Below are 70,371 nucleotides of genomic sequence, written 5' to 3'. Positions count from 1 at the left end.
CTGAAACTCCAGAGGCAGAGCTTGTGGATGTAGTTTCACCTGGGGGGCTCAGGCCAGAGAAGTTCCGGAGTGGGGACAGAGTAGTACCAAAGAATCCTGCAAAAGAAGCCCAGGCTGAAGCTGCCTCCTACCTGCCAGGGGTGCCCAGCAGGGGCTTTCCTTGGGATGGGGTGGTTACTCACCAAAGGGTCCCAGGCGCCCAGCAATCTCTGCCAGGCTGGCCCGCAGGCTGGGCAACAGGGGCAGCGTTCGATGCCCAAGTGTGGGGGCTGCACCTGCTCTCAGTGCCATGTCAAACTTCAGCTCCAGCTCGCTCTGGTGGGGCTTGGGAACACTGGATGGAAGTGCTGTGTCCCAGGTCACAGTGCTCCTCCTGGTCTGATAGGGGGCAGTGGGCCAGTCGCTGGGCCCAGAGCGCCGGGATGTGGACTCCGGGAGCAGGGAGGAGGCCCGGAGCTTTGAGCCGCCTTCAGCGGAGCCCCACTCAGTGAGAGAGTTCCCCGGGGAGCCCATCAGCAGTTCCCAAAGGGGGTCAGTCCTCAGCCCACTGGCCACCTCTTCCCCTGGCTCCTGGCCTGGCCCAAGAGAGAGTGGCTGGGTCTCTGTGACAGGGCTTCCCCAGACACCAGCAGGTCCCCGAAGATGGAATTTGAAGTTAAGTCCCAGGTTGAGAGACAGCATAGAGGCCTCACTTTGAGGTGGGGGGGTCAAAGTGGTGACAGGGGCACCTGGGACGGAGGAGGTGGGCTGGGGGCCCACAGTAGCAGCAAACAGGATGCAGCAGAACAGTCCCAGCCCTAGACAGCCATGCCTGGCCATGGCCCCACCTGGCTTTGGGTGGCCTTGGTGGGCAGGGACTCAGTTCTTCAGCACCTTTTGAGCACGAAGGTCCTGGAGAGAGGAGAGGCCCTGTGAGCCCTGGCTGTGGCCACCCTCTTCCCTTTCCCAGGATGGGATTCCCCAGAGAGAGGCTTCTGATCTCAGAGAAGCAGGTAGTGCAGGTAGGATGCAAAGTGTCCTGCCCATGGCTCTGGCTCTTCTTGCTGGGCCCTTCCTGTACCTTCAGGCCCCAGCACAAATCCCTGCCTGGGGGTTCCTCCTTCCCCATCTGCTCATGCAGAAACTGGGGTCTGACTGCAACCAGGGATCCTCATCCTTAACTAGTAGCAAAAGGGATGGACTTGGGCTTCCAGATGTGGATTCCTCCCTTCCTTCCCTCTGCTGAGCCTCAAGTATTTACGGAGGCCTACCATGTGCCAAGCACCCTTCTGGGCATGTAACTGTGAACAAGCAAGCCCTTCCTATGTCTTGACCTATTCCAAGCCCCACCTCCCGCCCCAGCCAGAAGTGCTGGCACTCTCACTCTCAGACCCCAAGGGGCACAGGGCCTCGGGAGGGGTGAAGCCAGCGCTGAGTGATCTGGCCCAGTCAGAAGGCCCCCCAGCCTCTGGCCAGAGAAGCAAGGTTCCCAATCTGGCAGAAGCACCTTCCCTCCAGCCCCTCCCCTTTGCTGGGTCTGGGCCTGTTCCCTTTCCCAGGACCCTAGAAGTATTCGGGGTAGGGGCAGCTTGGCGATCTCTGGCTTCCTGGAGGAGAACGCCAGGCAGGCAAGCTGGGCGAATGGCAGGCAGCTGCGGCGGACTCCTATCCCCTCCCCAGAACTCTCTCCTCCATGCGCACACATCTGGTGGGGGAAGGGAGGGTGAGCCAGGGACACACGTGCACCCGGCACCCTTACATCACACACATAGCCACACCTAGCGCCCGTGACACACTCACCCTTCACACACCCCTGCCCCTGCACACACACACACACACACACACTCTGTCCTGCCGAGCCCCTCTCCTTCCTGCATGGGTTCAGACCCAAGCTCTGTGACCTCCGGCTTCCCCTGTCACACACACACACACACACACACACACACACACACACGGCATGTACTGTACAGAGAGATGCACACCCCCTACACACATTCACACACACAGACACATGCCACACACCGCCATACCCCCACACTCGTACACGCCCACCACCCCTCGCAGGCACACATGCACACACGCGCGCGCACACGCACACACACCCCCAACCTGAACCGGCCGCCCTGCTCCCCGGGGTCCCTCCCGCAGGCAGGTCTCTTCGCCGAGTCCCGGAAAAGGGGTGGTCATGGTGGCCCTGGCGCCCAGCTGGGCAACGCTCCGTGGTGTCTCACCGCTTCTCTCTGCTGTGCCCAGCGCTCCGACTGAAGATACCGACCCCCAGCTCCCGGCGCCCCCTCGCCTAGTCCAGAGACCGCAGCCTCTCCGCCCCGCTGCCCCTGATCCGCCCCTGGCCCGGTCCGCGGCCCGCAGCGCTCTCACCAGGCGGGCGGCCCGGCCCCGCGCTCCACACTCTGCGCTCCCTCCCCGCGGCGCCGCCTCCTGGCTCCGAGCCTTGCTCCCCGGCGAAGCCGCCAGCGCCGGGGCTCCGCGGCGGCCGGCTCTGACGGCCCTCCCTCCTGCCCGCCCTTGCTCCCGCGCCCTCCCTCCTCCTCCTCCTCCTCCTCCTCCTCCTCCTCCTCCCACCCAACCCTCCGCCGGCGGTCCCCCCACACCCTGACGGACAGGCAGGCGCGCACAGCAGCGCGGAGCCGCGGCCACCTCGGTTTCGGGCGCCTCCACGCGCGCTCATTCACCCAGTGCTGTCAATCAACCACGGCGGGCTCCTCTCTGTGAGCCTAGCGAGGGCAATCACACATTCGCAGGGCGGCCCAGCACACACATCCACACGCGCGCCTTGGCCAGGAAACACACTCGCAGGTCGGAGGGTGAGCGCACACACACGCACACATGGCAGCCTGCCCAGGATGGCACCCTGGGCAATAAGAGCCCCACCGTTTGCTAAGTAGAAGTACAATGGGCACTTCTACTTCCTTTATCCTCATGAGTCCTCACGGCAACCCTGTGCATGTCCGCACTTTGCAGACAGTTAAATGAAGACACAGAAAATTACCGCATTTGCCCAAGATTGCACAGCTTGGTAGAAACTGGAATCGTCTCCCTGCCGGCCCTCTCTACCACCAGGTGGTTTTCAACAGTTGGACTGCTACACAGCAGTGCCTCCAACACTTCACAGGTGAACTGTCAAACGCCATTCCCTGTGCGACGTGTCTTTTCGCTAAAACGGATCTCTCAAAAATACTGTTTCAGAAATGGTTGCCAGAAAGAATGATGAGCTAAGCTGCTTGTGAGGAGTGGATTACAACTGGTTTCTAGTAAAAGATGTGGAGAGAACAGTACAATCAAAGCCTGGGCTCAGTAGTTCACGCCTGTAATTCCAGCACTTTGGGAGACTGAGGCAGGATGATCGCTTGAGTCCCGGAATTCAAGAATAGCCTGGGCAACATAGCAAAAGATAAAACAAAAACAAACAGCCGGCAAGCAAGAGGAAAGAAAGAAGAAAGAAAGAAAGAAAGAAAGAAAGAAAGAAAGAAAGAAAGAAAGAAAGAAAGAAAGAAAGCAAGAAAGAGAAAGAAAGGAGGGAGGGAGGGAGGGAGGGAGGGAGGGAGGGAGGGAAGGAAGGAAGGAAGGAAGGAAGGAAGGAAGGAAGGAAGGAAGGAAGGAAGGAAGGAAGGAAGGAAGGAAGGAAGGAAAATTAGCTGGGCGTGATGGGGTGTGGTGGCAGGCACCTGTAGTCCCAGCTATTTGGGAGGCTGAGACTGGAGGATTGCTTGAGCCTCGGAGGTGGAGGTTGCCGTGAGCTGTGATCATACCACTACACTCCAGCCTGGGCAACAGAGCAAGACCCTGTCTCAAAATGAAAAACAAAGAGAAAAGAACTTGCCCCTTCACAGAAAGTAGGAGAGCTCAGGCAAAAGCTGACACATGTTGAAGATGACCAAGAAAACTGAGCAGTCACTATGTATACTTCATGGACCCCGTTAAGCTGTAGTAGTGACTAATTTAAGTAGTACTGACTCATTTATGTGGTTCTGAGTCTCTAAATCCCTTCGTGTTTTCTTCTAACAATGCTAGTAATTTAAAAGTATCAGAACATGAAACACTTCTGGCTCCCTGCACCATTTAAAACTTTCCCTCAAAATCTAAACCTCCAACTGTGTGCCAGGAATGATGGTGGATGCTTTATAAGAGTCTCCTTACTTATTCATTATCACAAGCCACAGAGAGAGAAAAATTATTGTCACCATGTTATAGCCTTGTATATGACCCTGAATTTCCTTTCCATCTATATCCCCTCTCTTCTTCTCTGGAAGGTTGTGGGAATTGCAGGGTGGGGGACGGCGGGTGGTAGCGGGCGCTGGTGTTGCTTAAAGAGTTACTTAGGGCAGATTCTGTCTCAGTAATTGAGAGCTAGCTTAGCATTTTGTGGACATGATCCATGGCTATTTGATAAGTGAATAATGATGAATGGTTCTAGGGTCCATGTGGGCAATGGGTTGCATTTCAGAAAGGCATCTTGCTTATCACAGAGCCCTGCCAATTGATGTAAAATCAAATCAGGCCACCAACTGAGCTACTCTCAGAGTCATCAATGATAAAGTCTGAGATTTATTCCAGGTCCCTTAACAAAGCATTGCAAAGGACATCTCCAGTTGCAACCCCAGGGGTTATCATACCCTGCCCCCACCCCGAAGTCCATTAGGAGTTGCCCGGAGGCTGCAAACTAGGATTCAGCCTCTAATTTTCTCTCATATGCTTAATAAAAGTTATCCTACTGGAGACATTTTCTTTGAATCCTCCTCATAGAAAAGCCCATTTCCTGCTAATCATGTTCACTTAAAGATTTCTACGTGGAAAGACAGAAATAAACATATCCCAGTACATTAAGATAGCAATCCTCCATGTTATTCCCAGGAATAATTTTTAAAATATATTGGAAAAGGAAGTAAGGGTTCTGCGTTAAGATGGTAATTGAATGCATATATCTAATTTCACTCCCTCCCAAAACCCCACTAAAATTTCAGTAAAGACATTTTCAAATCAAGAGAGAAACCTACAAGGATGCAAAGACCAGGAAAGGAGACAATAGCAATAGTATTTTTGAGACAGGATGGTAGGCAGTCATGCAGTTACTGACTTACCAGCCCCAAGGAAAAAGACATCCCAAACTGGCAGTGGGGAAAACCGAGAGCCAACTTGATTTACATTGCAAGGCTCTCAGAAGGCACAGAAAATGGCATTCCAAGATATCTCTAGAACTGCGGGAAAGGTTGCTAAAGTAGGGACTGAGCTGAAACACAGTTAGGTCCCTAGACCTCTTCCCTAACTCCAAACCACTGGGCAACAGTCTTTCTCATATCACAAGAGTCTGGAGGATTTTCCTCTGAAGAAGGTAAGATAGAAGGTATCTGGACTGGGAAAACTTCCGGCAGAGTTGTGAACAGATATGCCAGACTGAAAATGCTGAAAATGAGGGGATTAAGTGACCAAGTCATATTGAATGTTAAATACAGAAACCCTGAGTCTTCTCCCAGAACTGGTTCCCAAAGTGCTAGGAGCAGGACCTTTGCTTCCAGGCTGGAGACTAGAAGATTCTATACAGGGGCATTTTACCAGCCTACCCGTCTAAACATTCTGACATAGGGGGTTCTCCAAAAACAACCTGGTTAGATCGCCCTACTGCAGCAAACCCAACCTGTGAGCTTGGAGTTTCCCAAAGAAGTGAGAGACAAAACAATCAGAAAAAGTAACTTAGAGAAACAAGTTACACAAAAAGAACAGGGCACCAAAAAGATCATTGTTAATATCCTCAGAGACGTGAGAAGGTACTGTATCCATGAAACAAGAATAAGATGCTATAGAAAGGAACATTCAGAGAACAGTAACAGTAACAATAACGCCTTGGAAAATAAAATAATGACAGCATAAGCCAGGCACAGTAGCCCCATGCCTGTAATCCCAGCTACTCAGAAGGCTGAGACAGCAGGATGTCTTGAGCCCAGGAGTTCAAGACCAGCCTGGACAACATAGCAAGATCACCTCTCAAAAAAAAAAAAAAAAAGAAAAGAAAAAGAAAAAAGAAAAAGATCACGACAGCAGAAATAAAAACCCTCAATAGAAAGATTAGAAGATAACGTTGATTAAATCTCCCTAGGAAGTAAAGCAAACATACTAAAAGATAGAAAATATAGGAGAGAAAAGATAAGAGCATTAGAAGATAATTCCAGGAATTCAGCGTCAACATAAATGTTCTAAAAAGTAAAAAAGGGCTGGGTGCAGTGGCACACATCTGTAATCCCAGAAATTTGGGAGACCCAAGGCGGGAGAATCACTTGAGCCTGGGAGTTTGAAACCAGCCTGGGCAACAGAGTGAGACCTGGTCTCTATAAGAAAAATTTTAAAATTTGCTGGGCATGGTGGCACATGCCTGTAATCCCAGCTATTTGGAAGACTGAGGTGAGGATTAATTGAGCCCGGGAGGTGACGGTTGCTGTGACCCATGATCACACCACTCCACTCCAGCCTAGATGACAAAGCGAGACCCTGCCAGAAAAAAGAAGGAAGGAAGGAAGGAAGGAAGGAAGGAAGGAAGGAAGGAAGGAAGGAAGGAAGGAAGGAAGGAAGGGAAGAATCCTGCATCAAGTTGATCATTGGCACTTCAAATGCATTTGTGGCTCTAGCTTCCTCCCAGGGCTATCAAAAAAATGAAAAATAATGAAAGAAAACAAAATTTTAAAAAGAACCAGAGGAAAATGGAAGAGAGAAAATAATCAATGATCGAATATGAAGAAATTTTCTAGAAGGACACGAGTTGCCAGATCATAAAATGGTCCACCAAGTCCCCAACACTGTAGATTAAAATAAACCCACACCAAGATAAATTAAAGAGAAGAGTCTAGAAATTTCCAGATAGAAAGAAAAAAACACACAAAGACTCAATTATCACAAATGTTTTGAATTTCTCAACAGCAACACTGGAAGTGAAAAGCAATACCTTCAAAATTTTGAAGAAAATTGCTTTCAACCGAGAATTTATACCCATTCAAACTATTAATCAAGTAAGGAGTTAGAATACAGGTATTTACATCCTCAGACGTATGAGATTTCAAAAGGTTTGCCTCGCATGCACAATATCTGAAAACGCTACTGGAGAAAGTGCTCCACCAAAACGAGAGAGTCAACCAGGAAAGTAGAAGGCACAGGGTGCCAGAGATAGAGATCTATCACAGGGTAGAAGCAAAGGGAGGCCCTGGGAAGATGGTGGAGGGGGATCCCAAGATAGCAACTGTGTACCACATGCAAAGGGAAGCCAGTTCAGATTGGAGCAGTGTGACTAACTCAGGAGACAGACACACTGGTAGCTATCACCACCAAGACCCCTGCTGTCAGTGTACCATTTTCAGAACCTGACTCAGATCAGAATGTCTGGTGAGCCTGGCCCTGATACCGCATTGTACTAGTCTTATCTTGACCAAGTGCTGTAGAGCTCATGTTCTCCTTGCCACATCCTGCTGCCTGATCAGGAAGTTTGCACTTGACCTGCCCATGAAAGAAGGAGATAGAAGTGAGCTCCCAGGCAGAAAGCACAGAGCAGCCAGCTGCCCCTGACCATATTCCATCCAGACTGTCCAAGGTCTGGCTGATGCTACAGCCCGGCCACATGCCCTCATTGCAGGGAGTCCTGTGCTTCCCAGGACTGTAGATTAAAATAATCCTGGGAGTCTTCATCTAGTAAAAAATTGTCCTTTCCTTTTGTATTAGGATTATGCTTGCTTCCCAATATTGTTTAGGAATATACACATATATGGTAAAGACCATAGACAAACGCAAGGGAAGGATTAGCCTAAAAGTCAAGAGAGTCATTCCCTGGGGTAAGGAAGACAAGGAGGGAGTGGTTATGACTCAGGAGGGAAACCCAAGGGGCTTCTAAGATACCAGTGATGTTTTATTTCTTAATCTATGAGACAGATACATGGATGTTCATTTTCCTTCCTTCCTTCCTTCCTTTCTTCCTTCCTTCCTTCCTTCCTTCCTTCCTTCCTTCCTTCTTCTTTCTCTCTTTCTTCTTTTCCCTTCTCTCTTCCTTCCTTCCTCTCTTTCTTTCTCTTATTGAGACAGAGTCTTGCTCTGTCACCTACGCTGGAATGCAGTGGCGCAATCACAGCTCACTGAAGCACCAACCTCCTGGGCTCAGCCTGACCCTCCCACCTCAGCCTTGCAAAGTTCTGGAATTAGTCATGAGCTACCTAGTCCAGCCCATTTTCTTATTTTTTTTTTAAGCATACCTATGACACCCAGATATATAAAGCAAATATCATTAGAGCTAAAGAGACAAATAGACCCCAATACAATAATAGCTAGAGACTTCAACACCTCAGTTTCAGCATTGGACAGATCATCTACACAGAAAATCAACAAAGAAACAGCAGACTTGTTCTGTACTACAGACCAAATGGACCTAATAGATATTTATAGAACATTTCATCCAATGGCTGCAGAAAACACATTCCTCTTAGCACATGGATCATAACATATAGCACAGACTATATGCTAGTCCACAAAACAAGACTTTAAAATTTAAATATATATATATATATATATATATATATCAAGTACCTTCTCTGACCACAATGGAATAAAACTAGAAATCAATAAGAGGTACTTTAGAAACTATACAAACACATGGAAATTAAATGTTTCTGAATAACCAGTGGGTCAAGCAAAGAGTCAAGAAGGAAATTGAAAGATTTTGAAACAAATGATAATGGAAACACAGCATACCCAAACCTAGGGGATATGGTAAAAGCAGTACTAAGAGGAGAGTTTACAGCTATAAGCACCTACATCAAAAAAGTAGTAAAACCTCAAATAAACAACCTAATAATGCATCTTAAAGAACTAGGGCAGCCAGAGCAAACCAAACTGAAACTTTTTTTGTTATTTCATTTTTTTCTTATTTTTTTTTTTACAAGCCAAGGCGACAATCCCAAACTTGGTAGAACAAAAATAATAATACAAATCAGAGCAGAGGCCAGGCACAGTGGCTCACGCCTGTAATCCTAGCTCTTTGGGAGGCTGAGGTGGGCGGATCACTTGAGGTTAGGAGTTCAAGACCAGCCTGACCAACATGGTGAAACCCCGTCTCTACTAAAAATACAAAAATTACCTGGGCATGGTGGTGCAGGCCTGTAATCCCAGCTACTCAGGAGGCTGAGGTAGGAGAATCGCTGAAACCTGGGAGGCGGAGGTTGCAGTGAGCCAAGATCAAGCCACTGCACTCCAACCTGGGCGACAGAGTGAGACTCTGTCTCAGAAAAAAAAAAAAAAAAGAAGAAGAAGACTAATCAGTATATCAAAGAGATATCTGCACTCCCAAGTTTATTGTGCCACTATTCACAACAGAGAACATTAGGAAGCAGCCTAAGTGTTCATCAACAGATGAATGGATAAAGAAACTGTGTGGCCTGTCAGGGAAGTGGGGGGAGGGAGAGCACCAGGTGGAACAGCCAATGGGTGCTGGGCTTAATACCTGGGTGATGGGTTGATTTGCAGCAAACCACCATGGCACACATTTACCTATGTAACAAACCTGCACATTCTGCACATATACCCCAGAACTTAAAAGTTGATTTAAAAAACTTTAAAGAAAAATTTAAAAAGAAAAGAAACTGTGGTACATATACACAATGGAGTACTATTCAGCCACATGAAAGAATGAGATCCTGCCATTTACAGCAACATAGATGGAACTGGAGGTCATTATGTTGAGTGAAATAAGCAAGGCATAGAAAGACAAACTTCCCATGGTCTTACTTACTTGTGGGAGCTAAAAATGAAAATAATTGAAGTCATGGGAATACAGAGTAGAAGGATACCAGAGGCTGGAAATGGTAGTGGCAGTGGGAAGAAGTGGGGATGGTTAAGGGTACAAAAATATAATTAGATAGAACGAATAAGATCTGGTATTGATAACACAACAGGGTGCCTACAGTCAGCAATAAGTTATTGTACATTTTAAAATAACTAAAAAGGGCCAGGCACAGCAGCTCACGCCTGTCATCCCAGCTTTGGGAGGCCAAGGTGGGCGGATCACTTGAGGTCAGGAGTTCAAGACCAGCCTGGCCAACAGGGCAAAACCCTTTCTCTACTAAAAATACAAAAGTTAGCCAGGCGTGGTGACGCATGCCTGTAGTCCCAGCTACTCGGGAGGCTGAGGCAGGAGAATCACTTGAACTCGAGAGGCAGAGGTTGCAGTGAGCTGAGATTGTGCCACTGTACTCCAGCCTGGGTGACAAAACAAGACTCTGTCTTAAAAAAAAAAAAGAGAGAGAGAGAGTAAGAAATGGAGATTCTGCTGTCAATATTGACATTTAACTTTGTTTTACAATTTGTAGCCAATGCAATAAGATCAGACGAACAAGCAGGAGGATAAAGAGAACAGAAAGAGGAGGGGAGAAGATTAAGGAGGAGAAAAAGAAGGAGGAGGAGAAAAAATATGGGAAAAGAACAAAGGAAAAGTTAAAATATTATTATTGGCTAAACAAGCCTCATAAGTAGCTGGGACTACAGGCACACGCCACCATACCTGGCAAAACCATGTTTCTACAAAAAATATAAAAATTAGTGGGGCATTGGGCAGGTGAGGTGACTCACGCCTATAATTCTAGTACTTTGGGGGCTGAGGCAGGCGGATTACCTGAGGTCAGGAGTTTGAGACCAGTCTGGCCAATATGGTGAAATCCCTTCACTATTGAAAATACAAAAATTAGCCAGGTGTGTGGCACGTGTCTAATCCCAGCTACCCAGGAGGTGAGACTCCCTCTCAAAATAAATAAATAAATAAATAAATAAATAAATAAATAAATAAGCTGGGCATGCCTGTAGTCCTAGCTACCGGATAGACTGAGGCAGGAGGATCACTTCAGCCTTGTGGGTAGAGGTTGCAGTAAGCCGAGATCGAAACACTACACTACAGCCTGGGCAACAGAACGAGACTGTCTCAAAAAAAAAAAAAAAAAGTATTTTGTGAAACAGAAAACTATTAGAAGAAACTGTGATTAGATTAAAGCTAAATATCCCATTCCACATAAACCAAGTGCATTAAGGACAGAAATAAGTTTATGTTTATCAAAAAATTAACTTTTGTGAAGAAAACCATACAACTTTATTGAGAGAGATAGAAGAGGCTTTGATAAATGGAGAAACAACTCTTTTATGGAGAGAGCCCCTCGACATTTTATAAGGTTATTCTCTCCAACTTGATTTCTATTTTTAGTACTATTTCGATTAAAATATCAATGTATGCCAGGCACAGTGGCTCATACCTGTAATCCCAACACTTTGGGAGGCCGAGGCAGGTGGATCACTTGAGGTCAGAAGTTCGAGACCAGCTTGGCCAACATGGTGAAACCCTGTCTCCACTAAAACCACAAAATTTAGCCAGACGTTGTGTCCTGTAATCTTTATAATCCCAGCTACTCGGGAGGCTGAGGCAGGAGAATCACTTGAACCTGGGGGGCAGAGGTTGTAGTGAGCCAAGATCATGCCACTGCACTCTGCACTCCAGCCTGGGTGACAGAGTGAGACTCCTTCTCAAATTAAATAAAATAAAATAAATAAAATAAAATAAAATAAAATAAAATAAGATAAAATAAATTATCAATATATTTTTAAAGTTTGAAATAATTATTTTAAAGCTCATTGGTGAGAATAATGGGGGAAAATAAACCCTTTTGAAAAAGAAGAGTAGCAAGTGCAATGCATGGCAGAAACTTGCTCCTTTGGATGGTTTGTATTTATTCATTTACATACATGTTAAACTATACTTACAAAGCTACAATGATTCTGTGATAAATGAACAAACAAACAAACAAAAACTGTGATGCTGGCCTAAGAATCACCAGGAAGTTCAAAGAAATGGGAAGCAGCACTAATCAGGTTCCCAGCCCATTTCCCTGCTCTTCCCAGCACAGTTGTCTGCATGTATTACCTCCACATTCTCACCCCATACTCCAGTCTGGCATCCATCTTACTGCTTTACCGAATGGCTCTTGCCAAGTCATTCTGACTTTTAGCCCGCTATGTCCAGTGGAGCTGGGTCTTCTTCCTTGACCTTGTTGAAACAGTAGATCTCACTGATCACTGCATTTGTCAAGGTTCTCCAGAGAAACAGAACCAAAAGGATATATGTAGGTATGTAGGAAGAGATTTATTATGACAGATTGGCTTATGCAATTAGGGAAGCTGAGAAGTCCCACAATCTGCTGTCTGTAGGCTGAAGGCCCAGGAAAGCTGGTGGTATAGTTCTAGTCCAAACCTGAAGGCTGAGAACTGGAGGAACCAATGGTGTAAGTCCCGGTTCAAGCCTGGAGAAACAGGAGCACCAATGTCCAAGGGCATGAGGAGATGGATGCCCAGCTCAAGCAGAGAGAAAATTCATCTTTCCTCTGACTTTTTGTTCTCTTCAACCTCTCAAACAATTGGATGATGGCTATTCTCGTTGGTGGGGGTAAACTCTACTCAGTCTTCTGATTCAACTGCTAATCTCTTCCTGAAATACCCTCACAGACACACACAGAAATAATATTTTACCAGCTATCTGGGCACACTTGAGCCCAGTCAAGTTGATACCTAAAATTAACTGTCACAATCATTTACTCTTTCTTCTTGAGGACTCACTCTCTTGCCTTCAGAGACACTGTATTTTCTTGGCTCTCCTTCTCTGCTGCTCTGCCTCCTCCATCTACAGTTTTTCGTAGGTAATCCCATCTATCTAGGAAATGCCAACTCTGACCTCTAACCTGCAGACGAATCGTACCTAACCATCTACCTGACATCTCTGCTTGGCTATCTAAGAGATACTTCAAACTTGTCATGTTCAAAATAGAGCTATTTTTTGTCAACCATTTCTAACCAAAACAACAACAATAGTCAATCTCTCTACCAAAAGACATTTTCCTTTCAGCCTGTAATCCCAGCACTTTGGGAGGCTGAGGTGGGTGGATTGCTTGAGCCCAGGAGTTTGAGACTAGCCTGGCCAACATGGTGAAACTCCATCTCTACAACAAATACAAAAATTAGCTGGGCGTGGTGGCACATGTCTGTGATCCCAGCTACTCAGGAGGCCGAGGCAGGAGGACTGCTTGAGGCCAGGAAGTCAAGTCTGCAGTGAGCCATGATCGCACCACTGCACTTCAGCCTGGAGACAGAACCAGATCCTGTCTCAAACAACAAACAAACAAACAACAACAACAAAAGCTTAAGGATATTCTTGACAGCATTATTTATAACAACAAAACACTGGATACTACCACATGGTCTAACAATAGGGAAATAGCAGCCAGGTGCGGTGGCTCACGCCTGTAATCCCAGCACTTTGGGAGGCGGAGGTGGGTGGATCACCTGAGGTCAGGAGTTCAAGACCAGCCTGGCCAACATGGCAAAACCCCGTGTATACTAAAAATACAAAACAATTAGCTAGGCATGGTGGTGCACACCTGTAGTCCCAGCTACTCAGGAGACTGAGGCAGGAGAATCACTTGAACCCAGGATGCAGAAGTTGCAGTGAGCCAAGATCACGTCATTGCACTCCAGCCTGGGCGACAGAGCCAGACTCCGTCTCAATTAAAAAAAAAAAAAAATAGGGAAATGGCTAAATAAATTATGAAGCAACAGTATGCAACTGTTAAAAATAAAATGTTAGGCCAGGCACAGTGACTCACGCCTGTAATCCCAGCTCTTCGGGAGGCCAAGGCAGGCAGATCACGAAGTCAAGAGATCGAGACCATCCTGGCTAACACGGTGAAACCCCGTTTCTACTAAAAAATACAACAAAAATTAGCCAGGCATGGTGGCAGGCACCTGTAGTCTCAGCTACTCGGGAGGCTGAGCCAGGGAAATGGCGTGAATCCGGGAGGCGGAGGTTGCAGTGAGCCGAGATTGCGCCGCTGCACTCCAGCCTGGTCGACAGAGCAAGACTCTGTCTCAAAAATAACAAAAATAATAATAATAAATAAAGTGTTAAAGATTGTAATAAAATGAAAAATAATTATGTTATAATGTTATATATACATTAGTTTTTCAACCCAGGTGAAACTGAAATACTAAGCCTGCAAAAAAGAAAAAAAGCAGGACATAAAAGCATATATACAATAGCATCACAATTATTACATTTATTTTTCTGTGTATTCCTAATTGTCTGGCCTGAACATAGATTTTTTTTTGACGTGGAATACTATTTTATTTGTATTTATGCTTTTAATTTACACGAATGGCATTGGGTAATTGACCTCATTCTGTTTCCTTTTTTACTCAATACTTTAAAAAATTATTAATAGGCAGGGTGCAGTGGCTCTCACCTGTAAGCCCAGCACTTTGGGAGGCAGAGGTGGGTGGATCACCTGAGGTCAGGAGTTTGAGACCGGCCTGGCCAACATGGTGAAACCCCACCTCTACTAAAAATACAAAAATTGGCCAGGAGTGGTGGCGGGAACCTATAATCCCAGCTACTCAGGAGGCTGAGGTAGGAGAATCGCTTGAATCCAGGGGACGGAGGTTGCAGTGAGTCAAGATTGCACCACTGCACTCCAGCCTGGGCAACAGAGCAAGACTCCATCTCAAAAAATATTTTTTTAATAGACTTTACTTTTTTACAGCAGTTTTAGGTTCACAACAAAATTGAGTGGAAAGTACAGACATTTCCCATAAGCTCTCTGCCCACACAGCACAGCTTCCCCCATTATCAACATCGCTCACCAGAATGGTACATTTGTTACAATAAGTGAAGTACATTGACACATTGTTATCACCCAAAATCCACAGTTTATATAAGGGATGTCTCCAGGACTGTACAGTCTGTGGGTCTGGATGAACGTATAATGACACGTTTCCACCATTATAGTACCATCCAGCACAGTTTCACTGCCCTAAATATTCTCCATATTCCACCGACTCATTCCTTCCTCCCCTCTAACCCTCGGCAACCAATGATCCTTTTATTGTCTCCATAGTTTTGCCCTTTCCAGAATGTCATATAGTTGGAATCACACAGCATGTTTTCAGATTGGCTTAGTCATATTCATTTACGTTTCCTCCATGATGTATTTTCATGGCTTGATAGCTTCTCTCTCTCTTTTTTTTTTTTTTTGAAGACAGGGTCTTACTCTGTCACGCAGGCCGAAGCTGGAGTGCATTGGTGTGATATTGGCTCACTGCAACCTCTGCCTCTCAGGCTCAAGTGATCCAGTGATCCTCCCACCTCAGCCTCTGAGTAGCTGGGACTACCAGTGCATGCTACCATGCTGGCTAATTTCTGTATTTCTTTTTGTAGAGACAAGGATTCACCGTGTTGCCCAAGCTGGTCTTAAACTTCTGAGCTCAAGTAATCTGCTTGCCTCGGCCTCCCAAAGGGGTAGGATTACAGGCATGCACCACCATGCCCACTCTACCTCTTTTTAGCACTGAATAATATTCCATCGCCTGGATGTACCACAGTTTATTTATCTGTTCACCTACTGAAGGACATCTTGGTTACTTCCCAAGTTTTCAATTATGGATACAGCTGCTATAAACATCCTTGTGCAAGTTTTTCTGTGGATAGTTTTCAATTCATTGGGGTATGCTGAGGAACACAATTGCTGTATCATGTGGCAACAGTATATTTAGTTTTATAAGGAGCTGCCAAACTCTCTTCCAAAGTGGCTGTACCATGTTGCATTCCCACCAGCAATGAATAAGTGTTCCTGTTGCTCTACATCCTTGCCAGCATTTGCTGTTTTCGATTTTTGCCATTCCAATGGGTATGTAGTAGTTTCTCACTGTTGTTTTAATTTGCCATTTCCTAACAACATATGATGTTTAGAATCTTTCATATGCTTATTTTCTGTCTGTATATCTTCTTTGCTGGGCTATCCTTCCAGCTCTTTTGCCCATGTTTAAATCATATTGTTCTTTTTCTTATTATTGAGTGTTAAGGGTTCTTGGCCAGGCACAGTGGCTCATGCCTATAATCCCAGCACTTTGGGAGGCCAAGGCGGGCAGATCACTTGAGGTCAGGAGTTCGAGACCAGCATGGCCAACATGGTGAAATCCCATCTCTACTAAAAATCCAAACATTAGCCGGGCATGGTCACAGGTGCCTGTAATCCCAGCTACTCAGGAGGGTGAGGCAGAAAAATAGCTTGAACCTGGGAGGCAGAGGTTGCAGTGAGCCCAAGTCGCACCGCTGCACTCTAGCCTGGGCAACAAAGCGAGACTCTGTCTCAAAAAAAAAAAGAAAGAAAGAAAGAAGAGAAGAGAAGACAAGAGAAGAGAAGGTAAGGAAGGAAAGAAAGAAAAAATATTTTCAATACAGTCTTTTATCAGCTATATCCTTTGCAAATATTTTCTCCTAGTCATAGACCACTTTTTAAATTTTTTTATTTTTTTTTTTAAGAGACAGGGTCTCACTCAATTGCCCAGGCTGGAGTATAGTTGCACGATCATAGCTCACTGTAACCTGGAACTCCTGGGCTCAAGGGATTCTCCTGCCTCAGCCTCATGAGTAGCTATAACTACAAGTGTGTGCCACCACGCCTGGCTACTTTTTTTTAAAGTTAGCCCTATGTAACCCAGGCTGGTTTTAAACTGGCCTCAAGCAATCCTCCCACCTTGGTCTCCCAAAGTACTGGGATTACAGGCATGAGCCACTGTATCTGGCCCATAGATTATATTACAATCACAATTTAAAGAGTGATATTTAGAATCAATACAAAACAAATCACCCAGGTGTATATCTCAACACCCGGAATGCCTCTGTCATCTAAGGGCCCTGTCATCTTTCTGGGTCCCAGACTCTGATCTCCCTCACCCCCTCCCAGTGGCCATGGCTAACGTCTTTCCAACAGCCACTTTCTCGTCTGGCCTCTCTGAGCTCAGCCATTTGCTCTCTCTCCCTCTTTCAACCACACTCTGAGGTTTTCTGTCCTTCTCTAGGGGCAGACAGTGAGGACACATTCTAGGGATACTCCTAGGGCTGAATCCCTTCTGGGAGAGGACAGTAGACCAGGAACAGCATGGTACTGAGGCACCAAGCACCTGAAAGTAGAGTTTGTTTTGGGTCTGGGAGTCAGAGCAAAGAGAAGGCAGAGGGGAAGGACCATGAGAGGGATGTCAAGAAAAGACAGGCCTGGAATGAGGGCACGACAGGTCTGTAATGAGGGCACCTCAGCCCAACTCTGAGGGGCTGTCCCCTCCCAGGCAGGCCAGAACACCTTTCCCAGCACCCACAGGGCCAGGCCCAGCTCTCTCCCAAGAGAAATGAAGAAAACTGGAGGTGAACAAGAAGCAGAGTGGTGAGGGGGGTGGCTTGAGGAATAGAGCTTGGAACCCAGGAGCCCTCCTGGCTCTGGTCCCTGGCCTTCTCCCCTCGTGCCCTGGATCCTAGGACTAGAGAGTAGGAACAGACCAGCAGAAGGGCCCTCCAGTGGGTGCCTGATTTTTTTCTTTTTTTTATTTTTTCTTTTTTTTTTTTTTTTGAGACAGGGTCTCCCTCTGTCACCCAGGCTAGAGTGCAGTGATAGGATCTCTGATTACTGCAACCTCTGCCTCCCGAGTTCAAACTGTTCTCGTGTCTCAGCCTTGCGAGTAGCTGGGACAACAGGCACATGCCACCAGGCCCAGATGACTTTTGTGTTTTTAGTAGAGACAGGGTTTCACCACGTTGGCCAGGTTGGTCTTGAACTCCTGACCTCAAGTGATCGGCCTGCCTCAGCCTCCCCAAGTGCTGGGATTATAGGTGTGAGCCACTGTGCCCAGCCCTGGGTGCCTGTTTTTCATCCCTTTGTACCTTTAGCTCTTGGGGATCAGTAGTAGGCAGGGCAAGGGCCAGGGAAGTCTGCTGCACACATTACTTTGTAATGACAAAAAACAAGTCCTTTCATCTTTGGACAAGGATGACTGCTCCCAAAGGCCTGCTTTGCTGGTCTCTGTCTCCTTCTTTCTTCAGCCCTTAGGCTTAACTCAATCTTACTGTTTCCCAACATAACAGATTTCTCATTTGCAAAATTGGGATAATGATTATCTCTCTGTCCTAGAGTTACTGCCACCATTAAATAAGTCAGTATATACAGAGGGCTTTAAACAGTGACCGGCACATAGATATACTTTGTGAGTGTTTGCTGCTATTCTTACTACAGCACTAGGGTTCCAAGGAGTGAAAGATGAAGCTGCTGGGTGCAGTGGAGGAGGTGGAGAAGTCTGGGTCAGTGAACAGGAGAGACTGGTAGTGGGGGACACCAGGACAGGGCCGGGGGGCAAGGAAGAGATGCAAGTGGCCAGAAGAGGAGTCTTGCCAGGGGCTGGACCACAGGTGCAGGTGCACTCTCACTAGCAGGTAAAGAGGTGAGGAGGCTGGCAGCTGGGAGGAGCTATGCACTATCTGCAGGACTGATCTGTTTTGTAGGGCAAAGTAGGCCCCGGGGCAGACTGTCCTGGTTCTCCTGTCACTGTGAAAAGGCACACAACTTGCCCACTTAGAGCAGAGTCCCCCACTCCTGCCCCTCCCACCCTGCCAAAGACCCCTGGACCACCCAGGCACAGGGTAAGGGGGATGGGGTGGTAGGTCGATGTCAGCACTGGGGGCTCGGATCCAAGCCCCTTCTCCTGCACCAACACCAAAGTAGGAACAAACCTCAGTGAGGCTTTGGTTTTTGACAACCTGAAGGCTTTCCACAGGTGCCAGGCGAACTCAGCTGTTTCTTGCATCGGGGGAGTGGAGACCTCCTGCCTGTAACCCCCTCCCCTCCCAGGTCATGATCCCTCAGGTCCTCAGAGAATAGAAGAGCAGCTGAGGGGCCTGTGGCGGGGGGAGGACCACAAAAAGCCACCAGGTCAGCACCCACATGAGGCCTAGTCAGGGTTTTCATGCATGAAGGAAGACACCTTATGCTCCCTCTGGAGCCCCAATGCAGGCCCCCAGCTCACCTCTGCAGGCCTCTCCACTCCCTGCAGCCAAGAGTTGGAGAGGCACCTCATGGCAGTCTCTGGCTTCTCACCTCAGCTCTCCTCCCTGTCTCCTCTGAGATCTGAGGTCTTCGTGATGTAAGTGGCAGTATTGCTAAATGGCAATGTTGGTGCTGGGGCCACTTCTCTCCCTGATCTGTGAGAGGGCCTGTCTAGGCAGGGAGGCTGGGGGCAGGGGCTGGTGGGGACATGCTCTGTGCCTGGGGCTGCTGGGGGAGAAGAGAGGAGCCCTTCCGATGTCCTCCATTCCTCTTCTCTCTCCCCTGGCCGCCTGGCCCTCTCCTGGGCAGTGGGTGGGCGGCTGGATCTCTGGAGTGCAGGCTGTGCATGCAAACATCTTGTGGTCTGCACGTTTCTGCGCTCCCCACCCCACCACAAGCAGAGCCCTGATTGTGTGGCCTGTAGAGGGCGCTGGAGGAACCCTTTGTAAGACCTGCCTAGGAATGAGGGCTTGGGTGAAGGGGACACATCTGAAATACTAGTGCCTCTGGCTATTGGAGCAGATTGCTCAAAACGCACTTCCTGTTTTACAAGGTGTAATAAGCCATTCATCGAACTCCATCCCAAATTCTGAAATCCGAATAAAGTGCCTGGATCAGCCTTCCCTGGGAATGGAGAGAGCTGTGTTCCAGTTCTGCTTTGGCAAAGCTGCGAAGGCCGCTCCACCCTCCTTCTTCCAGGCGGGGTCACTGCTGGTTGATAGGAGAGTGAAGTCATGTCTATGAGGGCCAAGAGCAGGAAAAGCTGGGAGGGTGGAGATCACAGAGACGCAGGGCTGGCAGAAGCATGGGAGGTGACGGGGAAGCCCAGTGGAGGAGTGCTTGCTTCATCCTGGCACCCTGAGCAAGGTCATGCCCGGCCCCCGAGGGACCAGACCCCGCCAGGGAAAGGAGAGTGGGCAGCAGCTCCCCCTGCCCCCAACCAGGCCCTCACAGTCAGTGCCAGGGGGTGAAGCTGGTGGGGGAGGGTGGAGAATAACATATTGTGGGAGCTCCAAAGATACGAATCATTGAGCAAATGCAGAGGAGAAAGGGACGGAAGTAGGCCCAGGTCCTCTGGGTCTTGGTATTCAAAGTGTGGCCATGGACCAGCAGCACCGGATGCTTGTTAGAAAAACAGATGCTTGTTAGTGGCCAGGCGCGGTGGCTCACGCCTGTAATCCCAGCACTATGGGAGGCCACGGTGGGTGAATCACTTGAGGTCAAGAGTTCAAGACCAGCCTGGCCCACATGGTGAAACCCCCATCTCTACCAAAAATACAAAAATTAGCCAGGTGTGGTGGCAAGTGCCTGTAATTCCAGCTACTTGAGAGGCCAAGGCAGGAGAATCACTTGCATCTGGGAGGCGAAGTTACAGTGAGCTGAGATCGTGCCACTGCACTCCAGCCTGGGTGACAGAGCAAGACTCCATCTCAAAAACAAAAAAAGAAAGAAAGAAAAGTAGACTCTTGCCCCCTACCCCTGAAATCTGCATTTCAGCACGGGGCCACCTGCCTCACAGACAATCTAGAGCAATATAGAGGAGACAGCAGGGTTGCACTGCCATCCCCATCCATGTCCCTGCACACAATTGGCTGCCTTGGCTTATGGTGACCCAGAAAGCTCCCCTGCCTTCTGGCCAGACAGGTCTGAGTGGCCTTCTGGAATTCACAGCAAGTGCGGAGTAGGGGCAGCGTGGAACAGTCTCTCATCCCACTCCCTCTCCATTGTCCCCAGCATCGTCCCCTGGTGCTGAGTGAGCCCTGGTGACAGGCAGGCTCAGAGAAGGCAGCCCAGGAAAGGGGGGATCAGGGGCAGCCCAGAACAGGGTTTCTTGATCCTTGGAGGTGGAGCTTCCACTGAAAATCTGGTGGAAGTTCTGCTCCCTCTGCCAGAAAAATGGACAGACACACCATGTTGCAAATATGGCAGGGGAACAATAGATCCTCCAGAGCCCACTCGTCCCGCAGCCCACAAAATCCTCTCTCCTTCCACTCTGACGGTGTCTGAGTGCCTCCTCCTCCACTCCCCATGCCAGGGCCCCTCTGCCTCAGGGAGCTTGTAGGCCAGACCAAGATGCAAACCCAACGGGACGCCAGCCAAAGTAAAGGGGCCATGGGGGAGCTCCAGGAGGGAGGGGTTTGTTTCCAATCTTGGAGGCAACCTTGAGATTGCAACAAGGCCACAGGCTTTGGAGTCAGCTAGGCTTGCCATCTGTACTGTGGGGATCCACGCTGCCCAACAAGGATAGCATGAGATCCTGGTAACATGTTGAGACCTACTCCCTCTGGTTAGGGAGGAGGTCACCATCCTAGCTAGGTGTGGCCCCCCACAAAGATGTCCATAATCCAGGACCTGTGAATGTGTTACCTTACATGCCAAAAGGAACTCTGCAGATGTGATTAAATGGAAAGTTTTGAGATGAGGAGATTATCAGAGTTTATCAGATGGGCCCAATATAACCACAAGGGTCTTTATAAGGGAGACAAGGGTGTCAGAGTCAGCGCAGGTGTGAAAATGGAAGCAGGGTAGAAAGACAGGGAAATTTAAAGATATTACATAGCTGATTCTGAAGATGGAGGAAGGGGCAGCCGCTAGAAGTCAGCAAAAGCAAGGGAATGGGTTCTCCCCTAGAGCCTCCAGGAGGAACGCAGCCCTGAGGACCCACTGCAGACTTCTGGCCTCCAAAACAGTAAGATTGTACATTTCTGTTGCTTTCAGCTGCTAAGTGTGTAGTGATTTGTTACAGCAGCCAAAGGAAACTAATACGCTAGGCCTTGCCAGGTAGAAGCCAGAGCCTGCTGCGGGGAAGCTGTGGGGCAGGAGGGAGGTCAGAGGGGAATTTTGCAGAAGGGCAGGGCAATGGCTGAGCCTGCAATGAGAGGGAGGAGGGGCCAGGCCCTGAGTGCTCAGCCTATGACCTCACCCTTGGCCAGCTGAAGCTGCCCTGGCACCCGGATGCCTGTCAGCCTGGGGTTATATGCCTGACTGGACCAGAAAGGGATCCCTGTGTAGCCAGTCCTGCGGCAAGGGTGGGGGTGTGACAAAGAAGTTCGATGCCAGAGAGGGAGCCCAATCAGCCCTGGGGCTGCAGAGCACACATGAGGGGAGGGAGGAGGCTGGTGGGGCTGGCACAGTGCCCTGTCGCCCAGGGCCCCCTGCCAGCTCAGTCCTTCTCTACCTCTCTCCTACTGATAGGAAGAACCTCCACCCCACTCTTCTCTTTCCTTTCTCCATCCCCAGCCTATTCTGCCCTCCCCCGGGAGAGTGGGAGGAGCAGGGACTTTGGGGCTAGAGATTGAGACTGTGGGCTGGGCGGTGGCTCATGCCTATAGTCCCAGCATTTTGGAAGGCTGAGCAGGAGGATCATTGAGACCAGGAGTTCGAGACCAGCCTGGGCAACATGGTGAAACCCCATCTCTACACAAAATACAAATAAAAAATTAGTAGATGTAGTGGCATGCACCTGTAGTCCCAGCTAATCAAGAGGCTGAGGTGAGAGGATCGCTTGAGCCTGGGAGGTCAAGGCTGCAGTGAGCCGTAATTATGCTACCACACTCCAGCCCGGGTGGTAGAGTGAGACCCTCTCTCAAAAAAATAAAAATAGAAATAGAAAGAGTGAGGCTGGGTCACAACTTCAGCTCAGTGGCTGAGAAGCTGAGTGACCTTAGGCAAATTACTGTGCCCCTCTGAGCCTGTTTTCTCCCCTGGAAACGAGGATGATTGTAGTCCCCACTTTCCAGGGCTGTATTAAATGGCACCACGCATGTTAACACAGTGTCCAGCATATAGTCATCCCTCCAAGTGCCATCTTTGTGTTATCCTGTATACACTGTATTACCCACAAATACAAAAGAAGGTTGGTCTCCCCTGCCAGCTGCCTGGTTCCTCAAGGGAGCACGTTTCCTCTCAATATCTTTGTATCCTCAACCTTGCTGTATACTTCCTGATGCAGACTGGATGATGAATATATGTTTTATGCATTCATTCAACATTTAACAAGTATTTATGGGTGACAGCGCTTTAGGGGATAAAAACGTATCAGGGAAAACAAACACTCTGCATATATTTATTTGTTTTAGAGTCAGGGTCTGGCTCTATTGCCCAGGCTGCAGAGGCATAATCACAGCTCACTGCAGTCTTGAACCCCTGAGCTCAAGGGATTCCCCTGCCTCAGCCTTCTGAGTGGCTGGCATCACCATATCTGCTTATTTTTTAAATTTATTTTTTGTAGAGACCGAGTCTCACTGTGTTGCCCAGGCTGGTCTCGAACTCCTGGGCTCAAGCCATCCTCCTGCTTTGGCTTCTTAAATTGCTGGGGTTACAGGCAGGAGCCACACACCACACAGCCCAGGCACTATGCATACAAAGAGAGAGTATGTTTGTGATGTGTTATGGAGAACAATGAAGCAGGATGGGCAGGGATGGGGTCAGAGAGTGACAGTGTGTCGGGGGTGGCAAGGGGGTTCAGGGAAGTTCTAACATGATGCTCTTGAGCACAGACCCAAAGAAAGTGAGGGAGTGAGCCACGGGGCCTGGGGTGAAGAGGAGGGCACTGGCACTGGAAGACAGCAAGGAGGCTAGAATGACCAGGACAGTATGGGTAGGGGACAAGCAAGAGAAAGCCTGAGACAGTGGAGGCCTGATCATGAAGGACCTGTGGGCCCCAGCAAAGACTGACTTCCTCTTTGACCCTAGGGAAACCAGTGGAGTGTTTTAAGCAGAGGAACTACCTGCTCTCACTTACATTTTAGAATAATCACCTTGGCTGCTGTGTATTGAGAAAATTCTGGAAGGAGGTAACAGTGGGGACTAGGAAAATTGGAGCCCTTTGCAGTAACCCAGATGGAAGATGGTGATGGTTTGAGCAGCATTATTGCAGAAGAGACTGGAGGAAGTGGTTAAACTGAAGGCAGTGCTAATGGGATTTGCCAATGGATTAAATATGAAGTATGTGCCAAGCATGATGGCTCATGCCTGTAATCCCAGCACTTTGGGAGGCCAAGGTGGGAGGATAACTTGAGGTCAGGAGTTCAAGACTAGCCTGGGCAACAAAGTGAGATTCCGTCTCTACAAAAATAAAAAATAAAAAATTAGCTAGAAGTGGCAGTGCGTGTCTGTAGTCCCAGCTACTCAGGAGGCGGAGGTAGGAGGATTGCTTAATCCTAGGAGGTTGAGGCTGCAGTGAGCTATGATTTTGCCACTACCCTCCAGCCTGGGAGACAGAGCAAGACCCTGTCTCATAAATAAATAAATACATAGTGAGAGAAAGTGTAGTCAAGAATGACTCCAAGGGTTTTTGTTTTGTTTTGTTTATCTGAGCAACCAGAGGAATGAATTTGTTAGTTTTTAAGATAGGGTAAATGTAAGGAGGACCAGGTCTGGGAGGGTGGCAGGGAGTGTGATGTTAATTATATGTGTCAACTTGACTGGACCACAGAGTGTGCAGGTATTTGTTTAAATACATTTTTGAGTGTGTCTGGGAGGGTGTTTCTGGATGAGATTTACATTTGAATCAGCTGATTGAATGAAGCAGGCAGCCCTCCCCAGTGTGGGTGGCCCTCATCCAATCCATTGAAGGCTTGAATAGAACAAAAAAGGCTGAGTAAGAGAAAATCTCCTCTCTCTGCCTGTCTTCGAGCCGGGACATCAGTCTTCTCCTGCCTTTGGACTCTGGACTTACACCATCAGCTCTCCTGGTTCTCAGGCCTTTGGACTCGAACTGGCACTACACCATTGGCTCTCCTGGGTCTCCAGCTTGGCAACTGCAGGTCTTGGGACTTGTCAGCCTCCACAATGATGTGAGCCAATTCTTTATAATAGTCTGTCTCTCTTTTTCTGTCTCTCCACAAACACACACATTTTTCTTTTTAGAAAAATATGTATGATTGGTTCTGTTTCTCTGGAGAACCCAGACTACTACAGGGAGTCAGAAATTCAGCACTGATTATGATCAGTGTGAGATGTGGAGTAGGCAGGGAGATGAGAGCTCGAGGGAGTGGAGAGCAGGTAATTGAACTGGATTTGAATCCTCCAAATACGTCCCTTGACCTACTTGAAGTCAGTTTTCTCCTCTGAACAGTCCCTGGAACGGAATCCTTTCCTGCATCTCCTCTCTCCAGGTAGTCCTGGGTTCCAGCTTTGTGTCCTCCTTGGCAAGCTCTCCTGTCCTGAAACCGCAGAGGGGCCATATGACCTCCACAGTCTGAACTGCTATTCCCTGTCCCTCTGTGGTCCTTTGCCAGGAGAAGGCCCCACCATGAGGTCAGGGGAGACCCTGAGCAGTGGGGTCTCCCCACACCAGGTCAAGCAAGGAAAGAGCTCAGCTGGAAGGGGCTGGAATTTATTCTTGCCTCTCTCCAGCCACTCCTGCAGCTCCTGGCTTCCTGGCAAGCCTCTCCACCAGCACCCTCACAGGGCTTGGACACTTCACAGCTGCTGGGAGAAAGAATGGAATGGACCCAAGGACATCCAGGCAGGCCCAGGCCCTACCCGCTGGCAACTTGGGCAAGTCACTCTCTCCTAGCCTCGTCATCCCATCCATCATAAAGGAACAGGCATTACTGCTATAGGTTGCTGAGGATAAGATGCACCTTTACAGCATGGTAATGAATGGCGGCAGAAAACAGGTCTTTTAGGTTCCTCTCTCCACCTAGCCAGCCTCTTTCCTTTCTGGGAGATGAAATTAGTTTACCCCCAAACCCTGCCTGTCCTTCGGAAGCCAAATTTTACTACGGATGCAGGTAACCAGGGAATGGTTGCCAAAGGCCAGGCTTTGAAAAGAAGGGCTGCTTGTTGCCTAGGAAACTGCCCCACTCCGGGTTCCCTGGGGTCCCACCGGTCCGATGGGTCTCGGCGCCATCTGCCGGATACAGTGCCACACTGCTTCTGAAGCTCCCAGACCCGGAGTCCCACAGCCTGGAACAGGGAACACTCCTCTTCCCCTGCCCATTCTCCCCCACAGCATCACATAAAAGCTCTTTGCTCCTTTTGCCCCCAGACTTTCCCAGAGATTAGAGGCATGGGAAGGAGTTGGAAGCACTGTGGAGTGTGGGAGCGATGTCCTTCTCTACACATAGAGAGGACAGGGAAGCCGGACTCCTGGTAGCCTGAGGTCCAAGAACGTCTCTGCCCTAGTTGCTTTCCTGAGGCTTGCAATCCTCTTGGAAACTGTTTCCCACTACCTGCCTTTCCACAGGGAGGGAGCCATGGAAATGAAGAGGTTAAAGTTGAGGTAGGAGAGTGACATGTGGGTCACCGCAAGGTCCTGGTGCAACATCCCCTCCTGGGGAACCGCTCAGCTCCCACTGCTCCTAGACCCGAGTCCCCTTTTCTTCTCTGGGAGAACCTTCCTACCCATCTGACAGTTGCCAGGTGAACCCCTTGGAGCCTCAGATTGTCCTGCCCACTGGCAGAAGAGGGAGAAGCAGAAAGGTGCCTGCTATGAGACCAGGACTCCTGAGTTCAATACCCGCCCAAGGCAGCCCCTGGGCTTGGCCACCCTGAGATCAGCCTGCCCTGAAAAGTGAAGGGGGAAGTGAAATATCTGAAGTTGGGATGCCTAGGGGTGGGGGTGTACCTCTTTCCCTTTTAGGATCACAAGTAGAGAAACTGAGGCACAGGGTGAGCGAAAGGCTGCTCTTTACCTGTTCCAGGCTAATACCACATCTTGCTATCCAGATGTCCCCTCTCCAACTCTAGCTGGGCTGGGGTGGGGGTGGGGGGCGAAGTTGACTTGGGAGCCGACACCCTGGCTCTCAGCCCAGAAGCTGATGTTGTCAATGGGCTTAAGAGCAGGTGGAGCAGGAGGCTGGGGACCAGGTCTCCTGGGTCCCTGATCCCACCTGTTTTCCCTCCTGAGCTAAGCCAGAAGGGTAAGCAAGGAGGAGGCTGGCAATGGTGATGCCTGAACCCTGCAGGTGAGAAGCCCTGCTCTGAGGACAATAGATGTGAGAGGTGGGGCTGGGTACTCTGGCCTAGAAGAGGCTGCATGTGGCTGGAGGCTGCCACCTGGCCGCTGCCTTCTGCCCAGGTTCCCTGCCTCCAAACTCTCCTCAGCAGGAGGCAGGAAGGCTTCAGGGGTAAGGTGAGGTGGGCAGGGTTGGCCCTGTAACCTCCTGGTTAGCTGAGTCTGAGTGTCAGGCTATAGTGGGGTCAGAGAGGCTGAGGGTGGAATTTGACCCTTACAAGCCAGAAGGGATCCTGAAAGAATAAAAAGCTCTAATGAAGGGGAGAGGGAGGAGCTACCTCTGCCAACCCGCCACGCCCCAATGGTTGGGTCCTCTCTTCCTCTCCAGCCCTGACTCTGGATGTGAGGAGAGGGGTGGAGGGAAAGACTGAGGGGAGCTGAGTGGTTCCCCTCCGGCTGACTGCCCACTTCCTGACTGGCACTGGAGCCACAGAAGCTAAAAGGAGCCTCAGAGAGCTAGTCCAGTCCCCCTTGAATGATTGGGCCATGCCATCTGAGGGCCCTGTTCTCAGTCCTTGGAGCCTGGGAGACGGCTAGGGCCACCCACTCCTCCTCCTCTTGGTCCCCCAGGGTACACCAGAGATGGCCCCACTGCTACCCGCCCCCCCCCCCCCCCATGAGGGTAACTTGACTCTCCTGCTCCACACACCTGCACTGAAGCCCGGGCCTCCCAGTCCCCTGGCTCTACCTGTTGCTCTTGTTCCTGCCCTGGCTAGGGGCGAGGCTGGCTGCCTAGGCTAAGTCCCTGCAGCTCCACCTGGCCTGCAGCTTTGATGCGCTGGCTGGGAGAATGCACTGAGCCATTTCTTTTGCGGTGGCCTGGTGCGGGCTGCCTGAATGCTGATGTTGCTGCAGGGATCCTGGGGCACTGGCTGGCTGCACGCTGGCAGTGCACCCTCTCCCTGGGTGGGTACACCTTTGTGCAGATGCCGCTGCCCAAGAGCTGGGACCTGGGGCACCACAGCAGCATGGTTCAGCGCCTGTGGGGCCACATCTTCGACAACCTGGTGGTGAGTAGCCTGGACCACATGGTGCTGGGTGTGTGTCAAGGAGGGATGAGGGGGCACGTGCGCTGCACAGACCTGGTTGGACTTCAGGGGGGCAGGTAGTACTGCTGACCAAGGCATCTCTGATCTGCATTTCTCCCAAATGTAGCTCTGAGCTGCCTCTGAATATCCACCTGCTGTGGCCTTCCTACCCAGAGTCTCTCTCCCTTTGTCCCACTTGAGCCTCCTGCACTGTGGCTGAATTTGCAACCCAGAGTAAGTGTGTTGCCTGGGTCCAGACTTACATGCATTTATCACCCAGGCAAAGGGAGAGCCCATAGGACACAATACGACTCATTAACTCACGCCTGTAATCCCAGCACTTTGGGAAGCCGAGGCAGGCGGATCACCGGAGATCAGTTCAAGACCAGCCTGGCCGACATGGTGAAACCCTATCTCCACTAAAAATACAAAAATTAGCTGGGCGTGGTGGTGGGCACCTAGATTATGCCACTGCACTCCAGCCTGGGTGACAGAGCGAGATTTTTGTCTCAAAAAAAAAAAAAAAAAAGACTCATTTACTGAGCACATGTAACCTTCCTCATTTGTTCTCACATAATCCTTGCAATGAAGCCTGGGGGTGGGTGCTGTGTCATCTGCTTTTCTTAGGACGCGTGCTGTAACAAGTCTCAGACCATATAACTAGATGCATGGAATTCCTCTAAAACAGTAATCCTCTAACTTTAGAATGTATCAGAATTGAGGAGCTGAGTAGCAACCCAGAGGCCCAGACCCCATCCTACTACGGCAAGCCTAGGACTTGTTTGTTATTAGCTCTCCAGGTGATTCTGACATGCACCAAACTTCCAGGGCCACCATGCTCAAACCTCCTCTCCAAGGGCCATACTAATGCTACCATACCTTAAGGGGGAGATCACTGACTTACAAGGTAGTTCATCCTATTCGTCAGCTCTATTAACCAACTAGGTTTAGTTCAAAATGGAACCTCTCCCTTTGAACCACTCACGCTCTTGATTCAGAGTGACTTGGCATTTATCTGAAAACGCTTAGATCTTTCCGATCTCAATGGCTGGTCAAGCTGCTTCCTGCATGATTTTTGTAAACCAATGCACAAGATGAACCACGAAACTTGGCCCTGTTTTGGTCCATCCCCTCTCATCTTCAACCATCCCCTGGGACCTGGGCATCGTCCTCCTTCCCTGCTGGGTCACCTCTGACTCAGGTGCTCATCAAAGCCAGACTCCAGGGCACAAGGCCTCCCAGGACTGTCAATGACCCATTCACTTTGCAAGAACTCCTAGAGCAGATGCTGAACCAGCTCTGAGCCCACCTGATAGTCCTGCTGTCTAGCTCTTTCTTGTCCCTAGAAGCACAAAGCTAAAAAATGATGCAGTGAAACGCTGGCCCCTGAGCAAATAGTTCTCTGGCAGAAGGGGTCTGGGAGAGGGCAGGTATTGGTACAGCATGGCAGCAGGGAGCTAAGGGCCCCTCCCTTAGCCATAGGAGTGTATCCAGATCTTCTCCTTGGTCTGCTCATTCCCGCCTACCCAAGGATCCCCTGGCCATCTTCCCTGCCTCTGCCCACTGGAGTGATGGCTGTATGGAGTGGTGTCTGTACCTTTGATAGACAGCTTTGTGCCTACTGCCCAAAAACAGAGGCACAGGAAGGCAATACGAATGTTCCAAAACCCCTCAACTCTAGCGGTATTCAGCAGCCCATGTGACAGTACTGTCTGCACCAGTGGGAAGTGAGGCTGGGAGGCAGGTCCTGAGGCACATATGAACAGTGGGAGCTAACCCACTCTGCTTTGTACCTATAGGTATGTTTCGGCAGATGAGACCACAGGCCCTGGCCATGCTGTACTGCCACCTGTGCCCTGGCTGCACCATGTGGCATGATGAGGCTGCGGTGGGCGTTTTTCAGCAGCCAGGTGTGAGGCCCCGATGCTAGAATTCTACAGCCGTGATGACCCCTCCACAATGCTGCCTGGCTGTAGGAGTTGCTGAGCAGCTTGCAGCAGGTAAACCTGCCAGTGTGGCACAAGCCTGGGAGACCTCCTGACATGGGGCCCACCTGCACCAACACACCCCCACCCCACCCCCAGTACCACAACGCCCTCATACCTTCCTGGGGAAGCAGGGCCTGGTGCCACACCCCCCAGCCCAACTCTGATGGGGCTCCAGTCACCCAACGGACAGGGGATACAGACAAGATGGTGGAGGCGTTGAGACCTGCTTGATTTATTCCGAGTATTTAACACACAATGACGCAACTGTGATCCCAAAGTGTGCAAAGTTAAAGCCTTCAACTGCAGCTGAGGAGAGGGGAGGAATGGTTCACCGGGGGACAGTGGTGAGTCAGGAATGACAGGCAGGCGGCCATGACCAGGGCAGCCTCTTCCCCAGGGCCAGGGACAGGGGAGTGGCCTGAGGAGCAGGACCCAAGGGTAGCCCAGGCCCGGGGAAGGGGGCAGAGACCTCCCCTTAGCCTAGGTCAGGAGCTCAGAAGTGCCACATGGCTGAGGGGGCAGCGGCCCGGGAAGGGCCAGAGGCAGGGCCAGGAGAGCACCATTTCCTGGGGGGCTGGGGGCAGGGAGGTGCCCTATAGGAGAGGCCAGGAGGGGCCACCTGCCCCTGGGGTGGGGGCCGGGCTGGAGCAGGCTGCAGCAAGAAAGACCTGAGGCAGGTGCAGGGCCTGAGAGCCCGGCTGGCTGGGCTCAGGGGGGCTCCCAGGGCAGCCTGGCCCAGGGAGCAATCGTGACTGCAGGGGATGCCGAGTGAGGGGCAGCAGCCCCCTCAGGACCTCCCCTCCTCTCTCCCTGGAAAGGAGCTGGGGAACCCGTAGTGCAAATCTGTGGATCACTCAGTTATGGAGGGAGGTTGTGCCCGAAAGTGGACATTGGGGTGCGCCCCCTCCACCACCTCGGCCTCCACCGCTGTCCTCAGTACAGCCGCTTCTCGTAACTGTGGGGACAAGGCAAGAGGGGGAACAAGAGTGGGTGTGTGGACCCTGCTCCCTCCCAAAACCATTTCCCCAGGGCCCCCAGATGCGGGAGAGAGCAGAGAGCGGAGGAGCCCTGGGATCTCAGCTGTAGCGGGCAGGAGGAGGGCCTGGAGCAGGCCTTGGGCTTCTGTCCTCCCCCAGGCCAGCGTTCCCTGAAGAACCATGCTGGGTCCAGAGATGGCCATGCTCCTTTGGGCCATCGCCACATCTGAGTGGACTGTCCTCAGTGCCCAGGGTGGAGGGACAGCTCAGGCAGGCACGGCCCATCCTCATGGAGCAAGCTCCAACCTGGGGCCGAACCTCTGCTGCCTGTATCTACACCTAGCCCCAGCCCGGCAGGCACAGTGGCCTAGGCTGCTTGTGGTCACTGGGTCCAGTCTAAGATGGGGCAGCCTTAGGCCTGAGGTCACAGGCGTCTCTCTGCAGCCAGAAAGGGATCTGTGTTTCAGTTGGATGAGGGGACATTGCTGGTTTCCTCCACGATGGTGTTGGAGTTAGGGGGCCGGGGGGCCCAAACCCAGGGTCCACATCTCATGGCTATACCCCAGCACCCTTCCACCCCCACCCAATACCCACCCCCACCTCCAGCCCAGGTCCCACCCAGACTGCCCCTGCTCTACTCTACGCTTGGCCCGGGCAGCGCGTTTACTTACACGGCAGAAAGGTATAGCTACGGAAGGGTGGGGCGGAAAGAGACACAGGTTAGACGCCCGCTGATGCCTGGGGACAGGGCTCCTGACCAGGGTGGGGCGCATGCCTGCAACTACTGCTGCCAACGGAACTGCTGCCAACGAGCACTGCCCCCACCCACAGTTGCCCCAGCGCTGACCCTGGCATCTGTCTCTCTGCCCTTGTCCCCGCCAGAGGGGTCACACCCGCATCTTCTGCCTGGCTGCCTGGTGCCACCACCAGCCCCTGCCACCAGCCACCAAGCTTCCTGAGCAAGCAAGGGCTGGGAGTCCAGGTATAGTGAGTGGCCACACCTCTTGTGCCCTGCTTGGAAGAGGCCCGAGGGAAGGGGAGGGCCTGCTTGCATGGGAGCTAAAGGATGAGGAACAGGGTGTCTGGGCCCTGGAGGAGAGGGTGAGGGGCCATCCTGCAGCAGCATCTGTCCCTGCTGCAGGTGGTCCATGGGGTCCCTCGACCTCAGCTTGGCCTCAGAACCCTGGCCCCACCTGCCCAACCCACTGCCTGCAGGTGTCAACGAGGAGGCCATCACACTTACGAGTGCAGGCCATGGACGCCACCCTCGATCTGCGCCGACATGGTCCGCTTCTCAAACTTGAGCTCTCCTGAGTACATCATGGACCTAGGAAGCAGGTAGGTGGAGCGGGTCAGGGCCACCACGGGTGGAGAAGAGCGAGAGAAAGGAAGCAGGAGCCACCCCCAGTCTCAGCACTCACCGAAGGACAGACAGGCTGCGGGCCCCGATATCCTGGCAGCCGTGTTGGATGCCCGCTATGAGGTAGGGCACAAATTTCTGAATGGACCCTTTGTCCTGGATGGAGCCCGAGACACCCTGTGCGATCTTCACCTTATCCCCCTCGCTGTGTGGAGGGTGGAAGACTGAGCCCAGCAGCTTGAAGCTCAAAGGACCCCACCCCACCTCTTAAGGGCACAAAGGGGATACCGCCCAGGAAGGTCCCCCAAGCCACCCCTCGCTGGGCTCTGAGTCAGGTGGCCCAGGGACAGATCCTATGTCTGCTACTTATGCCCTGTGCCTCAGTTTCCAGAACCACCATATGAGGACTGGCTGCCATCTGGGGAAGTCGGTGGCATGAGCAGGCCCTGAAGGGTTGTGGGCTGATCTGCCCAGGTGGGGCCCAGGGTCAGGGAACCTGAAGTATCGTTTCTGGCTGCTGCTGCTCTTCTCCATGGCATCCAGTGAGCCCATGCCCCGGTACTTCTTGAGCCGCACCCCGTCTGAGAAGAAGTATTCGCCAGGGGCCTCCGTGGTGGCAGCCAGCAGGGAGCCCATCATCACTACAGTGGGCAAGGGATTAGTGCCTCCAGCCCACGAGTGCCCCACCTGGCTTTCAGCCCTCGCCTGCCCAATCCCCAACACATTTTCCCCTCACCTGTGGAGGCGCCAAGGGCCAGGGCCTTGACCACGTGCCCCACGGTCTGGATGCCGCCATCAGCTATGATGGGCACACCAAAGCGTCGGGCATACTCAGCCACCTTGTACACAGCAGTGCCCTGGGGCCGACCACAGGCCATCACTGGGGGAGGGTGGGGTGCACAAGGCAGAGAAGAGTCAACAGCAACTCTGGGGCCACGCACGGGGCCAGGATAGCTCTTCCTCCTGTGCACTACCTCTAGTCGGGAAAAGGGACATGGCTGGATGGTGTTTCTGAGGCATAACACAGGTGCTGGCAAATACCACCAGGATGAGTGTCACTCCAGGGATCTTGGCCATCCCACCCCTAAGAGCATGACAGGGGATTCCGATGGGGCATCAGAAGTGGCCTTCAGAGCCCAATGCCCCCAGACGGGTGGCCACAGCCTCACCTGCTCTCAAGGCACAAGTTCCCCCTCAAGGCTTTCATTTGCAAAAACTGTTACCAGGGTTAGGTACTACGGTCCCCTTTGGGATCCTGGTTTGCATTTCTTCAAGTCTAAGTGTCCAAGGTCCTTCAGTGTTAGGTTTTAGATGGGGACTGTAAGGACCAGCACCTATCTCAGGGACAGACGCAAAGCTGGATAAACCAGAGATGGTGCCTCTCATTTGTTTAGTCCCTACTCTACCTCAAGGCTTTGAACAGTACCTGAGACAAGTAGGTGCCTAATGAATATTTGTTAAGTGGGTGAGAGAGGGCCCTCATTTCACCAGCTAAGGTAGCCAGCTAAGGCGAAGGGCACAAACCTAAATAGCAGAGGCTCTGAACACCAAAAGGGAGAGCTGTATGGGCCAGGAAAGGCCAAATGCATCACTCCCCGTGTTTTGGAGAAATGGCCCTCACAGGAGGGGCTGGGTACATCTCCTCAGGCCAAGCTAGGACCCCAGTCTTCCAGGCAGCCACCCCACAAGTCAGACACCAGCCTCCAGGGAATACCTCCTCAATAACCACATGGGGGACACATGTCAGGGTCCCCCTTTCCCACTTCATGTTCAGAAACCCACCCTGCAGAAGGGCTTTGTAATTGGGTGGAACTCCCCACTCCCCAACCACATACATGGTGAAGTGGGTGCATAATATATCCTTATATATTCAAGGACACGTCGTCACTGTGTCTTAAATATCTGCCTTGTCACAAATCAAATCCAAACCCTGAGGTTCCAACAAGCCCCTTGGACAGTCACACCAGCCCCAGGCCCCAAGCCCCAGGCGGAGCCCCCTTGACCGCACTCTGAGAAGCAGGCTGGAGCTCTTGCGTCCTGCTTACATCTGCCTTCCCCTAAGTCAGTGGGCCCGACGGGGTGCGGCCCATGCCTGGGTCACCGCGGAGCCCACCATGGCAGAACGGGGCCTGGCAGAGAGAGTACTTGATATGCATCTGGGGAGCAAAGGCGAGGACCCCGGGCCAGCGGGCACTCGCTCACCTCCTGACACCCACCTTCCTGGGTGATGCAGATGGAGCCGCAGCCCATGCCCACGCGCAACCCGTCCACACCAGCATCAATCAGGTTCTTGGCCTGGGCTGCTGTCACCACTAGGGGTGGGGGTGGGGATGGGGCAGAGGAACAATGTGAGGATGGGATGCCCTTGCCTGCCCAACGGCTTCTTGGGACCCCAGTCTAGCACCCCCAACCTCCCTATGGTGACCAAAGCCCATCATGCTTCCTGCCACCCATGCCAGGAGCCATACCATCACCTAGGGATGCTGAAGGACAGAAAAAGGTTTCTCAGTGGAGCGGCAGGAACAGGGGGGTGAGAGGCAACCCCGCACTCACCGTTCCCCCCAATCACCTGGAGGTGGGGGTACTTCTGTTTGATGTAATGCACCATGGCAATCTGATACACTGAATTCCCTTGGGACGAGTCCTGTGAGAAAGGAAGGAAGAGCTTGTGCTTAGACAGCTGAGGACGCTCAAGGCAGGAGGGAGAGCCTGAGCGGATGAACCCCTCAAATCCTGTGAAAACTGTTACGAGAATGCTCTTTCCTTCTGTTTTTTTGTTTTTGTTTTTGTTTTTTTCTGGAAATTCACTTGACAACTCTCAGTCAATTCTCAAAGGGGACTGCTTTCCTGAAAGGTTAACCACCACTAATGCAGTCTTGGAGTAGATAAGGCCTTTCCTATCCATTGTACAGACTGATCCTTAAAGCAAGGAGACACTGCCTGGAGCTGTATCCTGTTCCCACCAACTCACTAACCAAATTAAATGACTTAACTTATTTAAGCCTGTTTCTTCATCTGAAAATGGAATGGCAGTTGTCCCTCAAGGGGCTGATATACATAAAGGTCTTGACGCAGTGGCTGGCAAACAGGCAGTTCTCAGTGAACATGAGCTAAATTACTAGGGTCAACTTATCATCCAAGAAGGCCCTCAGAGGGCCTTTGTTTGCAGTCTGTTGTGAGCTGTGAGAGGGTGCCAGTGACCCTCCTAATTTCTCTTCCTCCTAGTCACAGAATACAGATAAATCTAGATGCATGGTCCAGATCACTCAAAAGGAATCAATAAGCCTTTATCCTTATTCTACCTCCCTTTATTGGGGGTGGGGGGGGTCTTGATTTGCAATTGTTGCTTGCAGCAATTTGTCTATTTTATTTTTTTTAAAGATTCGGTGGGTATATGTGTTTGTTGCTTAAATGGGCATACTGCATACTGGTGAGAATTGGGTTTCAAGTGTACCTAATACCCACATATCGAAAACTGTGTCTGACAGGCAATTTTTTGTTCCCCTCCCACTCTCTCCCATGTTAGAGTCCCCAGCATCTATTATTTCCATCTTTATGAACACGTGTACCCACTGTTTAGTCCCTACTTATAAGTGAGGGCCTGTAGTATTTGGTTTTCTGCTTTGGAGTTAGTTCACTAAGGATAATGGTTTCTAGCTCTGTCCATGCTGCTGCAAAAGACAGGATTTCATTCTTTCTTACGGCTGTGCCATTGGAAAATTTTAACTTGTTTGTTTTCTTTCTTTGTATCTCAGATGATACAAACCATTGTTTGCTTTTTGAGATAGGGTCTTGTTCTGTCCCCAGGGCTGGAGTGCAGTGTCACGATCCTAGCACACTATGACCTTGGACCCCTGAGCTCAGGAGATCCTGCTGCCACCCTCCTAATTCTAACACCAGGGAGCACTCGGAAGCAGAGAGGAAGAGTAGCAAGGGAGGGGCACAGGTTTAATCAGAGGTGAACCTGGGTCCTCATAGACCTCCACTCTGCTGAACCACCCAAACACCTCCCCCACAACCTAGGCAGGGGCCTCACCAAGACTATGACGTCGACGCCCGCCTGGGTGAGCAGGTCCAGGCGGTATTTGTCATCCTCACGGGTGCCCACAGCTGCCCCGCAGAGCAGCTGCTTGTGGGAATCCTTGGAGGCCAGAGGGTAGTCTCGGTTCTTCTTCAGGTCAGTGCGGGCGATGATGGCCACCAGCTCATCACGATCATTGACGATAGGCAGCTTCCCTGACAAGGAATGCAGGGGTGAAATGAAGCAGGTTTGGTGGGGAGAAGTTTGAGAGATGTTCAGGAGGGTGAAGATGAAAGTGGGCAACGCCAGAGATTCCACTGAAGTACCCCAGCCAGCCACTAGGTGACAGCACCCCCCAGGAAGTGTTCCTAGGGACCTAGACCGCTTCCCAAGGAACAGGGAGCAAAGAAACCTCTCAGCCCAGGAGGTTCCTGGGGTCTGTGGATGGGCATCCCCATGGACTGGGATGGGCAGCCCCTGAGCACTGGCAGCCTTTCACCTGCTGGGTCACAGTGGCCGAAATCTCCTAGCCAGGAGTGATGCTGTCCTGTAGGGAGAAGTATGTGCCCTGTCCAATACAAACACCAAAGAACCCTCTACTATGGACCAGGGAAGCATTTCCCAGTATAGCCAACAGGGACCTGGTGAATATTTAATTTTTCCTTTTTTTTTTTCTAAGGAGCCAAGGTTGGTCGGGCGTGGTGGCTCACAGCTTCCTCACTTTGGGAGGCTGAAGTAGGTGGATCACTTGAGGCCAGGAGTTCAAGAACAGCCTGGCCAATATGGTGAAACTCCATTTCTACTAAAAATACAAAAAAATTAGCTGGGTATGTTGGTGTGCTCCTGTTGTCCCAACTACTCAGGAGGCTGAGGCAGGAGAATTGCTTGAATCCAGGAGGCGGAGATTACAGTGAGCCGAGATCACACCACTACACTCCAGCCTGGATGAGAGAGCAAGACTCCATCTCAAAAATAAATAAATAAATAGCTAGCCAAAGTTGTAGCCAGGCACAGTGGCTCATGCCTGTAATCCCAGCACTTTGGGAGGCCAAGGAGAGCAGATCGCTTGAGGCCGGGAGTTCAAGACCAGCCTGGCCAACATGGTGAAACCCCATCTCTACTAAAAATACAAGCAAACAAATAAATAAACAAATAAGCTGGTGTAGTAGCACACATCTGTAATCCTAGCTACTCAGAAGGCTGAGGCATGAGAATCGCTTGAACCCAGGAGGCAAGGGTTGCAATGAGCTGAGATTGTGCCACTGCACTCCAGCCTGAGTGACAAAGTGAGACTCTGTCTCAAAAAAAAGCTAAAGTTGTTTCTAGCTAGCAAATATAGAAACAGCTCCAGTGTCAAATAAATTTAACTGCAGGACTTCTGAGATCCTTTCATAAGTGAATGTGCAATTCTTTACGTAAGATAGGGGATAGAGAAAGGAGTTATTGCTCAAGCTTTTAAGACCACAGAGGCTTTTCTTGGGATGAGCATCTCATAGGACTAGTTTTGGGAAACATACTGTGAAGATGCTGCATTAGGGACAAGCTTCCCTAAGCTAAGAGAAGGATGGCAGGAATTGTGCTCTGGCCTGCCTGAGGTTATTCAAACCTTCCCCAGGGCCCAGTCTCGTTGCTGGGATAACCTGCGAGGCTGTGAAAGAATAATGGGACTGTGGACAGGGAGTCAGGCTGGGGGTTGAGTTTTCAACTAGCTCCCTGGTACCTTTCTTGCTACGCTGCAGGATCTCATTTGCCTCTTTCAACGTCACACCTGCTGGAGCCACCACCAGCTCAATCCTTGGTGTCATCACCTGTGGGGCCAGGAACATTTGCCTGCAGGTTGGCAGGTGAGAGAGAAGGAGCCAGGCCTCCCTCTGGTCCCTGGTCACAGGCACCAGTCTGAGGCCCCAGCGTGAGTGAGGGTCCTCTCTGCACCCAGCCCTGCTTCCCCTGCCCTGCAGGTACCTCACTGAGGAGGGTGGCATGGTCCTTCTCAGCAAGAAAGTCGATGTCTCGGGAAGTGACGATGCCCACCAGCTTGCTGCCCATGGTGCCTGTCTCAGTGATGGGGATGCCAGAGAAGCCATGCCGCATCTTGGCCTCCAGCACATCGCCCACAGTATGCGAGGGGCTCAGCACCACAGGGTCCGTGATGAAGCCCTGTTCAAACTTCTGCAGGCAGAGATAGGGGGAGGAAAAGGCTGGAAGAAAGCCAGGGATGATGTCTAAGCTGGCCACAGGGAACAGAGGATGCGGCTGTGCCGCAGAGAAGCCAGGACCCTCAGTGGGACGAGGAGCTAGTGGGAAAATGAGCTAGTTGGCCACCCTCAGTGGGACGAGGAGCTAGTTGGCCCCACAGCTCCACTGAGAGGAAGGACACCCAGGGAGTGCAGCAGTACAGGGCTGGCAGGGGAGGCTGGGAGGGCCTCTGAGGTGGGGACTGCCAGGTGGCATCTTGCTGGGGACAGGCCTGGTACTTGCCTTGACCTTCCGCACCTCGTTGGCCTGGAACTCTGGGGTGCAGTTGTGGTGAATGAAACCAATACCTCCCATCAGCTGACATGGAAGGGAAGTGTGGTCAGAGTGAGGGCCCATCCCTCCCCAGCCCTGCCCCTCAGCACAGCCCACCATGCTCAGTTCCCGTGCCCGGGAGTCCCCATGCAGGTGCGTAACTCACAGCCATCGCAATGGCCATGTCAGCTTCTGTCACAGTGTCCATGGGGGAGGAGATCAGCGGCGTCTTCAGCGTGATCTTCCGGGTCAGGGCTGAGGTCAGGTCCTGAGGATGGAGGCACAGCCCATGTGAAGTTTATCACCCACTGGACAAACACTCACTGAGCTCCTACATGCACCAGCACCAGGACAGTCCCTGGGGACATGGCAGTGAACAAGGTAGATGAGTTCCCTGCTCATCTAACAGAGCTTATGTTCTACTTGGAAAGAAAGATGACAGACACAGGACACATGCTCAAGATGACTTCCGTCACGATGAAGGCTGCAGAGAAAAACAAGAAGGCAAGCGACCACCGGCAACAAGGTGACTGGGGAAAGCCTCTTTCCTGGGAAGTGACGGGTGGGAGCCGATCAAGTAGAAGTCAGAAGGGCTGTCACTCGGCTAAGAGGGCTGGGTGCAAACCCGCCTCAGAGTCCAATTCTTTTGGAGGCACATTTAAGAAAGAAAAAGAAGGCCAGGGGAGTGGAGGGAAGGGAGAGGTGGGAAGAAGGCAGGGGCAGCATGTATGGCCATGAAGACCATGGAGAGAAGCTCAGATTCGATTTGGACAGAAGCCCCTGGTCTCGACAGAGAAATGATCTGATTTATGTTTCAAAAAGGTCACTCAGGCTCTGAGGTGGAGAATGGATTCTGGGTGACAAGGGCTGAGGTCAGAGGAGGCATGGAAAAGAGTCTTTTAGGCATCCAGGAAAGCAAGCAACTAACAGTCTAGAGTTCAGGAGAGCGGTCAGGATTGCAAGTGTCTATTTAAAAGCCACCTGCCCATGGAGGAAAGGCCAGAGCACATACGCCTGAGGGTCAGGCCAACAGTAGTAGATCCCAGCCCCCAAGACATTTGAGAAGACTTTGCTAGGTAATTTTTTTTTTTTTTTTTTTGAGACGGAGTCTCGCTCTGTCGCCCAGGCTGGAGTGCAGTAGCATGATCTCGGCTCACTGCAAGCTCTGTCTCCCAGGTTTACGCCATTCTCCTGCCTCAGCCTCCCGAGTAGCTGGGACTACAGGCGCCTGCCACCTTGTCTGGCTAGTTTTTGTTTTTTGTATTTTTTAGTAGAGACGGGGTTTCACCGTGTTAGCCAGGATAGTCTCGATCTCCTGACCTCGTGATCCGCCCGTCTCGGCCTCCCAAAGTGCTAGGATTACAGGCTTGAGCCACCGCGCCCGGCCCCACTATGTAACCCTGGTTCAGACCTCTGGCCCCATAATCTAGAAAACACCATCTTCTCCTCTTTCATCATGCCACAGAAGGGCCACAGCCTTCCTGACAGAAGCCACAGGACAGGGAGACCCTTGCCAGCCAGACAGGTGTCCTTTATTTAATTTATTTATTTTCTGAGATGGAGTCTCACTCTGTCACCCAGGCTGGAGTACAATGGTGCAATCTCGACTCACTGCAACCTCCACCTCCCAGGTTCAAGTGATTTTCCTGCCTCAGCCTCCCAAGTAGCTGAGATTACAGATGCCTGCCACAATGCCCAGTTAATTTTTGCATTTTTAGTAGGGATGGGGTTTCATCATGTTGGCCAGGCTGGTCTCAAACTCCTGATCTCAGGATATCCTCCTGCCTCAGCCTCTCAAAGTGCTGGGATTATAAGTGTGAGCCACCATGCCCGGCTGGTAGGGGTCTTTTCAATCCCTCTCTTCCGAGCAGCCAGCCCAGGGTCTGACACAAAGCCACAGTGCTCAGTAAACTCTGTTAAACTGAACAGCTGCACCAAGAAGGCTTCCTGGTTGTTGTCATAAGGGAAACAACCAGAATCATTTGAATTTCCCCCTGAAGATCTGTCTGGTTCAGCTCTGGCTACACACAGACTGGACATGAACTTCCCTCACATGTAATTGATCTAGGCACACTCAGGCCCTCTGGCCTTTCATGAGAATCAGACCAGAATAAATAGCAATAATAAGAGCAACAGAAAAGAAATGGGGTTTTTAATGTATATGAATTCATCATAGAGTCATGGTACTTTTTCTTGAAATGACTTACACCATCATCACTACCCACCTTGGCTTCTCTGAGTTTATCATATGTTAATTGTTCATTGATGAGCCCCTCTGGGAAAGCAAGACACTGTGTTTCCTTGTATTTATCCAAAATGCAACTCTTTCAAACCCTCTTGCCAGTTCTTGTACTTTGTGGATCAGTGAACAAGTCTGTCTATCGTTTTCAAATCTGTATAATTTGATTGGCTTCTATCATGTCCTTGTTCAGCATTCCAGACACAATCCAATCCTTATGGTCTCTAAAATAAGGAAGGCACTCCCAAACCCACCCCACCCCTTCCCGCTCCCAAGCCAGCCCCTTCCCAGGCCTCTTCTGAACCTGCCCCATAGGCTCTGTCACTGACAGAGAGCTACCCAGCCCCGGGCCGGGCCTCACTCAGGACACTCCTGTGTCCCCATAGCTGCCTCTGCCCCATCAGGTATAACCCTTTGATCTCTGCCAGTTTCTCTGGCAACGATAAAGGCTATATCCACCCATTCCAGCTGGGTGGAATAACCCCTGTAATCGCAGCATTTTGGGAAGCTAAGGCAGGCGGATCACTTGAGCTCAGGAGTTTGAGACCAGCCTGGCCAACATGGCAAAACCCCATCTCCACTAAAAATACAAAAATTATCAGGGGGTTTTGGCACGTGCCTGTAATCCCAGCTACTCAGGAGGCTGAGGCAGGAGAATCACTTAAATCTGGGAGGTGGAGGCTGTAGTGAGATGAGATCATACCACTGCACTCCAGCCTGGGTGACAGAGCAAGACTCTGTCTCAAAAAAAAAAAAAAGGCGGGGGGAGGGCTATATCCTATCTACCTATTCCCAAGAAAAGTCTCTCCATGCCCTGCTCCTGAACAAGAAGTCAGCCTCTTCCACCACACACACGGCCCCCTCCCCTTGTCAAAGGAAGAGGTACTCACCACCTCATCAGCTATGAAGTCAATGAATCCTGGGAGAATCAGGAAGTCGCTGTGAAGACAGAGAAGTGAGTATTTACTAGTGGGGAGGGCAGCCCCAAAGGGGCAGAGACTGCCATGCCAGAGGAGGCAGCAGGGGTGCATAGAAAAGCCTAGGGGAGCAGAGGCTAGAGCCCCCTCATCCTACCGCCCCATCAGGGCAGTTCCCACCTCATGCCCCCCACTAGAGTCTGGCAGACTCCAGCCCCAAGAGCTAGAGCCAAAGATAGTGGAAGGTCTGCTGGGGCGCCATCAAGGCAATAGGTCCAAAATATCCATTGCCTTCAGGTCTCAGAGTTTGTCAAGCAACACAGAAGTTCCCATATCGCTACACACAGCAGACAGAGCCTGACTTTGAAAACTTCTCAATCTTGATGGGGAGAGAAAATAAGTAAACACAGGGAACAAACCTGAGAACAATTTTGTGGTGCAACACAGCATGAACATGACCCAGCACAGGACATGCTGCACACCCCGGTGCCTGGGCTGCTGAGTCACACAGGGCTCGGAACAGCATGGAGAGACCCCAGGGGGCTGAGTGCAGGGCATGTTCTGACAGAGCAGAACAGAAATGGCTGGGATGGGAAAGGGGAGGAAAGAGGCCTTAGAGGTGGGACCAGAACACTGGGGCCCCAGCCAACGCAAGGCACTAGGGTGGGCCACAGTCACAGCAAACCCCAGAAGGTGAGTGTAGGCCTGCATGGGTATATCTAGATGCAGGGCCACAGCTCAGGGGCCCCAACCTGCTAAAATCACAGCAGGTCTTGAGAGACACGCCCAAAAGCAAATATCCCACACTTCAGGAACACTCTGAACTGAGCTAAGCAAAGCAGCAGGCATCCCTAGGGCAGGAAGGAAAAGCCACAGGGTGGAGGGGGAGTGGGTCATTAATCTGCCCTAAGGCCTAGAGAAACTCCTAGGCGTTCCCCTAGGGAGTTCTCCTAGAAGACTTCAGTGACAACTGTATCAAAGGTAGGCTCTCAATCTCATCACCAAAGACAACCAAAGAAACAAAGAATTTTGGCTGCTCCCAGCCTTTGGCAGCCCTTCTTCTGTATAGCAAGGAGGCCACAGAAGAAATGCTGGAGTCTGGGCCTCGTAGTATTTTCTAGGTATTCTATACACCCGTCGCCTATGGGCAGGCAGGAGGAGACACTCCTCAGGAGTGCCTGGGTATCCTGGTGTTTAGGGAAACTGCTGGCCAAGCAGGAGTGCTTACAAGCCAGGGCAGGGCTGGCAGGAGACAAGGCAGGGATGCTCTTGACTGGCCAGCATCCCCACTCTGCCCCTTCTGATGCCTCTTCCTGGCAGGGGCACAGTCCTGCAGCCAGGACGCAGAGGTAGTGCCAGGCCTGCAGCAGGCAGGACAACTGGCCTAGGGCCCACGGCAAAGGCAAAGGAAGCCAGAGGCAGACGGGTAGGTCTGTGTCCTCCTCCAAAACCCCCTGTAGGGTGGGCTTAGGGGTGGCAGTCACAGAATAATTCGCACCTTGGGGGGGCACCAGTACCAACCTGTGGCAAGGAAGGGACACAATTGGAAAAAGCGCTGGACTGGACAGTTGGAAAATAAGCCACCCCAATCACCTGGCTGTGCCTCTCCTGGGGCCACGCGGAAGCAGCTGCTTAAGCTTGGTTCCAGGGACCCTCTGCCCTCGTGGTGAGGCTGGGAGGGGGAGTCCTGGACCAGCGGCTGGGAAAAGTCTCCCCATAACGTCCACATATCCAGTTCCCACACGCCCCACGGCCCCTCCATGCCCCTGAGAGGAGGAAGGGGGCAGGTCGAGCCCAGATTTGGCCAGAAACGGGTCAGGGCTCTGAGGGCCGCGGTGTCGCCGTGCCACGTCCGTCTGCTCCGGCGCGGGCCTCCTTCCTTCCCGTGCCCAGCCCCCAGCGCCCACAACAGGCACTCGCAACGGGCCGGGACCGCCGGGGGAGCCGCGCACGTGCAGGGCCGGCCCGGGGGTCGCGGCGCGTGGGTGCGCGCACCTAGGGGTACGAGCCCCCGCGCTTACTTGTAGGTGAGGCCGTCGGCGCTGGCGAAGAGCTGCTGCGCGGTGAGCCCGTCCTCGGGCACGTAGCCGGTGCCGCCGCTGATCAGGTAGTCCGCCATGCTGCCGCGAGACCCCGCGACCCGACATAAACACCCGCGCGGCCACCCGCCGCTGCCGCCGCCGCCGCTGCCGCTGCTGCTACTGCTGACGCCGCACCGCGGCCACGCTGCTGCTGCGGGCCGGGCGGGCCGGGGGCGGGGGCTGCGGCAGCGCCGGGGCGGGCCAGGGCGCCGCCCTCTCCTCCCGCCCCTCCCGCCCTTCTCGCCCCTCCCGCGGAGACCGCCGCCTCCGCCCGCGCCGCACAAAGGGCCCTGCCGCCGCCGCGCGCACGCCCCCAGCCGCCTGCAGTGGCCCCACGACCCCGCCAGCCCGGACCGGCGAGGAGGTATGGGGCCCGCGGGGGAGAGGACCAGGTCAGGCTGGGACACGCCCCCTCTGCCTCTACACGTCCATCCTCCCAGGACCCCCAGCAGAGGCCCCACCCCCCTCCACCCCTGAGTGCTTCCTCAGCCTGGGCCACCCACCTTGCCCTTGTCCTCAGGGTACCTCTAACACGGTTCTGCCGTCCCCCAATCCCCCATACTCTTCCCCGGACCCTGATCAAGGCCCGGAGCCCTGAGAAACTGGTCTGGGCTCCCAGCTCCCAGCACTAAGGACTCTGAGGTTGGACCGCTATGCCCCATCCCGACATCCTTCCTAGGGAGCGGGCATTCTTCACAATGACACTCCTTGACCTTTGGGTGGCCTTGGGACCCTCTGCAGTTTACAAAGCATTTTTCATAAATGATCACATTAACTCCACAATCTATTAATTGCCAAGTATTGGGTACCCACCCATTCCCTTGACAGAGGCAAAATCTATAGTTCGGAAAGGGAGGGAGAGGTACTGCTTCTGATTCATGACCCAGTGCTTCGGCTCATCGCCCTATCTCCAGCTGATAAAATGGTGTTGGTACCAGGGCTTTTAACCTCAGAGAGCAGTTTGTTATTTGGGAGGGTCCTGCGGTGGGAAGATGGGGGAGGATCATAAGCCTGGCTTACACATACAAATAAGGGTAGGGGCTAGGGAACTTCTGAAAAATCCCCAAAGCAGAAGTTGGTGGCCCTGGGTGCCCAGCAAGATCCAGATTTCTACATGCGGGCAGTGACTGGGTAGCAGATTGATTCACGTGGGGAAAGGTGGGGTGGCAGGAGGCAGATCCTTCCTTCTTATGGGACCAGAACTGCCAGTGCTCTTCCCTGACCAAGAGTAGGTCCCCCACCCACACTCCACAGCCTCCTCCCTGTATCCTCCTGTGGCTCCCACAGCTCACTTGGGGAGAAGAGAATAAGGTGGCGTGGGACACAATCCCCTCCCTGGCATGGTGGCTGGCTGTGGCCCTGGGAGGCTAGGTTTGTTTACCTCTCAGCAGTGTGATGGAAACTAAGCCCAGGGGAGGCTTGGCCTCCAAGCCACAAGGTTCCCTGGGATGTCCAACCTCCCCCATTGATGCCCCCGGGACCCTGCCAGGAAAACACAGACTGTTCCATCTGTGTGCAGAGCGGAGGCTGGGGCCAGCTTGCCAGCGATGCCTGGGAAGCACCTCTGAACCTTCAGCATTTACAGTCTCACGCGGGGAGCCCAGGCCACATGGGGGACCAGGGAAGAGTCCTGAGGAGAGCAGTGAGAACAGCCAGAGAAAGTGCCTGACCATTCAGAGCTGCTCTGGGGTACCTTTCTGGCCATAGAAGAACAGAGCTATCATGCCAACTGCAGCACAGAGCAGAGACCGGCCCAGTGGTCTCTCTGGGTCACTGGGTCACTAAGGGACCTGCTCTGGGTCACTGTCCCCTACAGTACGAGTCAGGAATGGCTAGAGTACTATTCAGGATTCAACCAGAGCTGGGGCCCAGGAGAGCAGCTGGATTTGACCATCTCAGGTGACCTGATTGTGACATCTGCCCCAGCCTTCTTAGAACTCTGGGACCCAAGGGAGGAGGCTGCCTGGCTGAGGCATGGGGAGGGTCACCTTCCCAGTGATTACAGACTTCATGGCCCCACTCCCCTCTCCTGCTCCCCTACGCGCCTCCCGCTTTGACCTGTGTTGGGCTCCTCATCACTCTAAGCTGCTGGGGCTCAGCCCTGGGTTAGGCTGTGCTTTTCCAGAGACTCCGCTAATCCATCCTCAACCCCCGCTCTCCTCCACCCTCTTCCTGATCTTCCCCAGCTGCTTCCTCCATGGGGAGGAGACACCGAGGCAACCAGTGGGCCTCCAAAGCCGAGGAAGGGCTGTTGTCCCCTGAGACCCCCACCTAGCAGCTGTGGGGATAGGAAGGCAGGTCCGAGTCCCTTCCTCAGGGTAGAGGGCAACAGTGCCCAACTGGGTACTAAGGTCCAGGCAGGGAGCCCCGAGGGCTCTCTCAGGCCTGGGGCTGTTTGAAGGAACAAGATTTCAAAATACTCTTGAGGGGAAGGTGGGGGAAGGGGAGAAAAGGTAATAACATTAGCACTGTTGAGCTGGGACGGGGGCATAGCCTGTCCAAGTTCAAGCCAGAGAGCAATAACACTGGATTCAAACCCAGGACTGCTCACGGAATCCTGTCCTGTTCCCACAGCTCCAGGTTGGCAAAGGCAGGTGGAGGTCTGGCCAGCAGGTTTTGAATCTCACTACACCACCTGGCTGGGGTTCAGGTTTACACAGCCTCTCTGAGCCCAAGTGCGGGCTGCGGGTCGGGTTGGGGGTGGGAGTAGGGATGACCCCTTGATGCAAAAGTGCAATCTGGAGAAAGGATGCACTCACATGGCTCCAGCCTGAGCTCTGAAACAATATGTTTGCAACCCCTGCTCTAACCAAGCACTGCCTCTGTCAAGCCCCAACTGGTTCTTTCAGCCCCTGTGGCCCCTCCCCATCACCCTGTGCCCTGAACTCCAGGAGCTGGATTTCTAAGATAGGAGAAAGGCTGGGGGTTGCCTAAGCCTGAGTCAATTCTAGAGAGGCAGTCTGCCGGCACAGGAGGGGCCTAACTCAGCAGCCCCACTGCCCAGGAGCCCCTTAAGCCGTTAAAAGTTCTTACATAAGTGACCAGCCCCTGGGCAGAGATGCCAGGCTAATTCCCCCAGACCACCCCCACCCAAACCCAGCTGCCAGGTCACCTCCCCAAGCTGCTGAACACCAGCAGATGGGCAGAGAAAGAAGTCCAAATCCTCTGGACCGGAAGGACAGTGGGATTGCATTTCAAGCTGCGATACAATCCAGAGATTAGCTGCTGTCTCCTTTTCAGCCAGTCCCCCTGGGGCCCAGCTCACTACCCTACTCTTCCTCCAGTGTCCCTCATTCCCCTACAGACCCCAGCATGGGGGCCTGAGTCTTTGGAGAGACCTTGAGGTGAGCTGCACTGGCAGCCTCATCAGATCTCAGTGTATGGTGAGGAGGGGAGAGTGTCCTCACCTAGCCCTGCGAAGGCGATCCATCTGGACACCAACACCTGCCAGTAAGACCACTGAAGATAGTTCTAGGAGGAAACAGCTAAGGAGGGGTAAGCCAAGTCGGACAGGACTCCAACCAGCACTGTTTGAACCCCAAGAGTTGGAGCCACCTGAAAGGGGTGTCTTCGGGTGTGTAGCGAGGTCCAATCTAAGGCTAAGATTTTAGGGAAGGTTTTTACGACCTGTTCCCTCTCCTCTGCTCCCCTGTGCAACGAAGCACCTAATCCTTCGCACAGTGCCCGTCTGCATCCCCCAACCAAAGCCGGGAGCGTGGCGTTTCGGGAAGTTAGAGGCTGAGGCGGTAAGAGGGGAAGGGTTTGTGGGGCTTGCCCCTCCCCTCCCCCGCAGCGTCGCCGGATTCCCGGAGCCGCCGCGCCCTCCTCGGCCGCCCGCCCCGGATGCGCCCCGTGCGCTCTGCCCTGGGCGTCACCTCTCAGGCTCGTAGCCGGCCTGCAGCAGTCGGGCGCTGTACCGCTGCGCCGCCGTCTCGTGTCCCGGGTGTTGCCGGGCTCCGGGCTCCGGAACAGCGGCGGCTCCGCCTCCCTGCAGCGGTGGCGGAGTGAGTGGCCCCTCCATGCGGAGGCCGCAGCTCAGGGCGGGCGGGAGCCTCTCCGCCTGGAGGCTCCCGGGGCCCCGGCTGGGCAGTGAGCGCAGCCCGGTCGGGTAGCGAGGAGGGGCGGGCCCGCCGGGGCGGGGCCTCGTGCCGGGGGCGGGGCAGGGGAATCCGGGAGTCAACTGGGCTCCGCCCTGGGCTCCCCGCTCTCCACGGCGCTGCTACGCAGATGCCTAGACTCGGTTGGTCTCTCCCATCTCGGGTTCAGCGAGGGTATATCGGGGGATGAGCGGGAGAGGTGTCCGTACATGGGTAGGACTGGAAAGGACCCCGTCCGTTCGCTGCTGTCCGGACCTTCCAGTGTCTCCTGGCCCTTTCCGAGGAAAACCAGAAGAGGAAAGGAGCGGGGCTCTGGAGGCAGGGCTTCTCCTTGCGTCGCGGGTCCGCTCCTTTGCTGCACACGGACGATGCCAGGTCCCCTGGAGCGCCTCCTACCCGCCGGCCGCAGGCCTCCCGCGCTGGGGCGACAGAGTCGTGCTCAGCCGACTCCACGTTAGAGAGCGGGGAGAGGGATTTCCACAGCCTGTAATCTGCCAGGGAACGAACAGAACAGACAAGGCTGCGGGCTCCTTCAGGAACAGGACCTAGTTTTACCTCGTTGTGGAGGTACTTTGCCTTGTTACGTTACCCTATAACAAGGGAGTGGGGCAGAGCAGTGTACTCAAACTTGTTTGTCCACTACTAGAAGGCGTACTTTTTCCTACCGTTATCATTGTGAACAGTGATGAGCACCTAGCAAAAATGACAAAGAAATGTAAGAGTCCTTGCCCTCAGGCAATTTACTTCAGGAGACAAAGTAGATGAAAATATACAGCTGATAATTCTCATGCCATATACAGATGGTCCTTGACTTACAATGGTCGACTTATGATTTTTCAACATTACAGATGGATTTATCCAGAAGTAGCCCCATCTTTAAGTCGGGAAGCATCTGGACTTTTAAAAAAGTCTGACAAGTCTGAGGGAACAAATGGTAAACACTGCGTGATTGAGGCGTGCTAAGATGTATTGGGGTCAGACTTTCAGCAACTATTTCACAAAGGAAGCTGAATTTATGCAACTGTAAGATCTTGGACTTTATCCTTCATCGTGCCTCTTCCTATGCACATACCCACTCCCCAGAATCAGGATTTTTTTTTTTTTTTTGGTTTTTTAAAATTTAGGTTGGCCGCAGTGGCTCACGCCTGTAATCCCAACACTTTGGGAGGCTGAGGCGGTCAGATCACCTGAGGTCAGGAGTTCCAGATCAGCCTGGCCAACATAGCGAAACTCCATCTTTATTAAAAAACAAAAAATTAGGCTGGGCGCGGTGGCTCAGGCCTGTAATCTCAGCACTTTGGGAGGCTGAGGTGGATGGATCACGAGGTCAAGAGACCTCCTGACCATCACTTAACAGAGACCATCCTGGCTAACATGGTGAAACCTTGTTTCTACTAAAAACACAAAAATTAGCTGGGTGTGGTGGTGCGCGCCTGTAGTCCCAGCTACTCGGGAGGCTGAGGCAGGAGAATCACTTGAACCCGGGAGGCGGAGGTTGCAGTGAGCCGAGATTGCACACTGCACTCCAGCCTGGCGACAGAATGAGACTCTGTCTCAAAAAAAAAAAAAGCCAAGCATGTTGATGCATGCCTGTAGTCCCAGCTACTCAGGAGGCTGAGGCATGAGAATAGCTTGAACCCAGGAGGCCGAGGTTTGCAGTGAAGTGAGATCGGGTCACTGCACTCCAGCCTGGATGACAGAGTGAGACTGTCTCAACAACACCAAAAAACTAAAATTAATTAATTGATTATATTCAGTGTCCTCTGGTACTTTGTATTCTGTCTCCTTTTTTGGTGAGGGGCCCAAGAAATTGATTTTGGACTCACCATTTAAAAAAGACTACCATAAAGCCAAAGGTTTCTGTTTGGAAGTACGTAGATAAGGTAGCCATATGTGTTTAAAAAGACTCTGAAGGAGAAACTAGTCAAAACCGATCAATTACTCAACAGATGAAACTTAGAACTAGCTATAGCCTAAACTTTAAAGGAGTGTCGGTATACATGTTAAACTGCAGAGAAAACCCAAATCCAAATAAAGTTACCAGGACAGTAAGAATGACATGAACGATAACTGTAACATAATTAAATGCATTATAACACAATGAACAATTGTCACACAAAGGCAATGTACTGAAAAAGGGGGCGACAGAGCAAGACTGTCTCAAACAAACAAACAAAAATTCATGGAAAAATGGAATTAAAAGATAAGAAGGAAAAATAAACTTTTTTTCAGCATAAGCTCCATCAAATTCAAGACATATTTGTAAGCCATGATACCAGCCATTTAGTCCATCCTTTAAAGAACTTAAAGTCTTTGGAATTTAAGCATGTCAATGCAGTCTTTTTTACATTATTAACTGAAAAAAATGGGAGCCCTTTAAAGATTGTTTTTTCTTTTCTTTTTTTTTTTTTTTTTTTTTTTGAGACAGAGTCTCACTCTGTCACCCAGGCAGGCTGGAGAGCAATGGTGCAATTTTGGCTCACTGCAACCCCCACCTCCCGGGTTCAAGAGATTTTCGTGCCTCAGCCTTCCGAGTAGCTGGAATTACGGGTGTGGGCCACAATGCCCAGCTAGTTTTGTACTTTTAGTAGAGACAGGGTTTTGCCATGTTGGCCAGGCTAGTCGAGAACTCCTGACCTCAGGCAATCCACCCGCCTCAGCCTCCCAAAGTGCTAGGATTAAAGGCGTGAGCTACTGCGCCCAGCCAAGATTTTTGTTGAGATTAGGAAACAAAACCAAGTCAGAAGGAGCCAAATTAGGACTGTAAGGTGGATGCCTAATGATTTCCCATTAACACTCGAAAAATTTCCCTTATTTGACGAGAGGAGTGAGCAAGAGCACTGTGATGGAGAAGGGCCCTCTCTGTTGAAGCTTTCTCCCAGGCATTTTTCTGCTAAATGTTTGGCTGACTTTCTCAAAACACTCTCACAATAAACAGATGTTATCATTCTTTGGCCCTTCAGAAAGTCAGCAAGAAAAATGCCTTGTGCATCTCAATTAACTGTTGCCACGACCTTTGCTCTTGACCAGTCCACTTTTGCTGTGACTGGACCCACTTCCCCCTCTTAGTAGCCATTGCTGTGATTGTGCTTTGTCTTCAGGATTGTAATGGGAAAGCTATGTTTCATCTGTTGTTACAAGTCTTCAAAGAAATACTTCAGCATCTTGATCCCATAGTTTTAAAATTTCCATTAAAAGCTCTGCTCTTCTCTGTGACTGCTTTGGGCCAGACCTCCCAAGCTAGGGCAAGACAGGTGGAAGATACTATCCATCTCCCTTTGCCTAGTCAACAGACTTCAACTTAGATGGGAGAAAAATAGATTTTCCACATTCCTTACCTGCCATTGGGGAACAGTTTTGGCACCCATTGAATGGAAAGTTTGCTCAATTTTAATTTTTTTTCAGTCAGAATTGTGTAAACTGAATCAATTGAGATGTCCATGATGTTGGCTACTGTTTTTGCTATTAATCATCAGCCTCTTCAGTTGTGGCACAAACAAGATTAATTTTTTCTTTGCAAATTGATGTAGATGGTCTGCTGCTTTGGGTTTCATCTTCAACATCTTAACCCTTCTTAAAACAATTTATCCATTTGTAAACTGCTGATTTCGCTGGGACATTGTCCCCATAAACTTTTTATAAAGCATCAGTAATTTCATCATTCTTCCACCTAAACTTCATCATATATTTATTGTTCGTTCTTGCTTCAATTTTAGCAGAATTCCTTTGCTTTGATAGGAGTGCTTTTCAAACTGATGTCTTACCCTTTTTAGTGCCTCAAACTAGATCCTGTTCAGACACATTATAAAAAGTTAGTATGAGTGTATTTTGGTGCAAAAAAAATTGAAGTCCAGGCATAGATTTTTTCATAATATGCATTTTCCATGAACTTTTTGAAGACCCCTCATATATCAAAGCAGACTAGGGCTGGATTCTGCAGTTAGGTGGGCCTTGGTCCAAATCTGGGTTACTATGTAATTACCCAAGTCATAAACTCTCTCTGAGCCACAGTTTCCCATCTTTCAAATGGGGCTAATACTGTCTATAAGGTTGTTTCGTGATTAACAAGATAACACATGTAAAGTTCTTGGTACATAGTAGGCTCTTAATAAACACAAGCAACAATTATTGTAAACTAAGTAAGCTGTAGCTAACTTGTATACTTTTGACCCCCGGGCTAAATACAATATATAATTTCTATTATATAGCCATTCAACAAATGTTTATTGGGTACCTCTCATGTGCCATCTAGATGCTGGGAGTATAATGCTGAGCAAGATGGTCATTGTTTTTACTGTCATGGGCCTTAAAGTCCAGGGGGCTGGGAGACAGGTAGGCAACTAGAAGACAATGTGGGAAGGGCTCTGGCAGCGAAGGACACCCCTCCACACAGCCCAGACACCCAGGCAACACACAGACAGGGCCAGATGTTCTGAGAAAGAAATGCTTTGGGACCACTTTAAAAGCTCCTGGAGGTAGGCAGAATATAACACATAAATGAACACACATACATAATGAGAGTACTCAAGTAGTAGCTGAGACCCAGCATGCAATACAGAACAGCTCTGCCTTATCTCCAGAGCTCGTTGGCTACAAATGAGATTTGCTAGCAAACTATTCATTAAAGCAATCATGTTGTGATGGAATAACCTGAGGGCCTCCGCATTTCATATGAAGGGATTTTACCTACAGTAATGTCTAAGCCAGTAGTTCTCTGTGGGACATTTGGCAATGTTTACAGGCATTGTTTATTGTTATGACTAAGGGGAGAAAGGGTGTATTCATGGCATCTAGTGGGTAGAGGCCAGGGATGCTGCTAAATATCCTACAATGACTCTTCACAATAAATAATTATTTGTCCCCAAACATCAATAGTGCTGAGACTGAGAGGTTCTGGTCTAGAGGAACTACTAGACAAAACTAGAACTAAACCAGGTGCAGTGGCTCACGCCTGTAATCCCAGTTCTTTGGGAGGCCAAGGCAAGCGAATCACATGAGGTCAGGAATTCGAAACCAGCCTGGCCAACATGGTTAAACCCCATCTCTACTAAAAATACAAAACTTAGCCAGGCATGGTGGCGCACACCTGTAATCATAGCTACTCAGGAGGCTAAGGTGGAGGATTGCTTGAACATGGGAAGCGGAGGCAGCAGTGAGCCAAGATGGTACCACTGCACTCCAGCCTGGGTGACAGAGCGAGACTCTGAAACAAAACAAAAACAATAACAAAAAATTGGAACTAAAGCAAACTATTTAATCTTCTAAAGGCATGAGGACAATAGACTGTTTTAATCTTTTGTACATGAAGGAGCTATGTATCCTCACTGGGTCTCAGTTTCCTAATCTGAGAAATGAGATTATTGGATTAAATAATGTAGAAAGTTCTTTCCAGCTGGAAAAAAAATATATGAGTCAAATATACTTATAGGATTAGAATCCTGGCCGGGCATGGTGGCTCAAACCTGTAATCCCAGCACCGTGGGAGGCCAAGGTGGGAGGATCACTTGAGCTCAGGAGTTCAAGACCAGCCTGGGCAACATAGCAAAACCCCATCTCTACAAAAAAATACGAAAATTTGCTGGGCATGGTGTCACACCCTGTGGTTCTAGCTACTCAGGAGCCTGAGGCAGCAGGATCACTTGAACCTAGGAGGTTGAGGCTGCAGTGAGCTGAGACTGCACCACTGCACTCCAGCCTGGGCGACAGAGTGAGATCCTGTCTGTCAAAAAAAAAAAATTAACATGGGCTACAAGATTGAGAGGGTGATGGTCAGGTCAGTCCAAGTGCTAGTCTGTCTACATTCCCTCACCTTCCAGACTTCCTGGAGTCAAGAGCTGAGTCCTTTTATCAAAAATGCTCCTGTATAGAGCTCCCACTATGGGCAAGGCACTGTGCTAGGTGTTAGAGGAGTGCAAAGAATGAGGGGGATGGAAAAAGCAAGGATAGCTATGAGACCAACACTAATGGTAGAAAGAAGACCAATGTCAATTGAGTATGTATGTGCCAGACACGAGGAGAGGCACTTGGCATACTTTCCTCATTAATCCTCACTGCATTTCATTATTTATGTCTATTTCTCAGGCAAGGAAACTGAAGCTCAGGAAGCTTAAGGAGCTTTTCCACAGTCAGACAACGATGATTGGTGGAGGCCGGGTAAGACCCCCGGCCTGTTTACTCCAACTCTTGAGTCTTTTCTAACAACTTCTACTGCCTAGGCAGTGCCAAAAGAGGGCACAAAGGTCTCTTATGGTCAAAAGGAGGGAGATAGCCCAACCCAGAGAGAAAACAAGAGAGATTTCCTGGGCAGGTAGACACACTAATCACTCTTTTAAATACCTTCTTACTAACTCTCCTCTTCCAGTGTACTGAACCTAACACATCAGCAGAGAATCTAAAACAAATCATAGCCCATTGCAGTGGCCTTCCAAGGATAGTTCTAATTATTTTGTGATTCAGAGTTCAATCTGAGTAAATATCACTTGAAATAAGTGGGTTTTAGCTTGGAAATGTTTTTGTTGTATGTTACACTTATTGTAACAGAATTTCTGCAGTAGACATAGCAAAATTCCTTGCTAACAATTGTTCCCCACAATCTGATTGTGGGAAGACAGTGAACTAATGTTTTAGAAACAAACATGAATGTCTCCATCTCGTGTAGTGTCACTTAGGCCTAAGGTAGCTGTGATAACTTCTACTTGCTTTTTTTTTTAAATAGAGTTTTGCTCTTGTTGCCCAGGCTGGAGTGTAATGGCACGATCTTGGCTTACCGCAACCTCTGCTTCCCGGGTTCAAGTGATTCTCCTGCTTCAGCCTCCTAAGTAGCTGGGATTACAGGCATATGCCACCACACCTGGCTAATTTTTTATTTTTAGTAGAGACAGGGTTTCTCTATGTTGGTCAGGCTGGTCTCAAACTTCCTACCTCAGGTGATCCACCTGGCTTGACCTCCCAAAGTGCTGGGATTACAAGTGTGAGACACCATGCCTGGCCTTTTGTTTTTTTTTTTCTTTTCAGATATGACCTCGCTCTGTCACTGAGGCTGGATGGAGTTCAGAGGCATGATCATAGCTCACTGCAGCCTCAAACTCCTGGGGTCAGCCAGTCGCCTCTGCCTCAGCCTCCTGAGTTGCTAGGACTACAGGTGTGCACCACCATGCCCAGCTAATTTTCTACTTGCACTTTTAATGCTTGAAAAGAGTATACTGATTTGTTTAACAGATAATCTTGGGGCATATGACATGTATAGTGTGCTAGACACATGAGGGCATACAAAGAAATCTGGCCAGGCAAATGAAACATTAAAAGCTAAATAACAGGCCGGGTGTGGTGGCTCACACCTGTAATTCCAACACTTTAGGAAGCCAAAGAGGGAAGATCACTTGAGGTTAGCAGTTCGAGACCAGCCTGGCCAACATAGTGAAACCCTGTCTCTACTATAAATTTAAAAAAAAAAAAAAAAATTAGCTGGGCACTGTGGCAGGCGCCTGTAGTCCCAACTACTCAGGAGGCTGAGGCAGGAGAATCACTTGAACCCGGGAGGTGGAGGTTGCAGTGAGCCAAGATTGCACCATTGCAGTCCAGCCTGGGTGACAGAGCGAGACACCATCTCAAAAACAAACAAAAAGCTAAATAGCTAAGTAACAATATAAAGTAATGATTCTCAGCTGGGGTCATTTTTCCCCCAGGATTTATTTGGCCGTGTCTGAAGACATTTTTGGTTGTCACAACTGGAGGGGTGCTACTGGCATCTAATGGTGCTGCTGACCATCCTACAATGCACTGGCTGACACCCTACAACAAAGAATGATCTAGCTCAAAATGCCAATAGTGCTGAGGTTGAGAAATCCTCACATAAGAATTACATGCTCATTGAGTAGTGCCAACTCTGAGTGTTATAGAAGTTGAAAGAAGAAACCCAACACTATCAACTGGAGTAGTCAGGGAAGGTTTTATAGAGGAGAAAGGATTGGACTGTGTTTGAAGAAGAGCTAGGATTTAGGAAGGGAGAGGGCCTAGAGAGAACAGTCCGAGGAGGGAATATGGGCAGCGTGCTGGAGGGGAGTGAGCTGGGAGGTTTCTGGGAGCAGTGAGCAGGCCGTTCTGGATGGAGCATTCTCTCCACTCCACAGCCTAGGGGGTGGGTCAGCAGGTGACATTATCTCCACATGACAGATGAGGAAACCAAGTCACAGAAAGCTTGAGAGAGGATCCTGTGATTGTCTCTGAGCTAGAGCTAGAGGCCAGTCCACCTGTTGCCCAGGCCCAGACCTTTCGCCAGTGTAATCTACTTTACCTGAGCTTTGAGCCCACCCTGTGCTGATACCAGCTACCAGGAGCCAAATGAAACCTTCAGGGGCATTGCCCAAACAAAGGCTTTCTTCTACCCCAAATCCAGCAGTCCTACTCTGGAACCTCAGTGTCTGTTTATTTGAAAGGACACCCTGTAGAAACTCCAGCACACACACACACACACACACACACACACACACACACACACACTCTCAAGCAAAAAATAGAGAGCAGGTAGAAAATGGAATCATGTTCCGAAGAGCACAGACACAGTATAGAATACCAGTTAAGAAGAGAATCTGCTGGTGCAGAAGCCACAGAACAGCTTCTGGCCGGTGAGGCACAGTCACTGTGAATGGAGACGCCAGCAAGCGTGGGAGAGTGGGGGGAAGGAGGAGAGGAAGCAGATGGGTGTTCAGCATTGCCAGAGCAGGAGCAATGGGGAGAAACCTCACTGGGTGGAGTGAAGGGGTAACTGGGAACTTCCCATTCAGACATTCAGAGGAGACAGAAGAGCAAAGGTCCGTGCACATCTGAAAAGGAGGGAGCAGCCAAGTTCCCTAGGGAACTCTTATACAACCTCAGTTCCTGAGAGTCTGTTTTGACTTCCAGGGGTCCCTCCTCTCCATTCTACATTTAGGGACCCCAAGGTAACACTTACGGACCCCGGGGTAAAGAAAAGGGTGGAAAAGAGAATGAAGGGCAGAAGAAAAAAACAAGTGACTGGAGGTGTTTTAGGCCAGAAGAGGATGGGATTTGGGGAAAGAAAGAAGTGGATTGCCAGGGGCTGCCCCGACTCCTGGCCAGACGGACATTGAGGAGCTGGGTGAAGTCAGTGGAGAAGGTGCAGCTGGGAAGAGCCATGCAGGAGGCAGAGCCCCAAACCTGGGTCTGTCTTCCCACCCCTGCCAGCCACCCATGTCAAGGGGATGGGGGTTCATGGGAGCAAACAGGGACCCAGGCACCAGTGCTATGACTCTTCTCCCTCACCCCTCCTCATCCCAGCAGCCCCTGCCTCTAGGGCTGAAATACAGAAGTCCCCACTTATCCTCAGTTTCACTTTCTGAGGTTCAGTTACCCACGGTCAACTAAGATTAAAAAATATTAAATGGAAAATTTCAGAAAAAAAAGAAAAGTCATAAGCTTTATGTTGCAAGCCATTACTGGGCATGGTGGTTCACTCTGGTAATCCCAGCACTTTGGGAGGCTGAGGAAGGAGGACCACTTGAGTCCAGGAGTTCGACACCAGCCTGGGCAACATAGTGAGACATTATCTCTAAAAAGAACATTTAATTTAATTTTTAAAAATTAAATTGTATGCCATTCTGAGTAGTGGGATGAAATCTCACGCCATCCCACTGCACCTGCCAGGGAGGTGTAATCATCCCTTTGCTCAGCGTATCCACGCTATTGCTATCTGTTTTAGTCACTTAGAAGCCGTCCCGGATATCAGATGGAAATAACACAGTATATGTAGGGTTCAATACTATCTGAGGTTTCAGGCATCCACTGGAGGTCTTGCAATGTATGCTCTGAGGATAAGGGGGACCACTGTAATCCGAAAGCCTGGCTGTGTTTCATCCAGCTATGCATGCTTTTCAATCTCCAGTGAGGATGAAGTTGAGGTCATAAAGAGCCGATGCAGTGGTGGAGGCGTCTGGTCCAGGAAACATCTAGGCCGAGACCATGGCAATTCCTCCCACCCATGCCCACAGCTGCTTCTGCACTGGATCCCCACCAAGACGCCCTTTCCCTCACCCCCAGGGTAACAGGGGGCACCAAGAGTATGTCTTTAAGGATAGTGTGCTCACCCTCCCTTGCTTTCATTTTCAACCATTTCCTAGCCTGGCCTCATAAGAAAAATGTAAGCAATGTGCAGACTGCACATTTCTCTTGCCTGAAAAGCCCTGACATTATCAGAACCACAACAAACCCTGGCCTTCACCCCAACCCACTCCTGCCTCCAGCCCAGGGCTTGAAAGCAGAGGGATGCAGGGTGCTGGTGCTCATGTGTGGCACCAGGGCAGGCCCCCATCCTGGTCCTTGCATTGCCTGGCCTGGAGGTACTGCTGTGGGTGATTTTCAGTCCGAAGGGTACAAATGGGTCAGAAGTTGTTCTGGTCCATGTTCAGGAGGGCAATTGGGCCCCAAGTTCAAAATGAGCCCCACCCTCCCTCCCTGTAGCCTAAGTCCCTGCCTCTTGGCAGGTCATAGGGTGCAAGCAGGCTGCTGTGTTTTAGAACAGAGGGCAGGGGGCAGGGAGGTAGACTGGGGCTTCCTTCTCAATGTGGAAGGAAGGGAGGAGAAGGGTAGGGTCTCAGCCACATGGCAGGTAGTCACAGGCCTACCTCGCTCCCCCAAGCCTCCCTCCATCCCCAGGAATAGCCTCCCACTTGCCTGATCCGTCCAAGGGCACATCTGGAAGTGACACCTCCCCACCCTACTTCCAGGCCTTGAGACCTTATTGGTTCCCACAGCTGTTCTATCTCCCTCCTGCCTGACCTACTCACTCCCAGGAGCCGATGCCTGGAGAGGAATTCCCTGTGCTCCTGTTTCCACCCCTCAGTCCTCAGGGTGGCTGTGAGTGTGAGTGGGTGCCCAGGGCTTCCTGCCTGGACACCTGGGTCTCTTGGCTGATCCCCAGGCCCTCCCGCCCTAGGCCTCCAGCCCTATCTAATTAATTACCTGCAGCCAGGAGCTGTATCCACAGCACTGCCTTCCCCCATCCCCTGCCCCACTCAGGTGCCTCTGCAGCTCAGCCCAGAGCCACCTGTAAAGCGGGGAGGGCAGGCAACACCTCTACCCCCTTGAAGGTACAGAGGTGGGCCTGATGACCCCAGGCCATGTGAGATCTCGTTGGAAGCACAAGAAGCACTCTTCACTGCTCCTTGTCACCCTTCCATTACAAGTCCCATGTGGTCTTTCACTGTATCCCACATCAGGGCTGTGGAACCCTTGACATAATCCTACCCTACCCTCCAAGCAGGGCTAAAAGTGTGTGTGTGTGTGTGTGTGTGTGTGTGTGTGTGTGTGTGTGTGGTGTGGGGTGTGTGTGTGAGACAGACAGAGAGGGAGAATGGATGCCCTAGGGCTTCCTCTCCCTGCATACACTGAAAAAAGAGAAAAGGACTTCATATCTACAGTCTTTTTTGCTTTTGTTTTTGTTTTGTTTTGAGACAGAACCTCCCTCTATTGCCCAGGCTGGCATGCAATGGCACGAACACAGCTCACTGCAGCCTCAACCTCCTGGGCTCAAGTGATCCTCCTACCTCAGTCTCACAAGTAGCTGGGGCTACAGGGACACACCACCATTCCCAGCAATTTAAAAAACTTTTTTTTTTTTGTAGAGACACAGTCTCACTATGTTGCCCAAGCTGGTCTTGAACTCCTGGGGTCAAGCAATCTGCCTACCTTGGCCTCCCAAAGGGCTGGGATTACAGGCGTGAGCCACTGCACCTGGCCTGTTGTCTTGACATGCTGTGAGATACTGTCCTGTTTAATTTCTAGCCAACAATATCAAAAAGAATTCTCCTCAGACTGACAGCAGATTTAGTAAGAGGTTTAGAAAGCTTCTGTCGCCACTGACCTGCAACAGAGCAGGCGCGTGTGGCCCCTAGCATCCTGAGCCAGCAGGGGAGGGTCTGGGGTGGGCTATGTGTGACAAGCCCACTGCATACATAGCTACTATGCCACTGTGTCCCTAAGTGCTGGCATGGGAGCCAGGCCTGGCACCTATCCTGGCATTGGCGGGTGGGAGGAAGAAGGCCTCATGAGCAGATGGAGGATTCTGCAGCAGCTCTCTCTGCAGGGCCCCTCTGCACGAGTGTGTCAGCTTCCCCTGCCCTGGCCCTGACCCTGTCACATCTCGGCCTCAGTTTCCTAGTGATTTACACCTCTATTTCTGAAGATTGTCATTGCAGTAGAAGATATTAAATGCTAGGTAAGGTAATCAGTAAAGTAAGTTACTTAAAAGTGCTTTGAAACATGCCAACAACTGCACAAACACAAGTCATTCTTTTTTTTTTTTTTTTTTTTTTTTGAGATGGAGTCTTGCTCTGTCACTCAGGCTGGAGTGCAATGGCACGATCTCGGCTCACTGCAACTCTGCCTCCCGGGTTCATACGATTCTCCTGCCTCAGCCTCCTGAGTAGCTGAGATTACAGGCGCCCACCACCAGGCCCAACTAATTTTTGTATTTTTAGGGGAGACAGGATTTCACCATGTTGGCCAGGCTGGTCTCGAACTCCTGACCCCATGATCCACCTGCGTCGGCCTCCCAAAGTGCTGGGATTTCAGGTACTGCAACCAGCCAAGTCATAATTTTTAGTGTTTTCATCATCAAGGAGTACTACAGAGGTCCTTGCCAGATTGGGAGGGATGTGAGAGTTCACCTATTCCAACTCTTTCATTTTGCAAGTCAGAAACGTGAGGCTCAGTGAAGTGAAGTGGTTTTCCAAGGCCACACAGAGCAACTAAGCCAGCACTGGAATCCTGGGACACAGCTAGCCATTCACTATGTATCCACAATAAACACTGTGGTATACAATTTACCACATTACATCCACCCCAAACTACGATCCTATGGAATAGGAATATTAATTTTACAGCTGAGGAAACTGGCCAAGAAAGATTTTTTATTTTTGTATTTATTTAATTTTTTTTTTTTTAGATGGAGTCTGGCTCTGTCACCCAGGCTGTGTCACATACAGCTGGGCGTGGTGGCTCACCCCTATAATGCAGTGGCATATGCATATGCAATACAGCGGCATAATACCAGCTCACTGCAACCTCTGCCTCCCAGGTTCAAGTGATTCTCCTGACTTCGCCTCCCGAGTAGCTGGGATTACAGGTGTACGCCACCATGCCTGGCTACTTTTTTGTATTTTTTGTAGAGATGGAGTTTCACCCATGTTGGTCAGGCTGGTCTTGAGCTCCTGACCTCAAGTGATCCACCTGCCTCAGCCTCCCAAAATGCTGGGATTACAGGCATAAGCCACTGTGCCTGGTCTGTTTTTTGTTTCTTTGAGACAAAAGTCTCTCTGTGTCAACCAGGCTGGAGTAGAGTGGTGTGATCTTGGCTCACTGCAACCTCCATCTCGCAGGTTCAAGTGATTCTCATCCCTCAGCCTCCCAAGTAGCTAGGACTACAGGTACACACCACCATGCCCAGCTAATTTTTGTATTTTTAGTAGAGATGGGGTTTCGCCATGTTGGCCAGGCCAGTCTCAAACTCCTGACCTCAAATGATCCACCTACCTTGGCCTCCCAAAGTGCTGAGATTACAGCCACTATGCCCAGCTGTTTTTTAAAAATTCACATACAGCTGGGCGTGGTGGCTCACCCCTATAATCCCAGCACTTTGGGAGGCTGAAGGTGGGAAGATCACTTGAGCCCAGGAGGTCAAGACCAGCCTGGGTAACATGGGGAGGCTCCATCTCAAAAATAATAATAATAATAAAATACACTTACAAAAACAGCTATAATTCACATGCCATAAAATTCACCATTTAAAGTGTACAATTCAGTGGATTTTAGTTTATTCACTATCACCACTAATTCCAGAACATTCTCATCACCAAAAAAAGAAACCCTATACCCAATTAACAGTCACTCCCTATTCTTCCCTCCCTCCATCCCCTGGCAACCAGTAATCTACTTTCTGTCTCTATGGATTTGTCTATTCCGGACTTTTCATATAAATGAAAAGGCCAACAATATGTGGCCTTTTATGTTTGGCTTTTAATTCCCTTAAAATTTTTTATTTACAAACAGTAAAATTCACTTTTTGGTGGTTCTGAATTTTGACGATATAAAGTTGTATAACCACCGACACAAGCAAGACATGGAACAGTTCCCATTACTTTACACTCCTCCTTTGTCATCAACTGTTCCGCCATCCTTCCCCCAACCCAGTACCCCTAATCCTTGGCAACCCCTGAGCTCCTATAATTTGTTCTTTTCCAGATCGTCCTATAAATGGAATCATACAATATGGAGCTCTTTGTGCCTGACTGCTTTCACTTAGCATAATGCATTTGCAGTTCACCCGTACTGTTTTCTCCATCCACAGTGCCTTCCTTTTGATTGCTGAGTGGTGGTTCATTACATGGACGTACCACAGGCTGTTTATCCACGCACCAGTTCAAGGACACTTGGGGTGTTTTCAGTTTTGGGCAATTATAAATAAAACACCATAGACATTCACATACAGGTTTTCATGTCAATGAAGTTTTCATTTCTCTTGGTTAAATCAGAGTAGGATTGATAGGGCATATGCTATGTTGTATCTTTAATTTCATAAGAAAGTGCTAAATTGTTTTTGCAAATTAGCCATACTATTTTGCATCCCCAGTTCCAGTTCTCTGTGCCCTTCTCAGCATTTGATACGGTCAGTTTTTTTTTTTTATTTGTTTTTTCACCATTCTGATAGATGTGGTTATAAAATTCGCTTAAAATCATACATATATAGCCAGTGGTAGAGCTGCTATTTAATTTTTAATTTTAATTTACTTGTCTCCAAACTCCATTCTCTTTCTTTCTTTCTTTCTTTTTTTGAGACGAAGTTTCACTCTTGTTGCCTAGACTGGAGTGTGATGGCGCCATCTCGGCTCACTGCGACCTCTGCCTCCCAGGTTCAAGTAAGTCTCCTGCCTCGGCCTCCTGAGTAGCTGGGATTACAGGCACCTACCACCCAACCCAGCTAATTTTCGTATTTTTAGTAGAGATGGGGTTTCACCATGTTGGCCAGTCTGGTCTGGAACTCCTGACCTCAGGTGATCTACCCGCCTTGGCCTCCCAAAGTGCTGGGATTACAGGCATGAGCCACTGAGCCCGGCCAATCCATTCTCTTTCTACTACACCTACTGCTCCTTAAATGATTCATTTACTCCGCCTTAACTCAAAGCACAGTGCCAGGTAGCTAGTAAATCCACTCTACCAGTTGGATAGCCTAGGTTATGTTGCAGTAAGAACAGCAAAAACCTAACTCTCACTGGCATAACATAACAAAAATTTATTTCTCATTTACTCTGCATGTCCATTGTGGGTCAGATGGGGCTACTCTAAAACCCAGGCTGATGGAGCAATCACTATCTGGAACCGTGCCATTAGCTGTGGCAGAGGGGAAGAGAGCTCTGAAGGTCTCACAAAGTCAATAAAATGCTCCCAGCCAGCAGTAATACCATCACTTCCACTTAATCCCATTGGCCACAACTACTGTAGTCCATGGCCACACCCAATCACAAGTGACCAGGGAATACAATCACATGGACCAAGGAATACAATCCTATCAAATGGCCAGAAGGCAGAGAGGAGGAAAAATTTGATGAACAGCTTTAATTTGTACCATGTGTATTACTAATTGCTGTTGATGATTTAGAAGATGCAGGGCAACACTAATTGAAAAGGGTGCTTATCAAGGGTTGCATTGTTATTATTATTATTATTATTATTATTTTGAGACAGAGTCTTGCTCTGTCACCGAGGCTGGAGTGCAGTGACACGATCTCGGCTCACTGCAACCTCCGCCTCCCAGGTTCAAGTGATTCTTCTGCCTCAGCCTCCCGAGTCGGTGGGACTACAGGCACCTGCCACCACGCCCAGCTAATTTTTGTCTTTTTAGTAGAGACGTGGTTTCACCATATTGGCCATGCTAGTCTTGGAACTCCTGACCTTGTGATCCACCCGCCTCAGCCTCCCAAAGTGCTGGGATTACAGGCCTGAGCCACCGCGCCCGACCATAAAGAGTTGCATTATTACAAATCCCATCCAGGATCTTCAACAACCTCTTCACAGGTGCCACAGAAAGCCTTGGTTGAGTGCAGAGGCCCAGCAACTACATAGGCCCATCAGCTGTCCTTTCTTCTAGATTCAGGAAGAGCCCACATGGTTTATAAACATAGTTCCCATTAAGTCCAGCAACAAACAGGCTGGAAATCCAACTCTTATGCCCCTTACTCCATTCCTTGGATTCATATTCTAATTCCAGCCATGCTCTAATTCCACCTCTGAGAGTAGGTGGCAGGTACCCCCGGACCTCAGGTTCATCATGCTGTAGGGCAGATCATGTGGGATGGAGCAGGAAGCTGTGGGAAAAGATATTCCTCCATAGCCCCGCCTGAGGCTTTGGAGTAGACCCCAGAGAGTCCCTTGGCCAAAGTCATTGGGACTAGCTGAGTGATGTGGTGAATGTCCATGAGCTTGGCAGACAGAATCCTGGCTGAAAGCCTTAGTTCCTTCCATATTAGCTATGTGACCATGGACAGGCATTCTGGGTTGTTTCTTCCTCTGGAAAATGAGGATGATAGTGACGTCTGTTAACATGCTATGAGGAACAGCAGTTTATTAATATTAAGTAAACACCTGGCACATAGCAGTTGCTTCATAAAGCTATTATTACCATGATAGTTGAAGCCAAACAGCCACCCTGAGCATTTTCATACACATTCTGCAAAGATGAGCTCTGGCAGCCTGCGACTTGCTTTCACTTGACCTCGGGCTGTGTTCAGAGTGAAAGGATGAAGTATTATTGTTAATTCACTAAAACTAATGTTTTATCTCCTATTGGAACGATTTCATTGTTATTGTTTTCATTACATGTGCACACCTAACTTGCATGGATGCAATATAAGCCTAGTATGAATACAGATGTCATAATCAAAGTCAAAATGTGATTAAAAAGAAGAAATCTAGAGAAATTTTTTTGCTAAACTCTCTTACCAAAGAACCTTAAGCAAATTAAAAATTAGCATTAGGCTAGGCGCAGTGGCTCACGCCTGTAATCCCAGCACTTTGGGAGGCCGAGGCGGGCGGATCAACTGAGGTCAGGAGTTCGAGACCAGCCTGACCAATATGATGAAACCCTGTCTCTACTAAAAAAAAATACAAAAATTAGGCTGGGCGCGGTGGCTCACGCCTGTAATCCCAGCACTTTGGGAGGCCGAGGCAGGCGGATCACGAGGTCAGGAGATCCAGACCATCCTGGCTAACACGGTGAAACCCTGTCTCTACTAAAAAATACAAACAATTAGCCGGGCATGGTGGCGGGTGCCTGTAGTCCCAGCTACTCAGGAGGCTGAGGCAGGAGAATGGCGTGAACCCGGGAGGCGGAGCTTGCAGTGAGCCGAGATCACGCCACTGCACTCCAGCCTGGGCGACAGAGCAAGACTCCCTCTAAAAAAAGAACAAAAACAAAAACAAAAAAACATTAGCCGGGTGTGGTGACAGGCGCGGCTGTAATCCCAGCTACTCAGGAGGCTGAGGCAGGAGAATCGCTTGAACTCAGGAGGCGGAGGTTGCAGTGTGCCGAGATCCTGCCATTGCACTCCAACCTAGGTGACAGAGCAAGACTCCATCTCAAAAAAAAAAAAAGCTTTAATTTTTTAGTTTTTACAACATGGCCCTAATTTTAGTCTTAAGTTTGTAATTACTTTGTGTACCATGGTATAGTGGCTAATAAAAATAAGTTAAATCTGTAAACGGTCACGTAAACTTTTTCAAAGCAAATTGGCTTGGATGGCTGCACTTGAATCCATGTCGGGGGTGCTGAGACAAGACTGCCCCCTTCTGGGACTCAACTCTCCAGTACTGCAGTGACTCCTTGCTCAGGCAGGCTCTTTGCCTTCATTCACTGGAATGGGGCACTGGCAGAACCGGGCCACCCCTTTCTGTCTTCACGGCTGTGGGTCTCTCCATGGTGCTCAGACTGCTAGAGGACAATGGTCTTCAAGTGTCTTGGGTTTTCAGAAGCCTTTCTGGATCTCTGTTTGAGGAAAGACACCGCATCTACTCCTCAACATTGCCTTACATTGGTATAGTGCTACCCAGTTTAAAGAACAGTTTCAGCTGGGCTTGGTGGCTCACGCCTGTAATCTCAGCACTTTGGGAGGTCAAAATGGGCAGATCATGAGGTCAAGAGTTCGAGACCAGCCTGGCTAACATGGTGAAACCCCGTTTCTACTAAAAATATAAAAATTAACCTGACTTGGTGGCGGGCGTCTGTAATCCCAGCTACTCAGGAGGCTGAGGCAGAAGAATTGCTTGAACTCGGGAGGTGGAGGTTGCAGTGAGCCGAGATCGGGCCACTGCACTCCAGCCTGGGTGGACAGAGCAAGAATCCGTCTCGGGGGGTGGGGAAACAGTTTTACAATAATTTCACATGTCATCATAATCCTGTGACTTAAGACGAGACACAAATGATTATCCTCCTTGTACATGGAAGAATAAAGGTTAAGAGACAGTAAGTGGCTTGCCCAAGAGTGCACAGCCAGTAAATGGGAAAGAAGTTCTAGAACCCAGGCCTTTGAATATGGGGTTTGCATTCATTCTGCCTAACCATAATAAAAATATTACTTTTATTTTCCTAATATCCTATTTACTATGTGGTAGGTCAGTGATTCTCAACCTTGCTGCACACTAAAATCTCCTGGGGTTCTTAACTAACTCTCCTATCTGGGCCCCTCCTCAACTAATTACATTGAATCCGTGGGTGGAGTTCCAGACATCTGTGGGTTTATTAGCTCCTCCAGATGTTTCTAATGTACAGCACCAAGTGCCATGTGTGGGGGCTTTATAAAAACCTTCTCATTTAAACCTCCTCACAAATCCTATCAGCTAGGTATACCAGCCATGTGCTGATAGGATAGGTAAATTGCCCAACTGACCTTAGCCCCTAATACCACAATTCCCAAACTGTTCACTAAGGTGTTCCAAGTCTCCACAATGGATTCACAGAGATTCCACATGATATCTGAAAAATATCAGGGAAAGTCCAGGTGTGGGGGCTCACGCCTGTAATCCTAGCACTTTGGGAGGCCAAGGCGGGTGGATCACTTGAGGTCAGGAGTTCGAGACCAGCCTGGCCAACATGGTGAAATCCCCGTCTCTACTAAAAATACAGAAAAGAAATTAGCCAGCTATGGTGGCGGGTGACTGTAATCCCAGCCACTCGGGAGGTGAAGCAGGAGAATCGCTTGAACCTGGGAGGCGGAGGTTGCAGTGAGCCGAGACCGGGCACCAAGGGAACTATTGTGTTAGTTTATGGTAGTTCACCATTTCTACAGTAGATGGCGCTACATTCCTTCTAATGACATAATATCTTTGCAAACTGGATTTTTCAGCCTGAAAATCGGCATGGAATAGGGTATCAGTGTGATAGTGGTCAATCTGATTCCAAAACTGGGGAAGTAGTACAGTGCCCAATAGGCATAGCTATCCCATTAGTAAGTAACTGGTAATTTAAGCAAGAAACAATTTTTTTTTCTAATTATGTGCATTATCTTTTTAAATAGCCAAGTTGTTAGGACATAAATACTTATTAAGTTGTTTGGACCTAACAATTTACTGGAAGGTAAATTTGTGGTATTTTTTTTTAAAGGCACTGACACACAAAGGGCACCTTCCTAATGCCAAGGCCACATGACAAAGGGGCAGAAGTAGGATTTGATCAGTCTGACCCGAGCCCGAATGTTTAACCATTTCTTTGAACTGGGCTTAATCAGTGATTTTCTTCTGTGCCCTGTCCTGGATGCCAAACCCTCAGCATTGAGTTAGGGGTCAATCAGGAAATGACAGAGCAGACATAAATGAAACACTACTGTCAGGACCACAACTGAACACAATGTCCTTTGGCAAATTACATAACATCCCGGAATCTCAGTTTCTTCATCTGTAAAACTGGGATGGCAAAATTACATTACAGGGTTGTTGTGAAGATTAAACAAGCTAAAAATCATCAAGTGTCTGATTTAGAACAGGTACTCTGTTAAGAGTTTATTCTCTCCCTTTCTCCCCTCCTCACTTCCATGACAGACCTGAAGACGTGAGGGGACACAAGTGTGCATGTAGGTGTGAAACACACACACACATGCAACCACCAGACTGCCTATATGCCGTCCTCAGCCTCAAGCACACTGTTAACACAGATAGACTTACATGCATACATACATATATACATACAATCACAACACCTTGTCTGATTAAATAAGGTGTGAGCTACTGTACCCAGCTGGCTTTCATCTTCAGATATTATTTCTTTGGGCTTGAAGGCTTTTATAAAATATACCTCTCTCTACAAGAGGTAAATCTTATGTCTCACTCAGCAGATGGTTGAACTCTAGGTCAGCTACTGAGGAGGAAATAGAAGAAGCAGTGTCCCTAACACATTCATCCCATAACTATCTAGTGAGCATCCACTATGTGTTAGGCACAGGGGCATGGGCATGAACGAGACCCAGTCACTGACCTCAAGGCTTTTAATCTAATGAAGGACGAAGGCTAGGAAATAGGTGATTACAAATCCCATGTAATATATGCTAATCCAGGAAGGAATTATGGGAGCACAGAGGAGGGACACTGAACTAAGACTCAGAGCACTGGCAAAGTGCCAAGTGCCATGTGTCTAGACCAAAACTTAAAGGATGAGGAGGAGTTAGGACCACGAAGGAGGTGCAACCATTCCAAGTAGAGCAAACAGAACAGCACAGGAAAGAAAGTCCAGGGACGAAGAAGCATGGTGTGTGGGACTTGGGTACACCTCAACACAAGTGGGGGGCATGGTTAGGACCACTTTTTTTTGAGACAGAGTCTTGCTCTGTCACAGGCTGGAGTACAGTGGCGTGATCTCGGCTCACTGCAACCTCTGCCTCTTGGGTTCGAATGATTGTCCTGCCTCAGCCTCCCAAGTAGCTGGGATTACAGGCATCCACCACCACACTCAGCTAATTTTTGTATTTTTAGGAGAGATGGGGTTTCGCCATGTTGGCCAGGCTGGTCTCGAACTCCTGACCTCAAGTGATCCACCTGTCTCAGCCTCAGAAAGTGGTTGGGATTACAGGCATGAGCCACAGCACCTGGCCAGGACCACTTTTTTTAAGTCCAAAATTTAGTCAAAATTTTTCACTTAAAAACTATTTACTGAGATTTGGAGCCCTTTGGAGCCCTTTGGAGCCCACAGATTGTGCAAGACAGGAAGTTAGGGTGGATGGGGCTAGAAATCCATTCTCAACATGCTTGTCATCTAATGTCCACGTGGTGGCATGACATCCAGGTATGATGCCCCAGACCAGGACTGATGGCCACCCCGCCCCACCTTGGGACCTTGAGTGACCTAATATAAAACACCAACCTCAACACCATCTTTACAAGTTATTATAAGCAAAATTCATCAGAATAGAAACTCCACCTGTCCCAAAGAGACACTGCTTCCAATAAGCCTTTCAGCTCACCATTCAGTCCTTGACCTGCTTGTGACCAGAGCAAGACTTATTCCTTTCCCAGCTTTTGGGAAGACTCAGTCACTTCGGCCCACCCTGCTTAGCCCAGGTTGCTGATCTCATGGGTAAGGGTGGAGACCTACCTGGAGAGGCACCTTTCACCTATTTCCCTGTTGCACCTATAGGTCCCTACAGGGTACAGGAAGGCACCTGCATATGGCAGTCAGACTGCACAGACTCCTCTCAGGCCCCAGGGGAACTGAACTGGGCTCTACCATCCTAAGGGGGTTTACAATTCTGTCCAGTGTTGGGGGTACTTGGTGCTCCTCCTCAGGGAGCCCTGGGTCCCACCAGCAGCAGCCACAGGTCGTGATGTGGCCACCTTCAGGAGAGGGAGTGGTTGCCTCCCTGAGTTCTGGGACCATCCCTTTTGGAGGCCCCTCCACTCGGAGAACAATCTACAAGACCCCAGAGGCACGCACAGACCCTCCAGCTAGGACCTAAGGGTAGCTTCTGAGATGACTGGGAGACTGTTCCTGGCTATGGGACGGGGCATACTTGGTAGCTCCAAATCACAATCCCTGGCAAAGGAGCCCACCCGCCCCAGCTCCCGCCCCCACCCCACAAGCAGGGATTCTGGTTCCTGTGTCCACCCAGCCTCTCCCTGCCTCGATGTCTCAGTTGCAGGGTAAAGGTGAGGACAGACCCCTCCTTCCCGTTATGGGCAGCCCAGGGTGATCTCTGGCTGAGTCAGCCCCACGGGGAGAGCATT

General features: G+C 50.3%; 2 protein-coding genes and 1 long non-coding RNA gene across 9 annotated transcripts in view; 1 reads left to right on the top strand and 2 right to left on the bottom strand.

The window, feature by feature from the left end:
* The window catches only part of PRRT4 (proline rich transmembrane protein 4), an 11,349-nt gene extending 8,868 nt beyond the window's left edge, over positions 1-2,481 (bottom strand). Inside the window, exons 1-3 of one of the 2 annotated variants that reach the window (XM_010378731.2) lie at positions 2,359-2,481; positions 183-891; positions 1-96 (exon numbers count right to left, since the gene is read on the bottom strand). The exon at positions 1-96 is cut by the window's left edge and continues 9 nt beyond it. In XM_010378731.2, the coding sequence (XP_010377033.1) occupies positions 1-96; positions 183-819 (733 nt within the window). In that variant the 5' untranslated portion in view covers positions 820-891; positions 2,359-2,481. Of the gene's footprint in view, positions 97-182; positions 892-2,210; positions 2,268-2,358 lie in introns of those variants that run through there. The other variant, XM_030933078.1, reaches the window with a different exon arrangement.
* A 22,108-nt stretch (positions 2,482-24,589) lies between these two features.
* Positions 24,590-30,176, top strand: LOC115898306. Its single transcript, XR_004058026.1, has 2 exons — positions 24,590-24,715; positions 29,711-30,176. It is a non-coding gene; the product is annotated as an uncharacterized LOC115898306 (long non-coding RNA).
* On the bottom strand, positions 30,107-48,120 carry IMPDH1 (inosine monophosphate dehydrogenase 1). 6 transcript variants are annotated; one of them, XM_030932870.1, is made up of 17 exons: positions 47,878-48,120; positions 47,558-47,601; positions 47,410-47,473; positions 43,943-44,041; positions 41,895-41,943; positions 38,932-39,033; positions 38,736-38,810; positions 38,220-38,426; positions 37,978-38,065; positions 36,273-36,472; positions 34,790-34,880; positions 34,453-34,548; positions 32,973-33,116; positions 32,733-32,877; positions 32,298-32,441; positions 32,120-32,203; positions 30,107-30,854 (listed from the first exon to the last, which is right to left on the bottom strand). In XM_030932870.1, exons 1-17 carry the CDS (start codon positions 48,021-48,023, stop codon positions 30,833-30,835), a joined length of 1,800 nt encoding a protein of 599 aa, XP_030788730.1. In that variant the 5' UTR covers positions 48,024-48,120; the 3' UTR covers positions 30,107-30,832. The 6 variants fall into 6 exon arrangements, with proteins under 6 accessions (XP_030788730.1, XP_030788729.1, XP_010377035.2 ...); XM_030932869.1 differs by lacking the exon at positions 47,558-47,601 and having other exon boundaries at positions 47,410-47,487; XM_010378733.2 differs by lacking the exons at positions 47,410-47,473; positions 47,558-47,601 and having other exon boundaries at positions 30,127-30,854.
* Positions 48,121-70,371: the final 22,251 nt, after the last annotated feature.

Source organism: Rhinopithecus roxellana, chromosome 6 (assembly GCF_007565055.1).
Source record: "Rhinopithecus roxellana isolate Shanxi Qingling chromosome 6, ASM756505v1, whole genome shotgun sequence".
In the NCBI taxonomy this organism is placed as follows: Eukaryota; Metazoa; Chordata; class Mammalia; order Primates; family Cercopithecidae; genus Rhinopithecus; species Rhinopithecus roxellana.
Note: the sequence above shows the minus strand (reverse complement) of the source record. Positions and strands in the feature narration are given on the sequence as shown.

Bases quoted from the DNA above. Each gene is read 5' to 3' on its own strand.
- IMPDH1 (XM_030932870.1), bottom strand. From the start codon at position 48,023: ATGGAGGGGCCACTCACTCCGCCACCGCTGCAGGGAGGCGGAGCCGCC. The intron at 38,427-38,735 runs GCAAGTACCAGG...CTCTGCCTGCAG, and splicing joins ACGAGGTGCGGAAGGTCAAG to AAGTTTGAACAGGGCTTCAT. The intron at 32,204-32,297 runs GTGAGTGCTGAG...CCTGCTTCCTAG, and splicing joins CGCAGCCTGTCTGTCCTTCG to GTCCATGATGTACTCAGGAG.